This window comes from Lepidochelys olivacea (assembly GCF_965140295.1).
Source record: "Lepidochelys olivacea isolate rLepOli2 genome assembly, chromosome: 15".
Lineage (NCBI taxonomy): Eukaryota > Metazoa > Chordata > Testudines > Cheloniidae > Lepidochelys > Lepidochelys olivacea.
In genome coordinates this window covers 9,108,064-9,180,152 of record NC_140425.1, presented here as the reverse complement: position 1 = coordinate 9,180,152, position 72,089 = coordinate 9,108,064, and the positions used below count along the sequence as shown (strand labels likewise).

General features: G+C 45.7%; 1 protein-coding gene across 1 annotated transcript; it reads left to right on the top strand.

Annotated features, from left to right (window-relative positions):
• Positions 1-40,899: 40,899 nt before the first annotated feature.
• TBX3 (T-box transcription factor 3) lies at positions 40,900-53,827 on the top strand. Its single transcript, XM_084648869.1, has 7 exons — positions 40,900-42,252; positions 44,001-44,268; positions 45,418-45,564; positions 47,701-47,777; positions 48,976-49,133; positions 50,361-51,037; positions 52,117-53,827. Exons 1-7 carry the CDS (start codon positions 41,858-41,860, stop codon positions 52,558-52,560), a joined length of 2,166 nt encoding a protein of 721 aa, XP_084504995.1. The 5' UTR covers positions 40,900-41,857; the 3' UTR covers positions 52,561-53,827.
• Positions 53,828-72,089: the final 18,262 nt, after the last annotated feature.

Sequence of the window (72,089 nt, the reverse complement as noted above, 5' to 3'; positions counted from 1 at the left end):
ATCCAGATTAAATATGTTGAAAGGAGGTACATTTTTTTAAAATATCCTGGAGGCTGAAACCTTTCGAAGTAAAGAACCAAAGAAGCTTGTTCAAGTGAAGGAAAAGATTGATATTTCCTGTGGGCAGGTATGTAGATCAAACTAACTACAACCCAAAACCGAAAGGGGCAGAGAACAAATAGTTTCGGGAGGAAATGAAAGGATCACTGAATGTTTTAAAATGAATGGAGGATGTCCATTTTCCAAGTAGCTCTTCAACTGCGTGGGAAGGGTTCTTCTGATGGGATTAGAATTTGAGTTTTAGTTCTGAAAAAGAGGAAAATTGCTACAACTTTAGCCGCTATCAGCAGATCTCCTTCCACAATGTGTAGATCCTTAACAACAAAACCTCCCGAGGAGGAATAGTAGCCTGAAGTCTATTCCTCAGTAAGAAAGGTAAGGAACAGGAGAGGCAGAGAAGCAAAATGAATCTGTTTTCTATGACTTGCAACAAGTTCCTCTCTACTGTACATCTGAATTGGGCCCTGTCTCGTTAGCAGGACTAATACAACAGTATGATTAAAACTGCATGCACTAGAAGGGTCGAACTTTGAACTTTGCATGAGACTTGGCTAGCGAGACAAATAGTGTAGCCACATACTACACTGATAAAGGGTATATAGGAGTCTGGATAGACAGGCAGGCGGATTTGGAGCTGCGCTTGAAGATTCCAGGGACTGAAAGCAGTTGGCAAATTTGTTTCTGAAAATGGCTATTTTCTCCCTCCAGACACTAAAAAGACCATCCAGTTTCCTTATCTGAACAGAAGACGAATGAGCATTTTACTTAAGGAAAAGTAAAAACCTTTAGATTGCTAACCCTCCCAAAGCACCAGGAGAGCAGCATTTCCTTTTCTCTTTCCTTGGGTATGAGCCAGGCTTCAGCAATGGCAAGCCCACTAATAATCTCGTGGAAATAGAGGTCACCTTCGGGAGAAAAAGGTTATTGAGGCATTAAATAAATCAAAACACTTTCTTCCCAAAACATCTCCCCTGTGCAGCAGAACAGTCAGATTTAACACTCTTGTCATTTTGAAAACAATCCTGTTAATCAGGGAAGAGGGAATAATCCACAGGACACTTTAAAGAAAAGCTGGGGCATTAACCCTGTGCCCTAGTACAATTCCCCCAAGAAGCATCTGGTACTTATATCACAACAAGGGGATTAGCTTTCTCCAGGCAAGTGTACAGGATCAAAGGGCTGTTCTGTGGTATACATAGATCTCTCAAGATCTTCCACTGTCCAGTCTGTGTGTCTATGTTGTGTACACCTATGTACACGGTTTGTGTGTATATGTATCTATGTATGTGTGTATGTCGGTAAATCTTTATTTAGGTAGGCAGCAGAGACAGGATCCATAGATGGATAGATAGACTTTATTTAGGTGTAGAGAGCTACACTAGAGAGATATTATATTTTGGTAGCTATACATGATAGGTAGTTAGATGGGGAGAGAAAAAGACTTTAGGTAACATGATTGAGCGGTAGGTTTGAAGGTAGAGAGATGCCACCAGAAAGATACCGTACCATAAATATGGAGGAAAAGAGTCCTATCGAGTCAGCCACAAGCAAAGCACAAACTCGATCTCTGGGTGGGAAAATGTCCCACTAGTTATCTCCTCCTCTCTCCAGAAATCCCCTGGCAGTCTCGCTTGAGAAGCGCTGAAAGCACCGCGTTAAAGACGGCGAAGCAAAGCAGTGGCGGTGAGTTCCGCCGCCCGTGTTTGTTCCTTCGGGGCTCCTTTGCTGGCCCCCGGGGTCTCTGGGAACTCACAGGTGAATGCGGCTTGGCTCTTCCTCCAGCCCCGGAGCTGTTCAGGAGAAGCAATGCAGGGGCGTCCCCACGTCTTCGCGTCTCCTTCGCTTCGCTTGTCCAGGGCAAACGTCAAGCCGCGGCCTTTTGGGGTCAATCGCTCTCCCCTCCCCCACTCATTAAAATCCTGCTTTCCAGCCATGTTTAACCCCCTGCACTCATCAAGTCCTTTGCCTCTCTCTCTCATTGTGTCCTCTAATCGTTCCTATGCTTGCGGGGAGAGGGGGATTCGGACTTCTATTTCCTACGGAGCTCTGGGCATGATGACAACCCCTCTGGTGGGCAATAGACCCCGCTGGACTCAGAGGCACAAAATGCATCTTAACCTTAATACTAAGCTTCACCTTCGCTCCCCGTAGCAAACTCCCGGGACCCTCGGTGGAGCTTTTCAACCCGGCGGCGCAGCAAACTCTGTAGCAGGAAGCCAAGTACCCTTCCCGATCGATGATTGCCCCTGCCCTGCCTTACCCATCCTGGTCTATTTAGACTTTAGGCCTCCCAGTGTTTCCTTGGCTAGCTCGTAAAAAGATTTACAAGACACAGTTAACTCTGCAATAAAAACAATTAACTTTAATGGCACCTCGGTTGGTTTTTTTTCTTTTCTTCGCGGCGTTAAGTAGCCCGTGTGCAGTATGCGGGATCTCCCCGCTACCCTGTGGAAACAGCTTTCTCCAGGCTCCAGTCGGGGCCGATGGGTGGGAAGCAGGCGCTGGGCTCTCTTCCATCATCACAACTCCAAAGCTTGCTTCGGGGCGCCCCGGAGAGGATGAGGGGTGGAGAATCTAAGCGAGAAGGAGAGAGGTCAGATTGGGGTGCGGGGAGAAAGCGGCAGAATGAAAGAGAGAGCGGGGGAGGGGAGGGGAAAGGGAAACTGAGTCAGGAAGAGAGAGAACCGGGAGGAGCTATGGGGGCGGAGAGAGAGAGACGGCCCTGGTGTTAAAAGATGCCTGTCATGACGCCCCTTCTCTCGCCCCTACCTGCCCTCCTGTCCAGCCCAGGCCAGTAACCTGCTGGAGCCAGAACGGTAGCCGGCCTGGACAAACCCCTCCGGCTGGAGTAGTAACAGTAATTACACCAGTCAACCGGGAAGTTGCTCTTGAGGCTGTAGGACTCGTGAACCGACCCCTGGCATCTCCGGGGGCTGCTTTTCTTTTCGGAGCTCTGCCTGTAATGCAGAGAAATCTTGATCCGTCCCCACCCACAGCAGCATCACCCCAAATCCCGGGCAGAGCCCACCATTTGGCTCTTCAGCTTTCTAGGGGGGAGGCCAAGTCCCACCCCACCCCCCCCCGACCTCCCTCCTCCAAGGAGCCTGCTCTTTTGTGCTCTCACCCCTCTTGCATTTCTCAGCTATTCACATAGGTGGCCCAATGTTAGCAGCAAACCAAACGCAGGCAAATTGCTCTTGGGGTCATGCACTCCTTCGCCCCCGACCCCAACACACAGTCCAGTGAGGAGCCACGCCTATTCCTCAGAAGAGGGATAAGGGCATCTTTAGGTTGAGTAATGACCTGTTTGTGAAAACCTCAGCCCTGGCTACAAATTACTTGGCTGATTATGGGAGATCTGCCCTGCCCCGTGTTCCACACAAGAGTCCCCAGACCTATTGACTAATCTTTATCCCCTTTCCCACTTCTTCTCTCTTCTCCCTCTTACTTTTTCTTAGCAGAGGGATTAAGGAGCCTCCTTAGCCCAGGGTTTGTCCAACAGGTGAGGCAGGGGGTGGAAGTTTGCTCTCTGCTGTTTCTGTCCTAGGATGGCAATACTTTCATAGAATCATAGAAGATCAGGGTTGGAAGGGACCTCAGGAGGTCATCTAGTCCAACCCCCTGCTCAAAGCAGGACCAATCCCCAACTAAATCATCCCAGCCAGGGTTTTGTCAAGCCTGATCTTTCCTCTCTAACACTGAGTGGCCTGCACAATATCTATCCTAAAAATTACAGAGACAAGGTGAATGAGGTTATATTTTGATCAGGCCAACTTCTGTTGGTGAAAGAGGCAAGCTTTCAAGCTACACAGAGCTTTTCTCTTTCACCAACAGAGGTTGGTCCAATAAAAGACATTTCTTCACATACCTTGTATCTGTAATATCTTGGGAACAATAGGGCTACAACAACTGCAAAGGTATACTAGAAATTATGAAGTGCTTTGACAGCTGCTGATGGAAAGTGCTGGATAAGAGTTTGGTGGTATTATTATTTTATTATTATCACGATCTACGGTACCCAGGCTATATTGTATTGTATAATGAGGCTCTATTGTAATTATTTTATTGCTCTAGATACGGTCATTAGTTTACAAGCAAATTACAGTCATTTCCCAATTGTCACTAAGGCTTCTTTTAAAAAGTGCTTCTTCCTTTTAGTTCTTGTTCACATACAGATCCATTCCACATGACTCGTTGGTTTCTCCTGAACTGCTCAAACTTTTCCTAATTGTCAGTTTCTTGTATCTTTTTCACTACAGCTATTATTTATTAAACAAGCTGCAGGATTAATTTTTATGGCAAGTGTACTTTTATATGCACTGTACACACAAAATAATGGTCTTATGCCCTCTGGTTAGAGAAAATAAACATGTGCAATGCAACACAGCACAAACTTTCGGTTAAAATGGCTTCAAGTTTGGGCCTCTCTAGGTTCTTCTGGTCAAAGATTACAGAGAGAAAAGTTTCTGATCTCTCAGCTGTTGAAGGCACTGGGAGGTGGACAAAGGGATCTGTTTGTCAGTCAAGAATGATTTGGGAAGAATCACTAGACACTGAAAGTTGCGTGTGTACCACAGAGAGAGAGGTGCCCATCATATTGTGCGTGTGTATGCGATCCTGTGTCAAGACGCTATTAGTAGCACCCTGGTCACTGATGTCATTGCAGCATGAAGAAGACTGCAGGGTCAGCTATGAGCAATTAAACACTTTCTATTGGGGGATTGTGAGCACCTGGGTTAAGGATGTAATTGGGAGGACATAAGTGGAAGAAGCAGGCAGTAAGGGAAAGCTTGGTAGGAAAGCTTGCAGGGTGAGGGATGGAGGTGTGAAGGCTATGGGGAAACCATGTCTTGCTATAAGTCTGCATTATGCTGTTATGCTTTGCAAGGAAGGAATACATACATAGGTGGTGAATAGGGTAACAACCTGTTGTGTGTTTGTGACTGTGAGGCCAGGCAGTAAAGTACACTGGGTAGTGACAGAGGCACCCTGTGGCATAGTAATGTGTGTGTGATCCTTGTGATACTCTGTGAACATGTCTACATGCAAGCTAGAATCAAATTTTGCTTAATCCAAACTAAAGGCTTAGTTAAAATGGTGCAAATCCCTGTGTGGACATGTTTATTTTAGATTAAACTAGGTTTATTTCTGTTGAATTTAACTTGATCAGGAACAGATTTAAGAGAACCCAAATGAGCCTCTCTTAAACCAGAATAAGAGTGTCCACACAGAGGGTTGCTCCAGTTTAACTAAATTGATTTAAAACTCAATTTCAGTTAAGTGGGTGAAACTTTCTCTCAGAGGCAAGGCGTTGTCAGCACACTATGGTGGTACTGCTTTAATCATGTTTGTATCGTAGTGTGGATGCAGTTATATCAATATTAAGGTACGTATAAAAGAACAGTTTATTCCTGTACAAGAAGGGGAATAAGCTATGGTGATATAAGGCACTTTTATAGCAATATAACTGTGGCCACACTAGGAATTGTTTGCGTATAACTTCATCAGTTAAAAAAAAAAATCACACCCCTAACTGAGACAGTTATATCAGTACAATAAGTGTGCATAGACCAGGCCATGGTTATTTCCATTCCAGTTTGACTATAGAGAAACGTGCGTGCATGGCTGTCTATCTGTACTATAGTGGCATAACTATAGACACAGCCTACACCAATGGAAGGAGTTTTCTGTTTGTGTAGGAACAACATCTTCCCCAAGTGACAGTAGCTAGGTAGACAGAAGCTTTCTTCCATCAGCATAACTGTGTCTCCACTGGGGGCTAGGTCAGCATAGCCAGAGGAGTGTGGACTTTTCACACCCTGCCTGTCATCGCTATGTTGGTTTAAATGTTAAGTGTAGACCAGGCCTGAGAGAGAGCTCCCCATGGTGCTCTATGTGTGTGAAATGTGTACTTTCTCTACCAAGTCATAGGGTATGCCATGAAATCTTTGTTTCTCTTTCAATGTCAAAAAGGATTTTTCCCCTTTCAAATAAGGGAATTAATTTCCAAGAAACTAGAAATGTCAATGGCAGAAATAAATCAAAATTGGACAGAGGATGAGCATTATCCAAAGTGAAGCAATTTAGTAAGATTGTTCCCCTTCCCCCAACCCAATGAAAATTAAATTATTAGCCCAGTAGTATAAATGATAGGGCAGTAGCAGTTGGAATCACTGTTTGGGATGAGTTCATTAGAAAGATGGCTTTAAAAAATAAAGGAGGATTTTTAAAAAATGATATTCTACTGTACTGATCATTGAATGGACTTTCACATATCAGTGATGGAATAACAAATACATTTCTACCAATGATAGATATATAAATGGCCAGACCTTTTCTTTCTTGGATTAAAGCTGGAGAAAATCTTTATTAATATTCAAACATCAGAATAGATTGTATGTAAAACATCACCTGGAAACATAGTATTTTTTATCAGTGAGCTCACCAGTTACAAATAGTAAAAGTGTTGGCAAACTGAAATGAATCATAAAGCACATTCCAATTAGATCTGAAATTTATGCACTGAAATCTAATTGTTTTGTTTTTTGAGCAGTGAGAGGCTCTAACCAAGATCAAGTGTTCTGCTTAAAAATCAACAACTCAAGGATTTTCCAAACTGAGATAATATTCTTGGTTAAAAGCTTTACTGAAGGGGGGGGGGAACTGTTCACGAAAATAAATCTTTTTTTTTTTTCAGAAATCTAGATCATGTAACACCAAGTGTGTAAATACTGTTATAAATGACATGTATATGTTGAAAGACTTTATAGCCTCCATTTTACATCTATGGCACGACCTACAGTGCTGGGTCTAGAGGTTATGGTGTCTTAGACCTTTACAATACAGGGAGATTGACCAGCAGATATACAGTGGTATAATTATACTGTTATAAGTATGCCAGTATAACTTCCTATCAAGCTATCCAGCAGTAGCTTAAGAGCATGAGTACCAACCTCATGGGAGAATTGTTAGGAAACAGGGCACAAACTCCAAATTGGTTATGAGTGCTATACTTAGATTTCACCCATCACCCATCAAATTTAAACTCCTCATTATAACAGGCAAAACATGGAGTCACAGATAGTTCCCTTGGGTGCTCTGAGCTATCTCGCCACTGAGTGAGCCTACCTTCGTGATAGATAGATGGTCCCTTACACCCGAAATCACAGCAATATTCAGGTTACTCCTAGTCCCAAAGGACCAGTCACTTACCCCAGGTCAATTGTTCTTTAGATCTCACACCAAAGACAATGCTTGTAGCCAATCCTGTAATAAACTAGCTAAAGATGTATTATCCAGGAAAAGGAAACAGAGTTTTATTAACAAGATTAAAACAGGTAAACATACATACACACAAATGAGTTCCAATGATAAATTTCAAAATAGAAGCTGCTATAATAATCAAACTCTATATGTCCTTTAGGGCTAACCCAGACTAAGCACTGGGGATCTTTTGTTTATGCTTGTTAATCTTTGCCTCTCAGAGTCCCAGTAGTATAAAGGCACACTTCCTCCTTGTTAGGGCTTTTTATTCCCTTCCCCTGCTTGCGCTTTGAGCCGCAAATTTAACTGATGGCTAAACTCTACCTTCAAGCTAGTATTCATACAAAAATTATTTAAAATCTCAAGCTATCCCCCCCTTCCACTTTGAGCTGCAAACTCAGCTGATGGAAGGAATTCACTTGCACTGCGCCTCTTCTTGGGGGGAGGGGCAGATCAATCAGCAAAGTCTTTTGTCCTCTTTGGTGTTCCACAATAGTTCATCTGGTCTCAATGTGCCTTGCTTGCGGGGCAGGACATAACACCTTCTGTTGGAGATCAGCGTTTTACTCTAATTAATGTTTCTCTCCTGCCTGCTGATTTACACAGTCACAGAAAACAAATGTTTAAATAGTACCTTACAATATGGTACACAGATGTTATAAGTGAGATTAATGTGTTCAGCAATTTACAAGTATTCAATAAAGTCTCACTGCTAAACACATTTTTGTAATCCTAATACCTATTTTAACAATACTAACACACAGGTGAACCAGATGGATTCTAGCTCTGTATTTGTCAGTGTTCCACTGAGGCATGGGGTCCTTGGCATGAGCAGGTACCTGGTCTGCCAATGCCACACTCCCCAGTGTGCACAATCTATTCTGGGATAAAAGTGACTTTTTTAATATAGTTTATGGCACTTTGGAAACAACATTAGAAAAGTTCTATAGATCAATTTGCCCTTGAAGACAAGGCCCGAGTCTTTGGGTAACATTTGAATTGACAGCAGTTCTTTTTTGCCTTCCATTCTCTTGGGCTGACACTAATTAAATGACTGGTTTCTTCAGAGATTGAAGAAACAGAAAGGAGGTATGACCAAGGCCATCAACAATCTGTAGCATCTCTTACCCTGGGAACTGTTTGCACCAGATACGTCGTGATAGACCTTTTTTACAGTTGTTATATGAACCTGTTTGTATGAGAGGCCTCATGGGAGTGGAATGCTCTGCCAGCTATTTCAGAGGTGCTGTATCCAGACTCAAGGCACCACCACTACACAAATAAATAAATAAAGGGGAGGTGGTGGCAATGATTTGTTCAAGCAGCCTCCATGTTCACAGCCTAGCCAGGTGTTTCTGTTAAAATGACCCACAGAGAAATAGTTTGGAATGTTGCCTTTTAGGCTGGTATCATTAGGGTTCAGAGGAATCACCCCATTGAGAATACAGTCTGAGTTTTCAAGAGTTAGGCACTGAAATTCTAATACACTTGAGTGCCTAGCTCTATTAGATTCCTTTGAAAAATCCCATCTAATGGTTAGTAAAAATGTCAGTTCTAACCTCTCTTAGAGCTATCACTTCTGTCAGTCTGTCTGCAGAATCAGGAAGATGGCACTGTTATTGCTCTAGGTCTCCCCAGGCGTGAACTGCTGCAACATCAGTCTGACTTTGGCATCTTAAACTTTAGAAGACTATGGCAATACGGTGGCTGACCTCTTGTAGGCATGCTGGGAGATAAGTAAAGACACAGGTGCCAGCCACAATGTGGCTGAGGGAACACTGCCTACTTATAACTCTGTCCAGAGTGGCTGGTAGGCACTGTAAAAGGGAAAGCAGAGTTGGCCAGTCATGAAGTGTCTTGTAACTTCATATATGGAGTGGCTAATGTGGTTTCATCTATCTCCCTGGAAAAAAGTCACTGAATAGCTACCTAACAAAGCAACTCTGCTACACACTTTTTTCCCCCTCCCTTCCTGGCTTCAAGCATGATAGAAAATTGCAGACAGACATTACACAAATTCACTCTGTGTACGTGTGTTACAGAGGAGATCAAGTCTCTATGCGGCACATGAAAACCTCTCTTGTCTTTTAACACCTTTATTGCAAGCTTCAAGGGTAATCAAAATACGTGGCCACTGGCAAAAGAAGTAATGCTAAGCATGGAGTAGGAAGATATTTTGTATTCCGGGACTAACCTGGGGGTAATTTTATTCAACCATTTTTCAGTATTGTTTTTAGGAAAGAGAAACCAAGGATGGATTGAAGACAACTACCTGGGCTAAATCTTCAGCTGGCATAAGTCGGCTACTGAAGTCAAAGAGCTCTGCTAGCTCTCCCCAACTGAAGATTTGGCCCAGTTGACTGGAGATCCTGTTAATTTGTTTTGACCCCTAACGGGTTACCAGGAAGCACTCTTACCTACGGGCATAGTTAATGAGAGGCCCCACAGCAAATAAATGCAACTTGCAGGCCACGGCATGAAAATGAAGGATATATGGGAGGTCAGCATTGGAATCCGATAATTTTTAAAAAGAAAAGGAGTACTTGTGGCACCTTAGAGACTAACCAATTTATTAGAGCATAAGCTTTCGTGAGCTACAGCTCACTTCATCAGATGCATATCATGGAAACTGCAGCAGACTTTATATATACAGAGAGAATATGAACCAATACCTCCTCCCACCCCACTGTCCTGCTGGTAATAGCTTATCTAAAGTGATCATCAGGTGGGCCATTTCCAGCACAAATCCAGGTTTTCTCACCCTCCACCCCCCCACACAAATTCACTCTCCTGCTGGTGGATGGGCTATCACCAGCAGGAGAGTGAATTTGTGTGGGGGGGTGGAGGGTGAGAAAACCTGGATTTGTGCTGGAAATGGCCCAACTGATGATCACTTTAGATAAGCTATTACCAGCAGGACAGTGGGGTGGGAGGAGGTATTGGTTCATATTCTCTCTGTATATATAAAGTCTGCTGCAGTTTCCACGATATGCATCTGATGAAGTGAGCTGTAGCTCACGAAAGCTTATGCTCTAATAAATTGGTTAGTCTCTAAGGTGCCACAAGTACTCCTTTTCTTTTTGCGAATACAGACTAACACGGCTGTTACTCTGAAACCGATAATTTTTAAGTTGCATAATTTTATGCCAACTCTTTCAACTTGTATGTCTTCTCATAAGAATCAGTCTGGTACCAGCAGATCCTCAAAAAGGGGGGCTGAGCACTAGGGCAATATGTTCTGCACCAGGTTAGCCTGGATTAGAAAGAAAGAAGCCTACTCATGCCACAGAAAGGAGCAAGAGATCTAACGGGTGAATAAGGCACCCATGTAAATGAGAACCCCAGTATATTAGCAGCCTTCCTCTCTTTCCTTCCTGTTGGTGTCAATAAGAGGTGTTGGAGATGCTACAGGCCAAACCTGTACCCCCATGTGCAGCTCAAAAGAGGAGGGGTCAGAAACAAACCTGCCACTAGACTAAATGTTATTTTAAGACTAACATCTGTTGAGCAATTACTTAACACACCCCTTGCATCTGATGTGGGCGTTGGCAGGAACTCCATCCCTATAGCAGTGAGAGGGCTCTGCTGACGGAATTAGGGGACCATCCTCCCCACACGTGATTACGGCAAATTGGTGATGATGGTGCAGGCGCCATTTAGAACAATATCCTCTGTGCTGGGCACCTGAGTCCTGCCCTCTGCCAGGCTGACAGGTCCAGTTCTGTAATGGAGTCACCAGGCATCAGAATTCCAAACAGCTCCTTCTTTTAAAGATCTACCTCAGCACACTGACCCTCAGCCAGCCCAGAAAAGTTCTCCCTGCCATGATCAATGCACAAGAGGTACTGGGCATTCTCAGTGTATATCATCCTCTAAACCTGAACAGATATAGGCGAGATTGATGGAGGGATGAGTTTGGCCAGTTGCCTACAGTCTTGAGAAGATGAGGATTTAGGTCTCCTTGTAAAGTCTTTGAGGGGAATCCTCCCCCTTGGACCAGGCAATTACTTCTTGGGTTGAGAAACATTGGAGGCTACCAGAGCAGCCACTCCAGCCTGCTCTGAGATAATTATGAACATAATTACTGTTGCAATTTGGTATCACCCATTTTGCCGATGCGGGAATATGAGTCATGAAAAGGGGAAATGGCTTGACTCAGGTCTCCCAGCAAGGCCAAAGCAGAGAGGAAACAAGAAACCTGATGCTCAAGCGCCTTGCTTTAATCACTAGCCAAATGCTGCATTGGAAGTAGCTTTACTCTCCTGAGTCCACACCTCCTTCTGCCAGAATTGTCACCTGAATGTTTTTATAAAGTTTTGCCTCCACCTATTTGTATCACCTGAGCCTATTTTCAGACTCCAGCTAGCTACCACTGATTTTCTTCATGCCTTCATTTTAGGGCTGGTTAAAACTTTTCTGTTGCAATGGGTTTGTCAACAATGACTTGGGGTTTCAAGTCATTGTTTTCAACAATGGCTTTAGTCTGCAGAAGAGAAGAATGAGGGGGGATTTGATAGCTGCTTTCAACTACCTGAAAGGGGGTTCCAAAGAGGATGGCTCTAGACTGTTCTCAATGGTAGCAGATGACAGAACGAGGAGTAATGGTCTCAAGTTGCAGTGGGGGAGGTTTAGATTGGATATTAGGAAAAACTTTTTCACTATGAGGGTGGTGAAACACTGGAATGCGTTACCTAGGGAGGTGGTAGAATCTCCTTCCTTAGAGGTTTTTAAGGTCAGGCTTGACAAAGCCCTGGCTGGGATGATTTAACTGGGAATTGGTCCTGCTTCGAGCAGGGGGTTGGACTAGATGACCTTCTGGGGTCCCTTCCAACCCTGATATTCTATGATTCTATGATTCGATTCTACAAAATGTTTTGTGATAAGGTCTGCTTTCCACACTAAACGTTGACTTTGGGGAAGCCCCCCAAATTTTTGTATTTTGGCTGGATTTTTTTAATCTTCTGCAAAAAGTTAAAATTTCTCATGGAGAAAGGCGACATATTTTTATTATAGTTTTTGTTTCATTTTCCCATGATAAAAAAAAGAAACTCTTTGCTGCCAGCTCTAATTAACTGTATCTTTGTTTCCTGTTTGCTTTCTGTGTGAAGATTATTAATACATTGGGACACTGAGGTCACAGTTCAAGTTTAAAATTATGGGCCAGATTCTCAGATGGTGTCAACTGGTCTGTAGCTCCATTGAAATCTGGGAAGCTTTGCTGATTTCCACCAGCCGAGACTCAGAACAGAATACAGAATGTTCCTTGTCCCTGCCCTGAGGAATTTTCAGTCTCAGTAGTGTATAGAGCCAGAACCTTAACTGGCATAAATCAACCTACTCCACTGAAATCAATAGAGCTTGGCCGATTTACACCAGCTGAGGTTATGGCCCATGTTGCAGTTCTGCTCCTCCTCCCCCTTCCTCTCCAGCATGGACCATGGGTTTAAGCCACAATCTCCACTAAATATACTGGACCTGACTCTGAACTTACACCTACTACTTTTGCACCAGTGTGACCCCTTTTCCACTGAGTTATTTCTGATTTGCACCAGTGTAAGTGAGACCAGAAGTGGAGCCATTGTTTGCTTAAGGATAATGGATGAGAATTTCAGCTGGTGGAATTCAACGTCAATCCTTTGATGACAATGCAGTGAGGCCAGTTTACCCCAAGTAAAGATCTGGCCCCATAGCAGGTGGGCAATTCTGTGCCTTTGGAAAGCAGCAGGCAGACATCCGTGAATGTTCTCAGGTTCTCACCCAGACTAACCTCACCCTCCCTGAAGCTCTGCTACAGGTCTTCTGAACTGCTTAGTCCATGGACAGCCTGAGAGATGCAGGAAAAATCCTGAGGGATGCTTACTGAACTAGGGCTATGCCTACACTACAGTGGCGCAGCTGCACTGATGGTGAGGATGCTCTAAGCCAACGGGAGAGAGCTCTCCTGGCGGGCTCATAACTCCTGCCTCTGCGAGAGGCGGTAACTGTGTTGGAGGGAGAAGCTCTCCTGCTGACATAGCGCTGTCCAGACCAGCATTTAGGTCAGCATAACTAATGTCACTCGGGGGTGTGGATTATTCCCACCCCTGAGTGATGTAAGCTATACTTAAGTAAATTCTAGTGTAGACGTAGCCTCAGACTACAGCATGGGGCTGCTAGGCAAGCTTCCTTCCCCCAGCTCTATGGCCATGGAGCATCACTTGTCAGCACGATCTCCATGGAGAAGGCTGTGATTTCAGGGCACACGGGAGCTGTGCAGACTTCTGAGTGGTGCAGAACTCAGCTTTGTAGAGGTCCCTTGGCCAACCAGCTCCAGCACAACCCCTTGCCCTTGTGAAGCTGAACTGTTTGCCACAGTCCCTGTGCAGCCCTGTGGAATCCTGCAGCCCCTCTACCCCAGGCAGTGGAATATCACTGGTTCTGCTAACAAGGCATTTGTCTAGGCCAAGGAGGCAAGGGCAGGAATTTGGTCTAATGACCTGACATTGCACCTCCGCATTCAGGAGAGTGACCAAGGAGCCATACTACTACCCTGCTATTGTAGCCTCCACATCCCTAATGCATCCCCTTTATGTCGAGAGACGGGGAGGATTCATGTAGCAGTGGATCTTCATCCTCACCTCTCCTTCAGTTCACTCTTCAGTTTACCTCCTATTCATTGGCGAGTCAGGAGCCATTGCAGAGCTGATTCTGCACGGGGTACATATCCCCTGTAGAGCCTCATCCCAAAGAACCTTTCCACTCCGTGCAATGGGAAACCACACTGATTCCACCGCTGAGGACCCTCTGACACAATGCAGGAGGGGCAAGATTTCCTCCTTGCAAAGGCCCTTTCCTTTGGTACTATTTTTCTAAGATTTTCCAAGTCAAGTCCCATGCAAGATTGAGATTGAGCTAAACCAACTGACTTTAGGAGCTTTGCCCACATTAGGGTAATAAGATTTTGCAACCAACAACAGAACACCTGGCTTGGAATGCCTTGAGCTTACAATGTGTGTCAAATGTGTTGATTCCATACACACCGGCTCCTCTTGGCGTTTTAGTAAGCACTTGTACTGGTAGATTGCAATGTCTTGGGTGAGGTGTTTAGCAAAGGGGCAAGTACTGCAGTATTATTATTTAGTTAGTTATTTGTATTATCGTAGCACCTCAGAGCCCTAGTCATGGACACACACACACCGTTGTGCTAATTGCTGTACTAACACAGAACAGAAATACAGTCTCTGCCCCAAGGTAGACAACAGATGGATAGAGACAGAGTGGGGAGTACAAGGAAACAATGAGGCTGTGATGATCAGCATGCTAGGTAGTGGTCTCAGGACACCAGCCATTTAACCTTGATCAAGTTTTATGTAGGCCTTTGTCTTCATCCCACAGTGCAATGGCTTTTGTTTGGAAATTACCCAAATGAACCTGCTCTTACTAGCAGCTCCCAGCATCATCCGCTTCACGCTCCAGGAGTCCCAGCTGTGAGGCACATTATGTTTGGACCAGCCAAGATTATTTGGTCCTTATGGGTGCACACACACACACACACACACAAAGCACGGGAAGCAGTCAATATCTGTGCAGTCAACATCCATGCAATAGTTTCCTTGATCAGGACTCAGTGCTTTAAAGGGCCAAACACTTTTGAATCCCACTGAAATCAGTTGAGTTGAGGCAGGGCAGCATCTTGCAGTGTTGTGCCCTCCGTGTGTATAGAGTCCATCGATTCCTGTTTGTTTTAAGTGTTAGACTGGTCTCTGGTCTTGACTAGAGGCTGGTCTTGACTAGAGGCTGCTTGAAATGTACACTTAAAATTAGGGGGTTGATTTGCCGCTATGTTATTCCAGTTATACACGGCTGTAACTCTGGTGAAATGAACGGATTTACTTTGGTGTAAAACTGGAGTAATGGAGAGGGGGATCAGGCCCCAGGTCTCTCAGAGAGTAGCACAACACTAGTAATGCAGGTGATCCATCAGGCCCAAGCTAACACAGTCAGTGTCAGTTCCTCACAGGCTTCCTCTCTCATCCTTCTGCTGGGTCAGATGCCCTTCTTCAATGTGAGATGCAAACACAACAGAAAGAACTTAACACAGGAGTTTGTCAGCCTTTAGCTCCAGTTGCATTACACTGACTTCAACCAAAGGAAGAGGAATGGATTGGAAAGTGGGGAAGCCACAAGAATTAGCAGTGCCAACTCCTGGCCTGTCTTCAATATGGACTGAAGCCATAGCAGCTGTGGATCTGCTTTGGAAACACAAAACCAGGTTAACACGAAAGGATCTCTGTGTTGAGTTTGGTGATGGGGGAGGCGTTAATTTGAAGGAAAGCCAGATCTGGAGATAAAGGGTATTCCTGGTAATAAGAGGAGATAGGGCTTAATCTCATCGTTACTCCTCTTTGAACACTGCTCCTGCTTTTGTGAAAAATGCCATGAAATCTTTACTGTCCACAAATGGTCAGGATTTGGGGTTTGCCTTACCTAAAATATGGTCTTCTCAGAACCACAGCATCTCCTAGCATGGTGGGGAATTGGGTTAGTATTCACCCAAGGCAGATTGCTACCAGATATGTTCCCATCATCACTTCCTCCAGAACATAGTTGCTCTCTGAATGAAGGTCTCCCATCCAAGTATTTGGCAAGGCCCAACCCTACTTAATGTCTGAGGCCCTTATTTGATTTCTTTGACTGCTGCTGCCCATCTTCAATGAAGTGCTGCCTAAGAAATTACCTGCCTAAGTGCTGCTTAAGAAATTACCATGGCTTTACAACTCATCAAACTACATTAGTTCTCCAGCAGTCTCCTTCCAGTGTATGCTAACTTGCATTTGTCTATGCCAAATAATTTGATCTGCTAGTAAGTTGCCCCATTATGTAGTTTTCTTAGGTCCCTCTGGAGTTTATCACATTTCTCCCTAGTCTTGACTTACCTAAGTAAGTCATCAGCAAAATATTTCATTTAATTACTCAACCGTTTCTTCCAGATCAATGTTTCTCAACCAGTGGGTCGCAACCCCTGTGGTGGGGAGAGGTCATGAGAAGCGGTCAGGGAAATGCAAGTCATTGAGAATTTCATCATATTCTAAAGCAAAAAAAATCTCACTCCCCCAGTCTCCACCTACCTTTACCCTTCCAGGTCAGGTATTCCCCATCAATTTCTCAACACATGCACAGAGATAAATTATGCAGCGTTATCATCATCATTGATATTGTTTACTCATACTTTCATAGTAAATGTAAGGGGGCAGTAACAATTTTTTATTTTAAATAAGGGGTCGCCCACCTGAAAAGCTTGAAACAATGTTCTAAATCGTACTTCCTTTACTTTGTAAATCACCTTCTGTGCTATTTAGGCCTGGTCCTACCCACATTGATTTCAATAGCAAATTTATTTCTATTTCAATGGGTGCTGGTTTAGGCATCATCATTATAGTATTAATTATTGTTATAATTTATTATTCCCCAACCCTAACTACAGAGGCATCCCCCTGTTAAGCACTTTCCAAAAACTTGGGGACACATCCTGCAAATTATTTCCATATTGGCCATTTGCCATTTATTTCGTACACTCTGTTTTCTGTCTCACCAAGTTTTTAATCTATGACTGCACTTTATCTCCCAACCCCATGATTGTAAAATTTCCTTCAGAGACTCTAGTGAAGGACTTTATCAAAAGCACTTTGAACCTCTCCATAAATCATATTCTCTGGTTCTCCTTCTCCTGCCATTTTATTAACTTTCAAAGAATTCATATGGCTAAGGGAGGCATGATTTACCCACATTCTTTTGTCCCTATTATATTATGCTCATCAAGGTTCATTTACTTCACTATTATAAAATTACCTTCTATTTTTCTGCAAGTGAAGCATGTTTCACCAGTCTGAGATCACCCTTAGCCAATTTTCTAAGAGGCGTACAACAATCCACTGATATTGTACCTGTAGTTAAAGACAAATGCGTGGGACCTGATCCTCAGCTAATGGAAATTAGTATAGCTTTGTTGATTTCCATGTAATTATGCTGATTTATGCAAGCGAGGATCTGGCCCCATTAATTTTTGTGGAAAGCAGTTATTTCATTCTTTAAAACCTTTGGAACTCTCAAAAGAAATGCAATACGATCTTGATGTTTTACAGCAATCTTTTACGTTGTTCCATAGCCTCTACATCTTGCAGTTTTTCACTTTCATTACTTGTAAAGAGTAATCCTGGGATAGATATTTAGCCTCATCCGCCAACGTTCTGAACAGGAGCATCATTTCAGAAAAATTCTAGGGGGAGGCTAAGTTCTGTCAGTATATAGAGCATTATGTGTTTATATTGTATCCTGCAAAGTCGGGGATCGAGGGGGAGGTTTCGGGAGTGCAAAAACTGGAATATATAGAGTTATGAAAGGTCAAGGGTGGGGGACAACCTTACTCCATAGCAAACGACACCCCTCATTCTGAATAGAGCTAGTTAGTAATTTTTCAACAGCAAGTATTTCACTGGAAATTGCTGATTTATTGAAACCAAAACTTTCTATGGGAAAGGGCTGGTTTTGTGGCACATCTTCTTTACTCAAAACATTTTTGGGGAAAAAAAGTTTCAAACTGGTTCAAATGTTTTGTTAAATGTTTTCTGAGCAAAATGTTTTTTTCAAAATGATTTTTTCATTTTTGAAATACTAATTATTTTTTGAAAAATTAAAAATGGTCAAAATGGAAGCAAAGTTATTTGAAGTAATCAAAATGGCTGGTTTTTTTCCAGATTTTTGGTTCACAGAAATTTTTTTGTCCCAATTTGAGATAGGAAAACTGTTTCCTACCCAGCTCTATTCATGACCAAATCAAAGAAATGGTACCATGGCCCAGTAGATCGAGCTTTGAACTGAGTCTCATGAGAGCTGGGTTTTATTCCTGGCTTAGTCACTGACCTGTTGTGTGCCCTTGGCAAGTCACTTCCGCTCTCTGTGCCTCCGTTTTCCCTACCACAATTTCTCTGTCTTGTCTATTTAGATTGTAATGTCTTTGGGGGCTGGAATTTTCTCTTGCTATCTGTTGGTACAGTGCCTAGCACACTGAGGCCTCGTAACAGCAATCATAATATGTCTTCTCTGAAATGTCTTCCGTTTATATTTGATTCTCCCCTTACACCTTGGTGATCTAGTAGATTTTTCCCTGTGGCTCTCGCTTCTAATATAGTTAAATATCTTCTCATTTTTGTCTAATGCAACAACGTTGTCTCAAGGCAAATCCAGATATTGAGCATCCTATAAAATCAACTAGGAATATTTCATTCCGACCCCTAATTGACTGCATACATATCCCCTCTCTGATAGGTGATATGAGATGATCTATGTTCGTTTACTTCCACATTTGTTCCAAGCAATGTTTCTATAGTGAAAAGTTAACACGTGGACCAAATGGGCACCAGGACTCATGTGCTCTGGACCCATCACTGCCACAGGGTCTTCCCATGGTCCTGATTTTCAGTGGTGCTGAGTACCTGCAGAGCCCATTGCCCTTCGCAATGTGGCTCAGGTTGAACACACAGAAAATGAGGCTCCAAAAGGAGTGGTTATGACAAATAGGGATTTGACTTTGTTGTGCCTCAGTTTAGTCACAGGTATAATGGGCTATAACAATCCATGTGTACCTCACTAGATGTCCCTGAGTCAAAATTCCTCTAGGCTTCCAAGCCCCCTCCAAGGTACTCAAATGAAAGGCGCCCTATACAGTAATTACTACATCCGTTTTGCATAACACCATGTGATAGGAAACAGTCTGCAAGGCATGGCTGGAAAAGAAAGTTAATTTTATAGTGAAAATCCTTTCTAGGGAAAGTGAAAGATTTACTGCTAAAATGTCAAAATCAGCTGACTCCTTTTTCAGCCATTACAAATGGATTTGAGACAACGCTACATTGCAGTTAATTCCAACCACTGAGGAACAGTAGAACTCTCACAAATCTGGGACTGTCAGCACTGTTAGCCTGGTTTGTAAAGTAGTCAATTCTGGGTATGTCTACACTGCAATAAAACACTCGTGGCTAGCCGGCATTAGCTGACCCAGGCTTGCAAGGCTATACAATTGGAGTGTAGACATACAGGCTGGAGCCTGAGCCCTGACACCCCATGCAAGGATCCCAGACTCAGGCTCCAGTCGGAGCCTGGACAACTACAGTGCAATTTTGCAGCCCGAGCCCTGAGCGCCTAAGTTGGCTGACTGGGCCAGGCAAGAGTGTTGTATTGCCTTGTAGACATCCCCGTAACGGCCAGATCTTCAGTTGGTGTAAGTCATGGTTCCATTGACTTCAGCTGAGCGGCAGTAATTGACAGCAGCTGGGGTTCTGGCCCATTTCCTTTAGAAACATCTTCTAACATTGAGACAGAAAAGACATCACATCAGTGAGAGGATCTTTTTCTGGCCTTATTGAGGGCTCAGTTGTGGATTTACCACAAGCCACCAGTAAGGGGCAGCATGTAGTTGCACTGGCTTGTGAGAAGAGCAGGCTCCAAATTGTGATTGAGTCGCAATTTCTGCTCTGGTTCCTCCCTTGTTCTAGAAGGAAATAATCTGCGCCAGCCATAGTGCAAATTACTTCCCCTTCCATGCTGACTCAGTTGTAGTGGTTGGCATGCTCAGGGGTGAAGAGGGGGTGCGGCAAAGTCAGTGGCTCCACCCACTGTCTCATCCCTGCCCATCTGCACTGGAAAGGAAGTAATGACCTCATGGAGACATCTATCCTACCCTGTGCAGCAGGTAGCCCACAAAGAGGAATAAGGGGCTGTCTTATGCCACTCACCTAGAATGAGCCAAAATTTCACCCTTTGCAATGAAAAGCTGCAATCCTTCTCCCTTTTCTCTCTGTCTGCCTCACTCCCCATTTAACAACATCACTCGTGACCCTTTCACATCGAGGAAGATGTCACCACTGGATGATAGATGACGAGACACATGCATGATTGCTAAGGGTCTATTAAAAAATGAGACACCTTTGAATTCAATGAGTAATAATGGGCATGGAGTATGCTTTATTGGTCTCTCTATTTTTTTTTTTTTTTTTTAAGAAGTGATGGATGTTCCTGTGGAAAGATATAACATGCCCTCCCGAATGAGATGCTGTTACATCTCCCATCAAAATTCCTAGGTCAAAGGAAAGGCTTTAATTTCACTGTTAACACTCAGCCAAGTGAAATATGTGCTAGGTGTGAAAGACACCTGTTCTCAGTGCAAAACTGCAGAGAAATTTGAAAAAAGAAGTGAAGGCTACCAGGCAACTTGGCTGTCACTCGTTTTCTCAGGAAACTTCCGAGTGATGTGTGTGGATGTGCATGTGCGCCTATGTGTTTATTTCACACATACCTATGCCCCAAGGAAAACCAGCCCTTATGGGGAAAGGTACAAAGAATCAATTTGTTGCATAACTTTTCCTTTTAAAATTGGCAGCCACCACATTATATATCATTGCAGATAAGCTGTAATGTACACAGGCTCATTTTTTCCTCCCTTCCACTTCAAGGTGACCTTGTGAGGACATTTAAAATCCCATCTTTTATTACTTTGCTGTGTGCTCATCTCCAAGCCTTTTGCTATGTATTGTTTACGACTCAACCTGAAGCCTGCCCGACTTGATGGGAGTCTTTCCATTGACCTCAGTAGGACTCACTGATCTGTTCAGATTGGTTCATTGTACCTATATCATAGACCCTCAGTAGAATAGCAGATTTTAATAAAATATAAAAACAGGGTATCCAAACAGGCTTACACCCATACATCATACAAGGAGACACACACAGACATCCTACAGTATCCTCCCATTCCTAATAAGATCTCACAACCCAGCTTCTCCCCTGCTCTTCAACATCCTACCCCACCTTCAGGACATGTCTTGGAAGACAAATGCATCTTACAGCATGCCCTGAAAGGAACCAAATCTTGGTGTTGGTAAACCAAGGAGAAAATTGAGTTGTTTAGCTAAGGGCCTCTCACTGAGCAAAGGTTGCTGTCAGCACCTTCCTCTTTATATCAAAAAGGAGCTGTTAGCTCAGAAGCCTCAGGTGATCTCAGCGCACAAAAAGAGAATTGACCTCAGATAGCCAGGACCCGAGCCATGTAGTCTATAAAAGTCAAAAGCAAGGCCTTTAACGTAGCCTGGAAATCGATATGCAGTGTAGGACACTGGTATAATGTGCCCTGTGCATGAAACTCTGCTTAACATGTGGGCTGTCTCATTCAGCACCAACTGCAGCTTCCCCTTTGCATCAGTCTAATCTTTTGTTGTATGACATGTGTATTCTTCCATCTCATTAACAATAAGTGGGCAAGGCATGTAGCCTGGAAAAGACACATTTTAACATAATATTTCAGAATGCTCTCTTTCACCAGAGCCTTTACAGCTACCTCCCTTAAAATGTGTGTAATTAATAGAGTATTTATAGTATGTAAATTCAATCCCAACTGCTGATCCAAAGCTTGCATTTTGCTGATTATAAAACAGATGCTTATCTGCTATACTGCAGCTCACTTCCAATAAGCATGTTAGCTGCAGCTGTTCAGAACCTCTGACAATCAGGACAATTATTTAGGTGCCTACATACAGAATTAGGCCCAGATGAAGATCTACGCCTATGTTTAGATACCCAGTTTGGATACTTTAGTCACCCTCCACCACTAAAAGGTGTCTGGATGATCTCAGGTCCCTTCCTATGGGGCTGTTTCCCTCCCTTCCTAAGATGTTTTTGTATGAAGTTGCCATCTGTTGAAACTTGCTTTCTGCCTGGACCTTCATGCATCTGCTGACCCTCACCAACCCTTTTCATCTGAACGGCTGGAGATGGCCTGGGTGTGTTGGAAGCACTGCCTTAGTGACCCTGGCTCCACACTCAAGGACTGGCCTGAGGTCAGTTTTCAGCAGGCGCCAGGAGCTGGCAACAGGCTCTTAGAAGAAGGGACTGTAGTCTTCCTCCTCTCCAGTGCGAAGATGGAGCTTCTGCCAGATTGGATTCCTGAGGCATCTGGATAGCGTCTGTCAGCAAGGTGTGATATTAAAGGGGTGGGGAAGCAGAGGGGGTTCTCTCTCTTTCGGAAGGGGGCGTGAACTGGGCTCTAGGGCTGGCAGGGCCAGCAATCCAGACAGATTCTTCTGGCTGCCTCCACCCAGGTGTAGCAAGGAGGCTGTATGTGTCTCACTTGTGCTGTCTGAGAGCAAGGAAACACAGCCCAGGCCCTTGGAGGGGTCAGTGGTGATATTTGTCTCCCTGTTAGGAAGGGTGCAGGGCGGGGTTGAGGCGTCTGTGTGTATATCAGTTTAAGTGATCTCTTTCCATGTCCTGTTGTGCTTTTTTGTAAAACAAGTTAACCTGCTGGCTTTCCCCAGACTGCCTGGCACCAGTGGTCATTTCTGTAGGCTATAAGAGTTGTCAATTTAAACTGTAAGGACAGGTGTAAATCTGTTCTGGCATTCCACCCTCCCAGCCCCTCCGCACCTGAGAAGTTCTCATTTATTGCAGAGAGCGAGCAAATAAACCCAACAATCGCTTTGCCTTTCAAACGAACCCCCCACCGCCAGTTAACCCCCCTCCCCCGTGTATTGCTTTTTATAGCGTGCCTTAAAGTAAACCCCCCTCAGCTGTTTGTTAAAGCAAAGCAAATAAGGGTAATTCCAGCTCACACACAAATTCACTTGTTTGCTGGAGAGGGTGTTTAAGAAGGCAGCACCGGGACAGTGAGGGAACGGGGGAGACCTGCTTGGTGCATTAGAAAAGATTCATTAACAGGGGATGGGGGAGACAGACAGACAGCCCAGCGGGGGAGACAGACAGACAGCCCAGCAGCGGAGCCTATAGAAAAACTCCGATGTTTTTAAAGTGATATTTTTCCCCCTCATGAAACAACTCGGACAAATTTTGGGGGGAAACAACAAGGGGGTCTTTTGGGGAGGGGTCGAAATTTTAGGGGGTGCGTTTTGAAAAATGTGAAATGCGTGGTTAAAATGTTTTTTTTTAAAAAAAAACCTGGGTCTTTGGGGTGATAAACCTGCATTTAACTTTATTTTATTGCCAAAAAGTCTATTTTTTTTCCGGGGGAAAAAATTACAATTGTTTTCTATAAAAGTGTTGGTAAATCTTTGGAAAAAACCCTTCTCTCTGAAATTTCAAAAAGTGCAGCGTTTGAACAAATTCTCTGCCTGAGATTCTCTTGGCTTTCTCACTTCCCACTTGACCTAAGTACCCCCAGACTGGACCTTTACCCCTTAGAGGAGTTCTTCATAAACTTGACTTTTTTTTGGTAGCAGTTATCCCCAGAAGTTGTTGCTGCTTGATCAAGCCAAATGTCCCCTTGTTTTTCATTAAGAGACTGGGGAACGTTTCCTATCAAGAATTGCTGTAATCTTGACCGAGTTCTGAAAGCTACAGGTTTTCAATTCTTCTAGACCCCCTTTGATTTATGTTTTAACTCAATATTATGCATCCTACCAACACGCTGAAATCCTTACTGGCCAGATCTGCCCCCCCCCCCCCAGTAACCGTTCTGTGGATGTAGCAAACCCTAATTAATTATAACTTGTCTCATAACTTGTCAGCATCAGATGTTTGATCCTGTTTAGAAACCATATTCCCAGGCGACCAAGTACTCTGGGAATAGGGTGATGCTGCTCGATAGTGATTTAATGGACGCATTAATGCTGAAACAGATAACTACACAGGCACGTTAAGTAATACATCAGGAACACTTCCCGAGAAGCAACTTTACAACTCACTACAGACCTGCTCACCGACCTTATCCCCTTTACTTCGAGCTAGAGATGGACACTGGGAATTCCCCTCGTCTCCCATCGCTCCATTCTCTAGGTATTCTTGCTTGTTCGCTCTCAGTGTTCTTTTCTTTCCTTCTTGTCTTTTTGGGCCAGCTGAGAGTATCTCCCCCCACGTTCTCCTTTGTGGACTGCAGAAAATGTGAGGGATCTGGTATGCCCAGCTAACAATGCTTTAATGGGGGGAGGAGAGGAACATTGCTTATTAACAGATTTTTATTTTTATTTTTTTTTAAGCAAACCGAAGTATTTTGGCTCCCGTTGGGTAACTGGGCGGGCGTAGGGGGAGTTACAGAACAAAACGGGTCAAGAGAAACTCGCCCCGTCTGTATGTTTCTGTGGCTCATCTCTAAAATGCAGCGGGGGGCTCGCTTGGTATTTTTCATGCCTGTGGATGTTACAACAAAAGAAACGTGGCGACGTTAAACAGTCCTGAGCTGCAGTTTCTCCTCTCAGGTCTCCCAGGACCGTCGGTTCACGTCTAACCAGCGGGGCTTCGCAGCACCCCTCTGGGGCAGCAGAACCTTTGGGGGCGGGCGGGAAGAGGAGAAGCGGGGCGGAATTTGCCACGTTTCCAAAAGTTTCCTGGTTGGCGCGATCGGCCTGACCTGGCCCCGTGGGCACAAGGTGGTTTTACACCAGGGGAGGGAGGGCTTGGGCGACAGACACCCTGATACCCTGCGGTTAAAACGGCTACGTCCTGCAGCAGCGGGGTCTGCCCTGAGTAGCAGGCACAGAAATGAGACGATACCTGCGCCTGGTGGCAAAGCGCGGTCGTGGGTGGGGTGGTAGCCGTGGGGTGTGTTTGTTTCCTCACCTTCCAGGCTGGGGGGATCGTCTGACGTGGAAAGCAAAAAAAAAACAAAAAACCCGCCCCTCAGGTGCGCGACAAAACAGGGCGCGGCTGGACTGGGGGAAGGGACACCAGCCACGTGGGGGAGGTGGGTTTGCTTGGGGAGAGCCCTGCCCCGCGTGGGCCGAGAAGTTCGCACTTGACGGGTGTCAGCTCAGTGGGGAATCACCGCACCGCCCTGAGCCGCTGTAATTAGTCCTGATCCACAAAGGGATGTTGCTACTTAAACGTTCACTAATTGCACCGCTTCAGCTGTGTTTTGTAAACACCCGTGGGAATGGCTGCACCTCTCGCATGAAAGATCCCCGGCATCCGCTTGTTTGGGTCTCCACTCCTGCAATGATGTTCTAATACTTGGTGGGTTGACTCTCTGATCACCCAGGAATAGCCCGAGTCTACCTGGAGATCTGGGTCCCCTGTCAGACACCACCATCTGATCCTCCAACAGGCTTTGGCGGGCAGGACCCCTACCCTTACACTAATATCCTACCGCGACAGTAACAGCTGAGTGATCGGCTCTCTCTCGCTCTCTTTCCAACAGACAGGAAATAGAAACCCCATAAAATTCTACCACGAACTTTTTAGGAAACCCTGTTTCATCACACGCCGCAAAAGAACCCCTCCCGGCCCCCGAGCGGTCTTCAAGGAGCTGTGATCCAGCTTGCGCAGAGCCCTGCAAATCTACAGGAAGATGCAGCCCTGTGACACCTCCCTGCCACTGTGCCGGTTGCGTTACCAGCAGCAGACGTGGACCGGCTCCTTTCCGGTAGCGTCGACGGGAGCGTCCGTGCGACCTTGGAAACAATCACTTCCATGAGAAACGGGGCAGCTGCTGGAAATTCATGGAAATCGAAGGACACACTTTCCCTAGGTCCTTCCGCCGGACAGACAGAGACCGGCACCTGGGTGCAAAGCATACACACCTAGTCGGTAGCTGTCTCTCTAGATTGACAAAGAAATGTGCAGGTCGTGCAATGTCCTTCCCACTAAGACCTCATTACAAACTGTTTTTATAGGTGGTTAACGCCCCCAAAAGTAATTGGGTTTTAATTGCAGGCCCGAGAGTGAGGTGAGGTTGGGAGATTTTAATTATTATTATTTTTGCTTACCTATATTTTCCCTCTAAACCACTGATCAGTTTAGGGGATTGGTTTGATTCTTTCCCCCCATTTGTCAGCTCAAAGATGCCCACAGCAGAATCACAAACTCTTCGGAACAAAATCGGAGAGGGTTTAGAAAACCTGCATGCGAATAGGCCTCCGTGGGTTCTTGCTGGAAAGTGAAAGCCAGCTGGCCTGACCCCTCCAGGGAACACTCGAAGTGGAGTCGATGGGAGCTGAGCAGCAAAAGGGGCTGCAGAATTGAGCCCACATAAGTTCAAATGTGAGCTCTTGACTTGTTCTGCGGGCTAGAAGCTAATGCACTTGGTGCTCGGCACCTGCTGGATTCTTGAAAAGGGACATGTACCTTTTTGTGGAGTTTCAGGGTGCCCCTTTTGTCTTGACAAAATAGACAGTTGTCGCCTTAAAGGCAGAAGATCAGCCTACTCCCCTTTCCTGGGACTGGAAAGGCGCCCCAAAGCCTATTTTGGAAAAAGGGGTCCTCCTACTTTGCAAATAACTATGAGGGGATCAGGTCAGCTGGGAAACTTAAAAAGAAAAAAACCAAGCCTACTTTGAAGGGTGATTTGACTAGACAGGAGACCTGAGGGGTTGATGATTATTGGTATTTATTACCTGGTTTTTACTCAAGGAAAGTTCCTATTTACCTGGGGGCTTACCTGAGTAAAAACGCACTTCCAATTCGGGGTCTGACCCTAAATCCACTGTAGTCACTGCCAAGACCCCCATCTACTTGAGCAGGGTTTAGAGTCCTAGATCGCCAGGCCGGAAGGGACCACTGTGACCATCTAGTCTGACTTCCTACATAATCAGGCGGTAGAACTTCCGCCACCATCATTCCTGGAGCAGATAGTTCAGGGGAACAAAACATCTGATCTTGATTTAAAAACCTGAGTTCTTTCCTGGCCTGCCGTTGATTTCGAAAGGTTTCACTCAGCGTTTTACCAGAAGGTTGCCCCCTTTGATGGGGGAGGCGGGAGGGTTTGCAGAGGGGCGCGGCAAGGTGTTGTGGTTTGCAGGGGACGGCGTCGTTAGCAGCACGGCCCGGTGGGGTTGTGTGTGCCATGGCTGATTAAGCGCTGTCCCCGAAAGATGGTCTCAGACATGAGATAATGAGGCTCTGTGACAGCCCAGGGGCCGCTTTAAGTTTTCCCAGGGACTAGAACTGTCTCCAGTTCACAAAACTGTAGTGTAAGGCAGCCGCACGCTACTCACATCCAATTTGTCCGGCACAAAAGCTGACCCCCCCCCCCCCACCCGGCAAATCCCCACTAACAACCCGGTACCCGGAGACAATTCCTATAATGTTGAGTTTTATTCATTTCAGGACTAATTAACTGGAATCCCACCTCCCTCCTTTCTACAGTGCCCAATTAATCTGCAATGTATGTCAAAGGGCTGGAGCCCACTGTAGACTAGTGAACCTTTGTTAAGATGTGTAGCCCCCTCTATACTGATCTTATTAGGACCCCCCCACCCCACCCACACACTTCTGTTGCTCCGTGCAAATAGTTATGGGTTGGGGTTTATGCGCATAAAGTTTCGCTTTCCAAATTTTAATAGGATTTCTCCAGTTCCTCCTCCCCGCATCCCCTTTGGAGTTCACGACAAGACCCGGCTCTTAGGAGGCTTAAGATGAGCTCAGAGGGGACACGAGGGAGATGAAGTTATCTGGGCAGAGAGAGAGAGCCCATTTGTGCATCTCTGGATTTGCTGTAAAAAGTTCCACATTTAAAAACAATGGGGGAGGGGTACAGGGGAGAAGGACTTAAAAAGGAAAAAGCTTTCAGCTGGCTTGCTAGTGGATGCGTTATTACCTCTGATTCTCCCGATTATAGAGATTTATCAGCGTGTAGGTGCAGGAACGCGCAGTGACAGGGTATTTTATGAGACTCCTCTACTAAGCGGGGTATCGCTTTATTTCTGCATTAGCTTGGGGTGGGGAGATCGTTTTTAAGCAATCGGAGGGAGCAAATATAAAAAAGGAATTTATTAGCTTTCAGCCCATCAGAGGAATAAGCATTGATTTTATTGACCTAATTATGCACCAAATGACCTCGGCCATCGATCACGTAAAATTAAGGGTTTTTTTTTTTAAAGTTGGGGGAGGAGGTGGCAAATAAATATACTTACTTGCAAAAGAAGGAGGAAAAAATAAACCAGATAATGTATTTGTAAATCCTTTACAATGAAAATATAATGCAATTCTCCCAGGCAGGAGATGGAAAAATTGCACTGAACGTCTTTTGTCAACTAAAGCTTTCATGCTGAATTCAGATCCGGTCGGTTGGGCTAAAATATCATTAAACAAATGGACACCAGTTTATTTTTTACTCCCGGCAGCCCCTGAACTGCATTCGGTAGCCGGCGCAGAAGGAGTAGCTGAAATGTAACAGGCAAAACACAAGGCAGAGTCTCGTTGATTGTAGCGATTTTTCTTAATAAGGTGTCTAACAGACTCACCGCTAATCAAGAATCAAACGTTCTTTCTCTTGGATAATTCCAGCTAGTCTCTAGAGTTTTTCTATAGGATCTAATTAGTCTCAGTCTTGAAAGGGGAATGATTCTACTAAGTATACACTTGAAAACACCTGTCCTAGGTAAATGTCTGTTCTTGTCATCCCTTGATTTCATCTGCAGTTGGAAGGGTTTTTTGTTTTGTTTTGTTTTGTTTTTTTTTTTAACTGATCCTGCTAACTGGGATACCGAGAGATTTCATGACCTGGGATTTGACTGAACTATCTGAAAAATAAGCACATGAATGGACTTCAGTTTTTGTTTGATTATCGTTGAGGTCATTGTAATATTTTTATTGCTGGTAGGATTACACACACACACACGGTTGTTTCCTCTGTGTGTGTGTGTGTATTTGACAGCACACTTGTCCTCCTTTGTACCACTTTAAAAGAATAATGCGGGCTCATCCAGGCTCCTTGTACAATTCAGGCATCAAAGCAAGAAGGAGATCGGCCTTTTAGGTCAATTCTTTTATCAGTAATCCACAGCCTCTTTTCACCCCCAGCCACCTCTTTGAGTTGGTCCAGTAGGTGCCTCTCATCACAGAAGATATTATCCCATATGCGATGTTAAACTTAGGAACCATTCTTGCCCAACTCTGTTGCTAACTTAAAAGTCTTTGGCTCTGCTCTGGCTCCCCGCTCTTCCCCCGACACACCCCTAACTCCGAAATACGTTGAATGATGATTTTGCACGCCCCCCCCATACCTGAAGGGGAGTGGGGGGGGGGGGAAGAGACCCGATCCAGAATCGCGAGCAAGGTTTCAGTACATTAACGCCGATCTGTCACTTCTAATAAGCAGTTTATTGCAATGCCCTAAGATGGGCAGTGCCCCTAGACTGGCCTTTGTCCAACTGGAGCAAGCAGCGTGCATACGAATTAGCAACCCCCCCCCCCCAATTTCTGCCAAGAGCCAGTTAATTATAAGTCTTTTCTCTCCCTAGCCTAACCGTTGTCACCGAGAAGGAACTGTTCAGGTAAGGAAAACACTTCTTCTTCCTGGAGAGACACTCAGTGAAGGCCACTGGGGCGCCACCAAGTGGCCAGAGGCATAAAATCCCAGGGGATCCATTGGCCCTGCGAGCACTCCAGAGAATAAGCAGAGCTGCTCTAGCCACCGGAGGTGGTGAAACAAGAGGTTAAACGTAGGGAAGCCCCTCGCACTGGGTATTCTGGCTGCACAGAGCTTCTGCCTGCGCGCTCGGCTCTAGGTTCACCCAGCGTTCATTCACTCCCCCTCATTAAGACAGGGCTTTATGCAGAACATCTGTAAGGGAAGGCAAAATAAATGACAACACTTTTACACCACTTCCTACTTAACTTTCCTTTTATGTGGCTTCTCTGGATTTTCCCTTGCTTTGTTCTATTTGAATCTTGTTTAGATGTTTGTACATGTTCTACTCTCCCCACTTAAATTCTGGGTAAGGCCTTTTCCAATCTGTAAACATAATGTTTCTCAATGTACCGTGCACAGGGCAGAGCCTCTCTACTGCGTGTGAATGGTAAAAACACAAGTACACGCACTTTATACACCAGATGCAATACATAACCTGTTGCATAGGAAGAAGATGAGACACATGTATTTTGAATGCTACACTCCTTATAGGTTTCAGAGTAACAGCCGTGTTAGTCTGTATTCGCAAAAAGAAAAGGAGGACTCGTGGCACCTTAGAGACTAAACAATTTATTTGAGCATAAGCATAACTCCTTATAATGGCTAATATCCCATTTTTGTACCTGAAATTAAAAGGAGTTTTGCCTCAGGATTGACACTTGTCCTAATGGCATTTAAATAAAACACCTATTGATAATTTATTAGCCCCTTTTCAATTATTTATAAATGTAACCTTAATATCTAGCAGTGACCTGCATGTCTGATATGTTACACATTTGTCTTGCCTTTGGTATAATGAATGGTGTAACAAATAGATAATCTCTTAGGCTCATTCTTTGCTTTTCAGTACTATGGGGAAAGTATTTTACCTTTCCTTATCTGGAAGTTCACATCCAATGCTCCGTTTCCATCCTGTACATTTTCTCTCCATACCTTCAGTGTACCTGGGATCATTTATTACCCATATTTCTTTGGGAGTCTTTCAAAGAGGCCTGTGACCATCACGAAGTTTCCTTTCCCCATGTGATGAACAGAATGGAAAGGGCATACAAGGGTTCACAACTTTCCACAGGTCAGGGAACATCAGAATATTGAGTGGGTCTGCAATTCCTGGGTAGAGCATAAGCAACAAGGATTATTTCTAGGCGGGGACCAGATGCAGTGTGTATCGATCATGCTCACTGATGGTCTGTAATGCTGAACTGTAGATTTGGAGCAATATGAACTCAGAAACATTCCAACCTGCTAATTCAGTTAGATGCAAGGAGTTTACCAGAAAACATGTATATATATATTCAAGAGGGGGGGGGTCATATAAATCTATAGTGCCATTAGATTTCATACAGAATTTAGGCAATGCTATTTGTGTGAGGGTGGATCCAGCATCATGTTTTACTTACCCATTTAGGACTTAGGTATTTTTTTTTTAAATTGGGCAACTTTCCCCTTCAGATCATTACAGTCAGGGGAAAAAGGGTTGTATGAAGTAGTGAGCACGTGCAAGCTTGACTCCTTTACCAAAACACTATTTACACCTGCAATGGAGGGATGACTGTATTCTGCTCCAATGGACTTTAATTGTAAATCTTTTCCTTATGCCCCAACTCCTGACTCATCTGTGTTTAATAAATTTTCACAACACCCCTGCTGCAAAAACTCTGTGGCAGGAACCGACTCTGCCTATTCCACTGAACCCTAACAGAACAGTAATTACTCCAGGCACACTAATGGCCTGCAACTTGCTGCAGGAAGAGAGACAGGGGTGGGGTGCTGGGGAGTTTTTCGGATAAATGGCTACTTTTAAATAATTTTTTTCAGCTGAAAAGCAAGGAGCAAGTGCAAGAGCAAATGTAAAACATGTCCTTTCAGCATCCAGAAAGAAATTAGAGGGCCGTTTAAAATGGTGAATTAAAGGTGGTTTTTGACTATATAGATTTTTGGACTCTTTCCCCCCTCCCCCCCCCTTCTGTAAAAAATATTCCTCTTTTCCCTCCTAATTACCTTGCATTTTTCACACTTGTATGCATTTTGGCCATTTTTTTCCAAAATTTGTTCTAAGGAAACACATATTTAATAATAATAAAATAAAATAATAAAAAACCCTGCTCCTCAGCCATCGAAAAAGAGGGAGATCCTTTTCACTTCCCAGGGTACACAGTTAAACTCCTCTTGCTTTGCTTATCCATTGAATGGGTTTTGGGGGAGGTTGCCTTGGTGATTTTTTTTGTTTTGTTTTTTAAACAGCAACCACCACCAAATTTTAGCTGTGATCAAGTCGAATTGTTCTTAAAGATTTGGGGTTTGGGAATGATTTTAGACAAAAGGGGTGCCACTATCAAGGAAAGGTTTAATAGACTCCTAGGAGGGACAGAAACAGCCACGGTCATTTTCTGTGATTCCCTATAAAACTTACTCCTATGAAAATGAATGGCACACACCTCTGGCGGCAGCTGCTCTGGTCAGATTATAAAACTGGATGCATTCGTCCCATTCCAGCTGCGAAAGCGCAGGGTTGGAACGGGCAAAGCGCGCAGTAAAAGTGGTGGGAGCTGTCTTGCACAAAAACCCAGCTCCCTGAAGTGGCTGTCGCGCAGCATGTCGTCGGGATAATGTCCCGACGTAACAAACCACACAGACACCCCACTGATTTCTGTAGGGATGGTCTATATTTATTTGACACTACCGTTTTGATCCGTATGTGGCTGGGATGCCGCGGAGAAGTCGGTGCTAGCAAAGAAGTTTCAGGCTTCCCAGTGATGGGATGGTGACAATACAAATGTAGCTCTTCCCCGATGCTACTCCGCTGAATGAGAGTAAGGTGGTGGAGAAAAGCTCTTCCCTGGGACATTGTACCATGCGGATTGCCATGTATTTCGCCTTTAAAATGAAAATTGTTGAAGTGCTGTCAAAGAGGAACAGAATTCATCTGACACTAAACCTCCTAAAGTGAAGATTTTATAAATTCTTGGATTCCCTCCCCAAAGAGATTTGTAGGATTTACAAATTAGAAGTCTAGGTTTTCTTCTGTCTCTTGCCAATATATAGTCATGTTTTAGTGTTTGGGGGGGGAGGGTATATGACTGAAAGTAGAATTGTAAATTACACGCTTTCTGTTCACCCCCTGGTTCAAATAAACGATCCCTATAATTGTAGCTAAAGAAAGAATTAAGAGAAGAATAATTCCTATTTACGAACTCTGAGCACTTTACGCAGATATAAATATTAGAACAGAGCATGACCAGCAGACCACATATGTCCCGTTCATTTTTGAGCGGGGGGGGGGGGGGAGGGAGCAGCTCAAGTAGTTTAGAGGAAATTGATCAAAGTTGTTTTCTTTTTAATAATGTGCAGTTTATGTACATCTTATACGGGCAATCTAAATACATTTTTAATGATTTGAGGGGGAAAACGCTCCTTTGATACTGGGACTCTGGAAGTCATATGCTTAATTAAAGACAGCTCTCGATCTCTGAATCTATCTGTTCTACACCAGGCTTTCTGGTTTGTGTAGCGATACTGTAAATCTTAGATCTTCAATTACAGGAGTGCTTTGAAAACATATACAGTTTAAAAGGCTGCCTTGAAAAGGGGGAAGAAGAAAAAAGAACACCACCCGCTCGGTTTTCTATTAGTAGAGGACGTACAGCCTTTAAAATGCAGAGATATTTTAAGTACCGAGATTCTTTTTTTAAAAATTCAGGGCTTCTGGGATTTTAACTGCTCCTACGCAAATAGATTAAGGAGAATTACAAGGAGCGGGAAACAACTATCCCTTCCCTCTCTTGACTAGTGAGGCAGACTCTTGCTTCTTCTGAATTACTTACTGATAGATCTCCGTGCAATCCAACTGTTGATTTAGCCCGAGCAAACCATGTGTAGATATGGTGGAATCGAGAAAGAAAGAAAGTTGCAATATTTAGACGGGGGGATTATTGCTTTCTGAGTTTGATGGAGTTATCTAATATTCTGGCAATGAAGCCGTCTGTATTTTACCAGGCATATTCTAGGCCTTGCATTGTGATGTGGTAGCAGCGCCCCCCCCCCCCTCCAGCGCCTTCAAGTCCTCAGGACAGGTTTGCAAACGCTTCCCCCCTTTCCTGGCATGCAGCCCTGTTGGTTTATTCTGGTTGGGGAAGTAAATAGCTCGTATTTGGTAACAAACCCAGCGAGGAGAAAGGGACTTGCCCGCAGCTTCGTCTTCCCTTTCATTTATCTCCTGCCCTCGGTGCATGTTTTTTGTCTCTTTAATTGAAACCCAGTAAGGAAAATAGTAATGGATACCCGGCTTAAATTGAGAAAACGTGTCCGCTGCTACATGGCGAGTGTTAGTTCAGCAGATTTGAAGAAGCCAGTTCTTCTTCTGCCTGTCATTTTCCTATTGACTGGAGCCCCTATTAGATTTGCTATGCTCTTCTGCTACAGATGTCCCTTTCCCTCCTCCTCCCCCCGCCCTCCTCATCCCCTCCGGGGGGTAAAAAACCTAGGGAGCAATAGATTGCCTGGTGGCTTCATGGCATCTTGAAGAAAATGCTTAAAAACAAAAGCAAGATGTATCCGATCAGCAGCCAAAGGATCAAATCCCTCTGCTTGGTTTTACTTTTGCAGGCAATGGTGCTGCGGAGAGAGAAACTGACTCTCTGGGCTGCATCAGACTCTCTGGGGAAGCGCTGGTTTGTCAGTTTCATTCTGACAGTGACTAAACATTGCTCCCCTCTGCAGCCCCCTTCTCCGGACTGCGGCCGCGTGCTCCGCAGCCGAGCACACAGCGGCTCTCCAGCATTTACCTTCATCGGGACAAAAACTCGAGGAAGGGGGTTGGGGGAGAGATGGGAAAGAGTCTTCAGGGCTGTGTCTGGGCTAAAAAAGAACACGTCGGATGGTCAAAGCGGATAAAAATCAGCTTCTTTATTGTGTGGTCTCGAGTGCCTTGTTACAGGGTACACAAGAAAAGTGTGTGTGCGGGGGGGGGGGTTATGTAGCGTCTTGCACGCTAGCGGATTCCTGCTATAGGAATCCTCCAGTCTCTTCTTTGTGTGTGTGTGTGTGTTAAAGTAATTGAATAAAACATTCTCTCTCTCTCACACACACACAAAGCAGGCATTGAAAAGACAGATCTGCTCGAAAATAGGAAACGACAATTAGCTCAACTTCCTGAGTGTGTGTCTCTTTTCTTTTAACCTACTCCCCAGCGTTAGCTACTCATAGTTTCTACCTCGTCGCCGCTGGTGAAAGAAAGATGATCATTAGAAAGGGGTGAGAGCGTTCACTTAGACTGTGCCAGCAACGTATTGGCAAAAACTGGAGAGCAAAAAACCAACCCACCAAACAAATCAGTATGGACTTTCGTGTGCTTTACTGAGAGCCTAAACCGACTGGCGCCAAAGCGGGGCTGTAAGCTAAACAACTTTGACTATCTCTACTTCTGTACACACCCAACACACACACAGCTGACTGTTGCACTAAATTGCCCTGATCAATAATTCAAAGGCCCTGTCAGAGGACATGTAAATGTAAGTTACAGGAAAGCTAGATCGCTTTTTATGTTTTTTATACAGGACCAAATGGAAAGCAACTTGAGTAAGTCAAGGATGCTCAGGGCCTAGGATGCTGGTTTGGGTGAAACCGGTCCCAGCTTTTGTAAGCAGCCAAGGAGAGGGCCTGGGAGGAAGGAAGCAAAAACCAGAGAAAGACAACTTAGATGATTTCTTTTAATACATTTGTGAAGGTCCTGTAATTGAAAGGCGCTGATCAGAGCCGAGACCACACACCACTCAGAAGCCAGGTGCTCTCCTTGTACCATCAACTCTAGGTGCTGCTTCACTGTCCTGTGAATCCACCAAAGGGCTGCCCTGCAGTTCAATAGGAATGTTAACTAATCGCATGCCCTCCGCTGCTGGAGAAGGGTTTGACAAATCTCTGTAGTCAAGGGACATGCTCTAGTCCCAGTCTGAGTCACCCAGCGGCTTTTCCTTTTCTTGCATGTTAAATGTGGAGTTTAGCCGCTGCTTGCTGGGCCTAATCGGACTCCCTTTCAACTCAGTATATGATAAAGTTCAAGCAAACTCTCCGGCACCTCCAGGAACGTAAGGGGTGGTGCATTGAGGGTCTCTTGGTCAGCTTCAAGTGGAACCCTCGAGCTAGTGCTTTTCTTGCAAGTGTGACATTCTAAGCAGATAAGACAATTCAGCCAACCACACAGCAACCTGCTAAAAACCCCAGAGCACCATTCTGAGCCCTGGGTGCTTACAGATAGGCTCCTAAAACCCATATTTAGGCATCTTCCATGGAAGTGGCTGGGGTTTTAAAGGTGCTGGGTTTTGTGGGGGTCTACCTTTAGGCAACCCCGGCTGGAAAGCTTTGGCCTAAGGGGAGTGTTAAATGGTGCTGGCAACTAAAATAAGGTCTTGATAGGAGCGAGAGAGCGCGAGCAATTCCCCCTCCCCAGTAAAAGTTTATTTAGTCCGAGCATATTGACTAACCCCCTAAGGAACCTGCTTAATTAGGACTGAGCCCTTCAATGAGAAGCGAGGATGCAGTTGTGTCAACACCGCTTCCTATTTAGTGACACCTTCTGCTGAAGCGAAAGGGCCTGCGAAAGGGGGTGAAAGTTTAAGTAGGAATGAGCATGTAATCAGGGCTCGCCAGACCTCACACGTGCGAGGGAGAATATTTACAGCAAACGTGCCAAAGCAAACTCGCCCACTCCGTTTTATTTGAGATAAACCGTGGTCGGCCACCAAGGCTCTGGCTCCTTCAAAGCGCGTCAGACATGAGCGAGGGCCCCGCGGGGGAGGAGGAGTGGGTGGAAGGAAAGGCAGCAGCGCCGTGCACATGGGGTACGTACATATTTCCACACACAACCACGTGCCCAGGCGCACAGTCACAACCCTCCCCGCGCCCCTCTGATGCACAAACACACAAGCACAGCTTCACACGGGCAGGTAAACGCACGCAGAGATCCCCACAGATAAACATCTAAACAACATATGCGCAACGCACAGGCAGACTCACATCCACTTAGAAATACATACAGATCCAACCACAGGCACCACACCCAAAGGGACCTCCACAGACACACGGCTGCACGATACACACAGATACATAATGCACACGTATATGGAGCAATGATACACACACACGTGCGCGCGTATATATATATATACACCTACTTAGTACACACACCTGCATAACGCGCGCACACAAAGATCCGTGTACATCATGCCCACAATCATAGTGCGCCCGCAGACACAGGGCGCGTAGAAATCTACAGATGCCTAGCGCGAGCGGGCGGGCACCCACACTGCGCGTACACGCGCGCAGCGCACACTCTCCTACACCAACAAACAACCTGGTGTCCGCAGAGCGCGCAAGAGCTGGCGCACGCAGGCAGGTAGGCTTAAAATGGATGATTGGCGTGGAAAGGGGACGCAGAACGAGTGTCCCCAAGGCCGGAGCTAACCGCTCGGCTGGCATGCCGCAGCCTCTTCAGGGTATGTGTCAAGAGAGGACCGAAAAGCCTGACCTGAGTGGAGCTAAGGCAAAGTTCTCGTGAATGAAACCGTCGGGGAGCGTTTGATCGGCTCAGGGTCAGAGGGGACAGGGAAGGTACCACCGTGTTATTTATTTATTTGATTGCAGCCTTCACTATCACAGCCCTTGTGTTAAAAGATTAGAGGGGGCCCTGGCCTAACCACTCCTCCAAGAGACAGAAAACATCTCAATGCCTCTTTGAAGAGCAAGATAGCGTCCAACATGCTTCGTCCCCGGGCTTCAAACAAGGCAGGGAAAAGCCACCCTTATCTCGCCACCTTATCGGCTCTGCTTCTGCTCAGCCCAGGTTCCCGACCTTTCTGGCCCTGCTCCCCTTCCCTGGCCGGGCGCTTCGCCCTTTGCTTTTGTGAGGGCGCTCGACCCTGTTGCTTGCCTTGCAAGAAAGGGGCTAACAAGTAGCTGGAAGCGCTGGCCAATATTTAACTAACATGGCTGGCCATCAGGTCCCTTTTGTTTGCTTGCAAATTAATCATCCAGCGCGCAGTCGGCGCCAGTGTAGATTTATCACACACAGGAGAGGGAATGAGGCGGCCGAGGAGAGACAAAGGGAGTTCGCACCTTCCTGCTTTTGATCCTAGATTAGTGCAGCATCCCTTCATAATAGGAGTCTCCGGGGGGCTTCGTCTGGGAGGTCACTCATAATTGGCGGAAGTTTGTACACCATTAGCAAGACGATGCGATTGGAAATCATAATCCACAAACATTTTCCGTGCCTAGTAAATGGAGGGCTGGAGGGGAGGGGGGGCATTTTGCAGAGGGAGGGTCTGCGTGGAAAAATATAAATGAACTTCTTTCTTTCAGCCGCTACCTTTGTTTTCCCTAGCAGGGGTGGTGGATTTATAGGCGACGTTACTCCAAGGGGGTTAAGTATGCAGTTCTGCACTGAAACTTTTAAAAACTAAACCCAAACCCACAATTATCTCCTGTGTGAATGTGCAGATCATTCTTTGGGTGTATGCATGACGTGTTTATTCCTCTGCATGCACACACGGAAATGTATATACAAATACACACACCCCTATATAGCTAGAAGTGTATATCTATACTCAGAGAGGCACACTTCAGAAACACAACCAGACAACGGCGTGCAAACACCCTTTCGGTCACTGGAGAACTCATGGGGGTTGCTTTTAAACAGCTCCTGGATTTCTGGAAACTTTTAATGTACCAAACAGTTTTACAGAGCAGGGATTTGCTTATTTTGATTGTTCTATTCTTTATTTTATTAGCCTCATCCTCATTGTGATTTTCAGGTTGTGATGGGCAGGAGACGGAATGAATGACACGGAATCACGGATTTCTAGCAGGGGTTGGAGGAAGGATCCGCAATCGCTTTCTCTCCCTCTGTCTGCCATAACTAGCTGAAAACTATAACCAAGGGGATTAGCTAGCCCACAGAATCACTAGAGGATCCAAGCGTTTGGGTTCTTTAAAAATGCGACTCTTCTCTCTCTCTCTCTCCTGACTCCCCTCCCCCCCCATCCACCAGCATCGCCTTTGAAGGCCTAGTCCCTGCTCCCCCTCCGCCCCCCCGCCTGAGACTGAAGGGGAGATATTTTGGTGAATGCAAAGCGATCCTAGACGCTGGTTACTACAGGGATTTCACCAGGCTGGCGCCAAGCGCTCTTAACCATGTGCGTCAAAAATGCAACGTTAGAAGAGCTAATCACTTTAGATGTTCCGCTGCTATCTACATGCATTTAGGCCACAATGCCACTGCCGGCTCTCTCTCCCTCTCTGCTTTGCTCCCAGCATTTATTTCCCTTTCTGTAAGCGGAGTGTGTGTGTGAGGGGGGGATCCCTCCCAAAAATGTGACATTCTCCACCCCAGCTTGTACATCTGTATGATTTCTCTGGCTGCTCATTTCCTCCCTCCCACCCCCACTGACACACACATGCTCCATCCCCCCCTCCCACAGCCACACTCAAACTCCACTCCACATATTTTCTGCTCTGTCTCTCTCTCACACGAGCCCCATCCGCAAGATATGACTTGCATGTATGCATTGTCATTCCCAAAGGAACATAAACTGCCAAGGCAAAGCCAGCTCAGCTCTGATCTTCCTAAAGTAACACAGAGGGGGTGGAAGGACACAGAACGGGTATGTTAGCTGGGGCCCGATCCTGCATTCCTTAACAACCCATTGAAGTCATCAGGCGTTTGGGGTACTCCAGGAAAGGCCTGATTGTGCTTTATTCCGGGCTCGTCCTCTCCAACCCCCACCAAATTCCCAGCCCCAAAGAGCACGGAGAATTGCACTGCACTTCCCGTCTTCTCCCTGCGCACCCATCTGGAGAAGGAGGGGTGGGAAGGCGCTGGGCTAAAGAGTAACCCATTCGGCGCCAGCATGAACTGCTAGCACAATCCACTGCTTAAAAAAAACTAACCCCCCCCCCCATTCCCCAGTCTCCCCTAGAAGCCACTGGGACAAGGACTCAGCCACATCAGAGGCCGGAGAGCAAGATTTCAAGGTTTGCTGAAGAAGAAGAAGAAGAAGAAGAAGAAGAAGAAGAAGAAGAAGAAGAATTAACACCCCCCCCCCGATTTCTGTGCGGATAAAACGCGGGTGAAGAAAAGAGCAGGGAGCGCGAGGCTGCATATGGTAAAGGCGATCCCTGAGTCAGATATCACCCCCCCCCCCCAAGACTTGGTGACAGAGGGATAAAAGGATTTAGAACAAGAGCCAGGCCTTGAGACACTTTCGCCTTCCGAGTGAGCCTCTCTAGGCGGCGTGAGCGCAGACTTCATTGGGGGGGGAGCCCCCTGTTCCTTCCACACACGTGTAACAGCGGTTGCCTCTCGAGACAATGCATCCACCGTGTGCATCGGTAACGTACCCTGCGTTCGACTGGATCCAGCATGACATGTCTATGGTGTAGAATAGTCTATATCCCTGGGTCTGACCCCGGTACTCGCGTGTTTCTGGCCTATAGCCACTCCCTGTATGTGTCCCGTAGACTCGACTCCAAGGTGTGCACAAGGTAGAAGCTAGCACGGGGCGGAGAGTAACGTGTAGGTCCTGGGGTACCTTATCCCCTGCACTTCAAACCAGGGACGGGGGACAACAATCTCAAGCCCCTAGAGACTCGATTCATTAAGGCCCGTTCACCAGCCGCAAATCGCGCACCCCCGGATGGCAGAACTAAGGTGCCGCTCCCATGGCAGGGTAAGCGCGGCTCCAAGCCCCCCCCCCCCCCCCCACACACACACACCCCTTAGCGGCTGCCCTGGCTATTGTCCTGCGAGGCGGCGAGGCGATGCAAACCCCGCTGAGCCAGGCGGTTGCTAAGTCGAAAATGAAAATGCCCAGCGCTGGCCAGCCCTAGATCTGGCCAAAGGGAAGGAGAAGCGGAGCCCTGCACTGTTCCAGGGAGAGGCGAGCCTTTCCCAGCCCCCCCCCCCCCCCTCCCCGCCTCCTCTAGGGCTGGAGCAGCTCGAGCAGGGTTAGGGGGCGATTTCGTCTCGGAGAAGCCACCTAGAGGCGGTTCTCTCGCTCGCTCCCCAGTGGCTGCTGCGCCCTCCCCTCTGATCATGTTGACATATTCACACGCCATGGAGTAGTAGTGATGCTTCGCTGCGGCGTTACAGTTTCCGACACCTTCTTTTTATAACTCGGCTCTGTCCCCCCCACCCGACCTGTCAAAACCACGCCTATGGAGCCACACAATTGGTCCGAAAGCGTCAAAGAGCCAATCAACTAGGCTCCAGCTCCCCTGCGGCCCATAACCCATCCAGACAATCCGGGGCAAGGGCAGCAGAGCTCACAGGGAATTCTTGGAGCTGAAAGTCTCTCTCTCTCTCCCCTCTGCTGGAGCGTGCTGGAGCGGAGACAAGGGTGTAATTCCAAATAAAAAAGGCAGGGAGAGAGAGAGAGAAGGGAAGTGGGGAAAGGAAAGGAAAGAAGAAGAGATCCTTCTTGGAATCAGGGCTCCTTCCGAAGGCTCTGCGGGGGAGGGGGGGGAAACGGAAGCGAGATTTCACTGCAAATTTTGTAGCTGCTGCTTGCTACAAGGGTGATCAAGCCGGGGTCCTTTTCTGTTTTGTGGGGAGTTTTGTTTGTTTTTCTATCTCCGCCCCCCCCCCTTTCCCTTCCCTTCCCAGGCTCTGTTCTGTGCAAGGGAGGGTGGAGGGAAGGAACCCACACACCGCAACAAGAAAACAAACCACAGAGAGAAAACCCGTCTTCGAGCCCTCAACCTCTGCAACGCACGGAGAGGAAGAGAGAGGGAAATAAAACACACACAGGCTCCAGGAGCGCCCGCGTCCTCGGCGGAGACCCCCATCAACAGCAGCGACATCCTTGGATTTTCTTCTTCTTCTTCTACATCCTTTGAAATTGCATGCAAGAACTTCCACTCAGGGGGGAAAAAAAGCCACACTAATCAGCAGCCGCCACAAGGAGAAGCTGTCCGGAGTGATTATGTCTCCTGACTGGGCCACTTGCAGTGTGTAGAGTTTTTCTTGTTTCATGTACTCTGTGTCTATAGATCTCCCCCCCACACACACCCTATTTGGGGTGATTTTTTTCCCCCATGATGTACTGTTAGAAACCACTCCAGGGCTCCTCCAGCAGTAGGAAGATCCGGGGGGAGTGGATGAGTATACCGATGAGAGATCCAGTAATCCCTGGGACAAGCATGGCTTATCATCCCTTTTTACCTCACCGAGCACCGGACTTTGCCATGAGCGCAGTACTGGGACACCAACCTCCATTCTTCCCGGCGCTTGCCTTGCCTCCCAATGGGGCGGCTGCCCTCTCCCTTCCCGGGGCTCTGGCCAAACCGATTATGGATCAATTAGTCGGGGCGGCTGAGACTGGCATTCCCTTTTCTTCCCTGGGTCACCAGGCGGCAGCTCATCTGAGGCCTCTAAAAACCCTGGAGCCAGAGGAAGAGGTGGAAGATGACCCCAAAGTGCATCTGGAAGCCAAAGAACTTTGGGAACAATTCCACAAAAGGGGCACAGAAATGGTGATCACTAAATCAGGAAGGTAGGTCTGTGTGTTTCGCTCTGTATTCCCCTCGACCCCACAATGCAGTGCCAAAGCAAGCCAACGACTTCCTCCAGAAAACTTGTTTCATCTGGAATGATGAAAACTTTCAGACAGCTGAAGTGACTGCGCTTCAGGGCCCTGTTCAGCTTCTGAATCGCCAATAGTGGATGCGGAGTGTGTCTGTGTGTGAATATGTGTGTCTATATACACACGTGTGTGAGACAACAGCTTAGTGTGACTGTAGAATATTAGAAGAGAAAAAAATAATTTTGGTTAGGATTTTAGCTGGCTTGATTTCTGCCTTACTGCATGTTGTCTTTCATAACCGGAAAAGGGGGCATAATTCTGCTGTTGAAGTAAATATAGTAGTGTTAGATGAAATGACTTCTCTTTTCCAGTTGCTTCCTTATGAATCTGTGCTTCTACTGTGATCTATGCAAGCATTTGTGCTGACTAATGGTGTCTGGAAATACATAAACTGATAAAAAAGAAACATTAATCTTACACACAATGCATAGTTATAGGTTTCTGTCCACAAAATTTGCCAGCAATTTTGGTATCTATCTATCTATCTATCTATCTATCTATCTATCTATCTATCTATCTATCTATCTATCTAATTCCTTCATTTCTGAGTGTACACACAGACGTATATTAAGTATGAATGTGGGTATGCTATATGTGTATTATATAATGTGTATACTAATAACACGCATATGCGTTAGATATATACATACATATATACACAATTAATAGTACTTAATTGTATTTTATTATAAACACTGCTAATTCATTTGCAATCTGTAAGAGCAAATAATTCTTAACGAACCATTCCTGAAAAGTAATCCTATAATGCTTATAATAGTAATATTTACGTTATAGGGTTTTTTTATTGCATGGCTTGTAGATTGTACAGCCACAAAAGAACTGAGAGCTGGAGAAAATTGCCCCTATAGACATTACCGCCTCCCCCATTTTTCTGTGGCCAAACTTTTGCAGGAAAGATTGAAGAGTATTAGATACTTCTTATTTGTTGCAAAGTCATGTGTTTCCTTTTAAGTGAAGATTGCTGAATGCCAACCACTCGGCATAATAAACAGCAAATTTGTGGTATCCTGTTGCACTTTACAACTGGACTTAGGAGCATAGGGGAATGTGGTTTGCAAGGAGCCCTGCTCAGATATGTTCCCCTACATTGAGATATGATTGGATTCTGAATTTCACACTTACGTACAACATTGTGGCTCTTTCCCGGCCCCAGCAGAAATCTTGTTTCGCCCCGACAGCTAATGGACTGACTCCTAAACATGCAGAACATTTACACAGTTAACCAATGGCTTCCCATGTCTCTTTGTGTAGCACTCAGGGAAATAAAATCAAATAAATACAAATGGCTTCAAGATCCAACTGAGATGTCAGGCTTTGAAGTTTGTGAGTGGAGGGCGGGGAATGTTGTGGCGATTGTAGGGAAATATACACATCCTCAGTACGTGCTTTTTCGAGAAAGAATTTTCTCTTGAAACCTCTAAGCGATTGAAAAAAAAACAACTTTCTCTGTGTGTGTGTGTGTGTGTGGGGAATACATCGTGTTTATTTCAGGGCCTTTTTCTATTGAGACATGAAATTACTGGCTGAAATGGCACTGGGATATAGGAGTTTACTCATGTAGGGTTTTGTTTGTTTGCTTGTATGGGTTTTTTTTATCTTGTCTTTTTCTCTCTCTTCCTGTTCCTCTCTATCCCTAGGAGAATGTTTCCTCCATTTAAAGTGAGATGCACTGGGCTGGATAAAAAGGCCAAGTACATTTTATTGATGGATATTGTGGCGGCTGATGATTGTAGATATAAATTCCATAATTCCCGGTGGATGGTAGCCGGCAAAGCTGATCCTGAAATGCCAAAGAGAATGTACATCCACCCGGACAGTCCGGCTACGGGAGAACAATGGATGTCCAAAGTCGTCACTTTCCACAAACTTAAACTGACTAACAATATTTCTGACAAGCATGGATTTGTAAGTTCCTTTTCCTTTTGATCCCTCTCTTACTTTTTCTTTCACTCCTTCCCTCCCACCCACAATTTGCAACAGAACCAGAGCCACTGAGTTTTCAAAGAAGGTGCAGCCCATGGCAAACTACATAGTCTTGCAGAGTTGGAATATTGCGAGAGGGGGTTGCAAAGAGGCAAAAAAAAAAAAAAAAAAAAAAAAGAGAGAGAGAGAGAGAGAGAGAAAGAAAAGAGAGAGAAGCGTTTGCATTGATTTTAATTCGCTAAAGAATAGATTTGTGGCAATAATAAATAAATGAATAACCCTCCTCTGTAACACCCACGTGTCCAGCCTATAATGCAACTAATTTATTTTCCTTTTGATGAATATAGTAATTTCAATCTTGGTACATCTAGAAACTCACTGGAGCAATATTGGCTTTAAAATAGAGAGGATCGCATTTTTACTGTAGGGAATTATATGGGTATGTGTATAAAGGGTGGTTTAAATGCCCGGGAATGCAAACATTTAAATATATATTCATCAAGATAGGATAATGCAAGTCAGAGAGAAAATAAACAGACACAAGAATGAGAGGTCAAGGGGCCCATTCATTTCTACCCACTCCATTACATTTACTGGGTGTGCAGTGATAAAAACTAACTTAATAATTAAATCAAACAAATAGGCTGATAAGTGCTAAAAGAAGTTAAATGATCTTCTAGGGTTCTCTCTCTCTCCTTGGGAAGACTCTGCAAAGGAGCAGGGAGATGGGAAATCTCTAATGTTGTGAAGATTGCATTTGCTGGCTGTGATTTGATTAGATGATACATTTTTGCTCTTCGCAGAAGGCCTTAAGTGGATTGGGACCGTCAATTAGTTACAACTAAGGCCCTGGATTGTTTTTTAAATTAAAATACATGTTGTCCTTATCGCAAACGATTCTTCCCCCTCCCCCATCTGCTGCCAAAATGTTGGTCGATTTCAAAATTCACAGAGAGATGTGTATTAATTGAAAACTGAAGTGTATAGCTGTCAACGTGTGGGGGACTGTAAGGTGGTGTGGGGAATGGAGAGGGAACAAATTCACCCTCCCAGCTGATCACTCTTGTAAATCCGGTGGTTGTTGTTGTTGTTTTTGTGTCTGATCGTGTCCCTCCTCCCGTGCAATTGCAGACAATTTTAAACTCCATGCACAAATACCAACCGAGGTTCCATATTGTCCGAGCCAACGACATACTCAAGCTGCCCTACAGTACATTCAGGACCTATGTATTTCCTGAAACTGAATTCATCGCTGTGACCGCATACCAGAACGATAAGGTAAGGCGATTCGGGAGGGATTCGTTTTAAGTGCTTTGGCTTTTAATAAAGCTTTTCTGGTGCATTGTTGATTTAAAAATCAGGAAGTCTGTCACTCTTTTTTTTTTTGTAGTGCAAACAAGGCTGCTAATATCGCGTATCCAGTTTGCCTTGGAAATGTTATTTTAAACGGGAGGGTTTACACTGAGTGTGCACGTGAGGGAGGGTATCTGTGTTTTCGGTGTGGATTAAATACGAGTAACATAGGGGAGCAGGAGGGACTCAATCCGATCGGTGTTCAGAAAGACAGGCCAGAGCCAGGGTTGTAGTTTGCATTGCCCTTGGCCTTTGCACCAGTTTACCTCCTTTGACAGCACTGGCGATAAGGCTGGAACGCACCTTTACTTCCTATTATTATTTCTACCCTGCAGTGTTTTTATTACTGTTGTTATTGATTCGGGGGTGGGGGGAGGAGGTTCTGATCAGGGAGGCTCTCTAGCAGAGTTTAAGCATTAAGGGCTGAACGAGAGGCAGTGTGGACAAAGTTGCAGCGCGTCAGACTTCTCCTTTCCCGTCTGCCAGGGGATCGGTTGCATCCAAGGAGCTCTATTTGGGAGATTGGTGAATGCTGAGTTTAGGAAAATGGAGACAGGTCTCGGGAACCAAAGAGCCAAAACTGGCGGAGTTTATTGTATTTTTTCTCTACGTTATAACTTCTTTTGTTAAACTAAAAAGTGCTGGATTTAAAGCACCTGGCTGAGTTGCTGGAATTCTGCGATAAGTAATCCTTCTAGGTCCCCCTTCTATTATCCCACGAGATGAATATTTTAAAAGTTGGGGGGGAAGATTCCTCACGCCCTAATTATTATATTTTAAAGAGCTATTTGTCATTGTGGGGAAGGAGGGGGAGTTTACACTGTTTCTGCAAGCCTGCTTTTTTTGGTAAGGAAATAGAAGGGAAATGTGTGCAGGAGAGATGGGGCTAGATTTTGCCCTGGGACTTGCTAGCAACAATGCTCGCTTGGAGCCGTCAACGGAGCCGTCACTTCGTTGCAGAGTAGAACTAAATGTACTTGTCTTATTGCCATGAAATTGTGTGTAAAGCCTATTGTAATGGAAGCAAAGTGCCCCTCGCCCCCTGCTCTAACTCAGCGATCTTGCCGGAGAGGTCAGAACCCACATTCCACATCTCACCTAGCCAGACCTTTGTTAGTTTCGTGCAATCGTTGGGTCCTGGGTTTAACTTTATAGACCGAGGAGACACCATGCAGAGTTCAGGGAATCCAAACAGAAGGCATAAGTTATGCTTTATGGAGCTGCTTTGCTCTCTAAGCGGAGGTTGTTGGGTTTGCAATAAATAAATACATAAATAAAACACCCTCCCCGCTTACCCTGACACCTCCTCACCTCCCCGATTTTGTAAATGAAACCCTTGGTGCATTTTTCTAGTGTAAACTCCTCGCCTCGTATTTACAGGCGCTCCGCAAACTTGGGGGGGGGGGGCTTAAATCTGCCCAGTGTCTCTTTAAGATCTCCACCGATTCTTTAAACAGGCTTTAAAATGTAAAGCGGATAAGCGAAAACAAATGTTTTCAAGGGTAACTCAGTGTTTTTTAATCTAAAAAATCTTGATGCATTACAAGGCGTTTTCAATAAAATCAGCTCTGTGTTCGCCCTCCCCCCCCAACACACGCTGTGCAATGTAACTATATAAAGTACTTTATTGTATAGCAAGGGGGGTGGCTATGATTCGTTTGCGGTTTAATTATGGCATTTAAAGAGTTTAAACTGAAGCATAACTTTAATGGATCGCAGTGCACTTTGTTACATTCCTTCCAGCGCGGTATTAGCAAAACGGGGCATTTTCAGTGGCAAGCCATTCTCTGCGATTGACTCGACTAAGCCAGTCTGTGTAACTGAGGAGACAAACGTGTCTTTAGAACTGTGCAAAGCCAGAGTATTAAAATGTATAGATCCACCAAGTAATCTGCTTGCCCCTGCCAACCCAAAAATCTTTGCACCTCCGCGTATCGATTTATATGCTGTGTGTTTCTTGAAGAGGAAACCTCCTGCTGTATGTATTGCAGGAGAGAGGGGAGAGTTTGAAAATTTTGGTGCCTGACTTTGTGGCCTCTCCCCGCCTTTTTTCGCCTTTAGATAACCCAATTAAAAATTGACAACAATCCCTTTGCCAAAGGTTTTCGCGACACCGGGAATGGAAGGAGGGAGAAAAGGTAAGCCTGAAAAGTTGTCCTGTTTCTTTCTCTTTTGCCAACTTTAGAACATGTCCAGAGGTCAATATAACTTCCAGCTTGCTCCGAACTAGCCCCTTCCCCCAGCCAGATTTAATAAGGAGAGTTTGTTTCATAAAGCAAAACAGATTGCGGGTGATTCGATTGTGTTTTTACCTTTTATTTTCAATATCGCATTGGATTGATATGAGAAGTGACATAAGAAGAGAATGACATACGGCCAAGGATAGAAATCTCTCTTAAAAGGCAAGGATATTAAAGCATGTGTTTGCAGCTGGTTCTGGAAAATAGGAGGAATGAAGTATAGATTTGAGAGCCCAGGGGTAAATACATGCCATTGTATACATTGGTATCTTCCTTGGGGTGTTAAAATCCCCTTTCTGCACTGAAGAGAAAATATAATACATCTCTTTTATAGAGATGGCATCCTGATTATAAAATTGTCTAGGACTTTATTTCTGCAAAGTAGGAGTAGTTCCTATTTTATATAGAAACAAACAAAGCATTTTCACTGTGGCAACAGGCTTGTCTTAATGCCCTAACAGAGACGCCTTTCATTTGACTGGGGAGGTGGCATTTTATCAATTGAAAACAAATCCCACACGGAAGCCACAAATCGGAAATTATTTCTAATTTCTCTCTAAATATAAATAGATTTCACTCCGGGTTAATTGTTGGGGGAAAGATTACATAGAGTACCTAGCAAAATAACCACTTCCTAGCAATCTTAGCAACCATTAAGATGCCTGATATCCCAGGAACACGCTAACATTTTAAAAGCTAATCGCTTGGGAAAGATTTTTTTCCTCCTCATTTATTTAATACTCTGCCCTAGCTAAGTACTGATGCTAACAGCTTCCAAGAATCTCTTCTCATTAGCAGACAACCCGCAGCGTTTTAATTCTGCCTGCAAAAATGTATTCCTTCCAATCCATGAACCCTGATCCGTCATAAATGTGACCCAATCCCCACCGAACACACGGGGGGAAAACATCTGACATGTACAAAGTCGTTATTAATGCAACATAGATTCTGTGGCCCCTCCCGCTGCACAGCCAGGAGGGGAAGGTGGAGGTAGCGGGGTGCAGAAGGGCAGTTGTGCTAGGTAGCAGGTTAACTGGAGTCCCGGGAAAGCGCAAAAGCCCTCTGAAGAAGTTCTGCTCCCTCGCTGTCCCCGCAGAAAGCAGCTGACCTTGCAGTCCATGAGAGCTTATGACGAGAGGCAGAAGAAGGAGAACGGGACCTCTGATGAGTCCTCTAGCGAGCAGACCGCCTTTAAGTGCTTCGCTCAGTCCTCGTCCCCCGCCGTCTCTGCGGTGGGCACATCCAATCTGAAAGGTGAGGTTCCTTCCCCTCACCTCCCCGCACGCACCTACTCCAGAGACCGTGTCTATCCTTCATCTCTGGGTTGCTTTTCCTTTTGGGCGTGAAGGAAAAGTTTCGCTCCTGGCCAAACTTCTGGCTACAGCGAAGCAAATGATTTTGAACATGCATCCGCTGAAGGTTCTTTACATATACAGATCCGCTTCTCTTCCCCACCCCTCCCTCACTTTTTTTTCTTCTGTTGCTGTGTTTTGAATCTCTTTTCCCCCTCCTTCCCCCTCCCTGCGGTTCAGAAAGGAGCCAGCTCTGAGTCAAGGGAGCAAAGGCAGACTACGGGGCAAAAGTTCAAAACTGGAGCCGGTACATTAATATTCATGTTTCAATCTGTTATTAAAGGCAGGCTCTTTCCCCAGCCCCTTTTATAAAATCCTACTTTCTTGCAGAAAAATCGCCGTGGATTTCTTTTTCTTCCCCTTTTCTCGGCGGTGGTTTTGAAATCTTCCTTTGGCTTTCTGTTGTGTTGGCCAAGACACTGGATTCCTTTTTCAATTCTTCCCCCTTCCCCTCCGATTTTATTTTATTTTATTTTATTTTGTGGTTTAAAGTCGTGCAGAGGTGGAGGTGGGAGGGGATCTGAAAAACAGACTAGATCTTAACACCTGGAGGTTGCACGTAGGTTAGGAGATAAAATACCCAGGAATCTTATGCAGGGCCAGGAGGGGTGGGGAGATAGGAGGGAAGGAGTTTGTTCAAAGCCTGCAACGGGTTTCCTGTCTTTAAGCAGGAAAAAAAATGTCTGAAAGCTGCAGAAAGTGATTTAGAAATAAACAAACAACAATTCCATAACATTATTTTTTAAATCCTCTGTTTAACTACATTTGAATAGGAAAACAAGGATTTTGCTCGGTACACACACACAATGCACAGCCGGACCTGCTCTCAGTTTCACCGGAGCAACCAATCCAGATTTATGTGGCAGCTAATTCGGATTTACCCCGGTGTAACTGAAGGCTCTGGCCCGAGGCACGTTCACTTTGGGGTAGTTTCCCATACACACCTATATGTTGTTCCTCTGCTGATTGGAGTGGAAGGATTCGCTATTTTCTTAGTTCAGGCTTGCCCGGAATATTCCCCCTAGTCCCAGGACAGGGGAGCGCGGAGACAGCTGCTGCCTAGCAGGGCACATGGGGTCTGCAGCCAGGGCCAGGATTATGCAATAGCGCTTGCTCCGTTGCCTTTCAGACCTGTGCCCCAGCGAGGGGGAGAGCGACGCCGAGAGCAAAGATGAGCAGCCCCTGCCGGAGGCCAGTGACTCTGGCAAGATCAGCACCACCACGGCGGCGGCGGAAGATCCCCGGGAGAAGGGCGGCAGCCCGGCCAAAGCGCCCTTCTTCTCCACCGACTCGGCGGCCGGCAAGAGCAGGGAAGGCCCCAGCCGGACTGAGAAAGCCCCTCCTGATTCCAGGCACAGCCCAGCCACGATCTCCTCCAGCACCAGAGGCCTGGGCAGCGAGGAACTCAAAAGCCCCCGCAGGGACGCCCCGAAGGTGGATGAGTCCCGGCTGCTGAGCAAGGAGCCCTTCGCCCCGCTCACGGTTCAGACTGACAGCCCGGCGCCTCTGAGCCAGGGGCCGCTGCAGAACCTGGCCTTCCCCCACGGCTTGGCGGGCCAGCAGTTCTTCAACCCCTTGGGCAGCGGGCACCCGCTCCTCCTGCACCCCAGTCAGTTCGCCATGGGGGGAGCCTTCTCCAGCATGGCCGCTGGCATGGGCCCCTTACTGGCCACCGTGTCCGGGGCCTCGGCCGGGGTCAGCGGACTGGAAAGCACGGTTATGGCCACAGCAGCGGCTCAAGGACTTTCTGGGGCGTCGGCAGCTGCGCTACCGTTTCATCTCCAACAGCACGTCCTGGCCTCTCAGGTATTCCCCCAGGCCTGCCCTCCGCTAGCCCTGGCGCTCACGGGGTGCTGCTGGGCTGCGATTCCTTTCCCTCCAAGGCGGTGCGATGCGCTCTGCCTTTCCCTGGGCACCCAAGGGGTCTGACTCGCCTTTCCCGTTTACACTGGGTTCTGACTTCTGATTTACACCCGTGCAACTAAGAACAGAGTCAGAACCACCCCTCCACTGGCACCGCGATAGGGAGCGGTTTTACAAAATTGCAACAGGTTGAAAGCACCAGGTTGTATAAAATTAACCTGGAATAGAAAACGGGGGGTTTCTTTGTCTTTTTTATTTTTTAGGCTTTCATTTTTATTCCCCCTGGGAAACTTGTGTACAGGGTGTTTGATCTAGATCTCGTTCCCTTCCAAGCTCTCTGGCGTCCTTACTTCCAGTAATCGTTACTAACCTCACCTGTGATGTGTTTGTTTTAAAGATGATCTGGGGGGGGGGGGGATCGGTGCTAGTTGAAACCCATCAGTCAGCGATGAGAGAGAAAATGGAGGGCTCTAAAAAGTAAAATAAAAGTAGAGTTGGGTAGGAAAGGGGGGGATCTCCCCTAATTTCCATGGAGGACCATGCTCTCTTTCCTATTTGCAGGCCCACAGTTCCCAAACTTTGGGTGCCTAAACTTCGGCACTTGCATTCCTGTGTAAATGGCCCGATTTTCAGAGGCGTTGGGCCCAGTGGTTTGAATGGGTGATCAGCACCTTTTGTGGAAAGCCTGGGAGGTGTTTCCAACTGAATTGAAGTGACTCCACTTCGGGGCACTCAGGCTTGCAAATCGTGGTCTGGCTGTGCCCTGGCCTGATCTGCTCGGGGTGTAAGTTCTCACACTCCCAGCTGTTCTGCCTTTGACATGCAGGCCTGTGTGTGAGTCTCCTGTTCCATAAACCAGACCCCAAATCTCCCCAGCCGGGGGGGATGATTTGTGGCGAGCTGAGTGAGCGGTGTGTTTTCTCTCCGGCTCTCTGGGCTGCATGGGAACATGGACAAAGGGTGAAACATCACTGACAGTTCCCCCCCCCCCCCCCCCTTTGCTTCTGTTTTTCTTTTCGCAGGGCCTGGCCATGTCTCCCTTCGGAAGCCTCTTTCCATACCCCTACACCTACATGGCTGCGGCAGCCGCGGCCTCCTCCGCAGCCGGCAGCTCGGTTCACCGGCACCCTTTCCTCAGCGCCGTCCGCCCTCGCCTGAGGTACAGCCCCTACTCTCTCCCCGTGCCCCTGCCTGACGGCAGCAGCCTGCTGACCACTGCCCTGCCCACTGTGGCCAGCAGCACAGGGGAGGGCAAAGCTGGCAACATGGCAGCTAGCCCCGCTTCGGTGGCGTTGGACTCGGGCTCAGAACTCAACAGCAGGTCCTCAACTCTCTCCTCGGGCTCCGTGTCCCTGTCGCCCAAACTCTGCTCGGAAAAGGAAGCGACCAGCGAACTGCAGAACATCCAGCGTCTCGTGAGTGGACTTGAATCCAAGCAAGACAGATCCAGGAGTGGGTCTCCTTAATAGTGTCCCCTCTCCACTGCACCCCCTTCCACTCTCGGGGCGGGAGGGGGGAAGAGTGTGTTAACACGGGGGTGGGGTTCCCCTTTCTTGTCTCATTTCAAATCACGCTCGCAGTGCACTTTGTTTGAAGGAAACCACATGGCCCAGGCCAGCTTTCTGCGGACTGCGCTGGCTTATCAGCAAAACGTATCTTGAAATGGGCGAAGGAGAAGGGGTGGGGGCCTGGAGGTGGAAGAGCTGGTTTGAAAGCTGCTATCAATGACATGTGTAGGCCAGAAAGGTGGTTTTGTGGGTGGTGTTTATTTCTTTTCTTCAATGTGTAAAGCAAACAAACAAACATATGGATTAAAAAATAAAGTAAGAAAAGTGATTTTTTTTCTAAAAAATATGTAAGTAACTTGCATATCAGTTCTTTCAATATTGTTTTTTTTTGGATGGGTTATTAAATATAGCTCTTGTTAGTCTTTATTAAGGGAAGCTGTGTCTTTTGACATATTGTTGTGATGTCTCAAAGCCACCTTATGGCTTTTTGCATGTTCCATAGTAGTCCGCTTTTTGGGGGGGAGGGGTTGTTTTATTTTTGGATGCTTGTCAAAAATCCCAGGGATAAAAATTAAAAAACAAATAAAAATATGATCCATACCCCTTTCTTCCCACCCTTCCCCTTTGTAGCAACAAAAATACAAAATGTAGCTGGAAAGGGAAAAAAATATTTTACCTAAAAACCTCTGTAGCTTGACTGTAGGTTTATTACAGCTTTCCCTCTTTTACTGTATATGCAATAACAAGGTTTAAACATAATGAGAAGAAATAAGTGGACACTATTATTAAGACAGAAAGTATTTATGTAATTATTTGATAACTTGTAAATAAGTGGATTATGAATACTCAGAATTAAACTTTAATTTATTGACAGTGTACATATCTCTGTAAATATGACTGCAGCTGTTTTTTTTTTCTGTTTTGTTTTAGTCATTTTCAAGTTCTTACTTCCTTTAAAAATACCACCTAAAACCAACAAACCAACCAAATATACCCCAGTGCAAAGTGTTCACTTTTCTTTTGGTTCACCACCATGCAAAAACTCAAGTGATTTTTTTTATATAAAAAAAGAGCTGAATGCAAAAGAAAAAGAAGAAAAAAATCAATGAACTTAAAGAAGAATGAAAGAAATGTGCCACTGTAGCAGTTAACCCTTGTTTTTCAGTGTTAAAAGTGCTACTCTCAGTGTACAATTCCCCCCCCCCCAAAAAAAAAATTAATAAAATGACAACACACTTCTCCAGTGACTTGAAAGGAAAAGAGAGAGAGAAAGAGAGAAAGAGAGTGAGAGAGATGAAGAATTTAGGTTTTTCTTTACTTTCTAAAAGATATTATTTTCCAATTCCCTTAGTGTGTCAAAATCACAATGGATTTTTACTACTGTTTTGCTTACTGTTGTCTTTGTTTGAGTGGGTGAATTTTTAATGGCTTGAAAGTCAGGTAGGTGCTCGGACCTGATTAAAAGAGAAATGAAGGTATACTTTGTGTTATATAATTGTCAAGAAGTTCTTGGATTTTCTGTAATTCTCTCCCCTCCCCCACCCCCTTTTAAAAGTCACTGAAGTTTCAATAAATTTTTATTGAAATGTCTTTGGGCCTCTTGTGAAATGCCTTAATAGAAACTTTCCTAAAAACTTGAACTGGAGGGAGAAGAGAGGGGTTTTTAAAATATTGCCTTTTCTGTCTCTTCTGTTCTTTGCTCTATATCAAAACCCATGTGAAATGAGTTGAGAAGGATCTCTTTTAAATCAAGCAGTAAAGAGAAGGATAACTTGCAATGTTCCTGGGAAAATACAAGTTTGAACCAAACTGTTTAATAATACACTTTTTTCTTCTTTTTCTTTTTAAAAAGTGGATTCATATGCAACACAGTCAAGTTTTTTAATGGAAAAATATTAAGTGACATTTGAAAAGTTAATGAAAATGGCTCAGCTATGCTTTTATCCATCATAAATTAATAAAGCAAAAGTGAAGAATTAGAGAATAGATCTGTTAAAATTTAATGCAAAAGCCTCCTCAAAAGTTTGCAGGCAAAGTGCTTACAATGTGGTGTGGTATTACTATTTTATTTCTTGCCGTCTGTTTTTTGGAGTAGAATCTTTCTAATTTTGCCCAGAAAACACATTTTTCTTCCTCCAACTTGTCCTGTTTTTATGGTTGTAATAATAATAAAGACATATAAAACGACTGTAGCAGGAACACAAATTCAGTATTTAATCATTGGGTTTATATTCTAGTTACCCTCACCAGGCCTTAGAGGTTATAAGATTAGAAATAAAGAAAATTGGCACCAGCTCTCTGTACATTTGCCAACTCCTTGATCACATTCTCAAACATTATGTATATATTTTTCCTTGTTAAAAAAGATTTTTTTTAACAGTTAGTGGCCTATATATTGGAAAGTGATTCATCTCCAGCCAGTAATAAATATTATAAGGATCCACTTCCAGGCTGTATCCTGTTTTATTCTCCTTCCTCCGCCTTGCAAGGCCTCTGAATTGAGTGGTTTGTAGATAAACAGAGGTCCAGTTGGTGAAAGTGGATATATACACAGCAACCTTCTACAAACCTATTAAAATCCCCTTGCAAGGGGCACTTGGACGCTTCCCTTAAGAAGAACTGCTGCTGAAAACATGAAAAGAAAGGGGTTAGTCACACTTTGGGGTTCATTTGATCAGATCTTCTGTTCATGGAGAGTTTTTGAGAGAAAAAGGACATTTCATTTTAAAATTGAACCCCAATAAAACATTTTTGCTTCTTTATACTACAGGAAACCAAACGACCTCACAATGTTAAAGAGTCCAACTGTTGACTGTTCTGTACTTTCTCCTGTACTTAGTAGAGGAAAGAAAGTTGACAGGAGTTTTAGAAGCAGTAACCCACGTGGCTATCTATAGACACAAAGCCATTAACAGAAACACTCACACTACACACATAAATACACACCACACAAGCGCTGTATAGACCTCCTACATATTGCACACACGTTCACACAGTGCAAACACATGTACACACAGACTGCCTAAACATACATACATATTGCCCTTACACAAACACACACATTCCTAGCAGAGCTGTCTCCAGCTGATCATTCCCTGGAAGGTGTTTTCTAATATTTGAGAGCCGGGTGGATGGGCTTGTTTTAAACCACGGCGTGTTCAATGTTAATGGATCAATCCGCACCCACTAACCCGATTAAGGTCGAGGGCTTTTTTTCCCCTTTGGGTCTCCTGAAAGCCCGTTGTGAGTCCTAGTAACAAATTTCATTTAAATGATGCACCATATTTAGCTGGACTCTAAATAATAATGAACCCCGACTCGAAAGGCGTCATTTTCGTCCCAAATCTTTCCAGGCAGAAAGGCTGCTGGCTGGGAATGGCGAGAGAACCCGTAGCTGTATATTACACGCACAGCTACCGCTAAAGAAACTTAAAGCAGAGTTATCACAAGTCGATCTAGACGTCCATGGCTACTAATGAGCTGCTCCTGACCTGTGCAATAATTGATGCATAAAAAGCGTATTGGAAACGCCGTCCTTTTCGCCATGTGTGAACGTCTCACCGAGGCCGAGGTGTAGGACTCGAGGGGAATGTATGTAAAAGAACTGGAGTTATCCCTCACTTTTCTGTTATACACAGAAGCGGTGTAAGAGTAATTTACTTTGGGGCTCATAGATTTTTTTTTGTTGTTGTTCCTTTCTTTTTATGCTGCCTGCTTGCACTGAGAACTTGAAATATTTTCAGGGAGAGGGTTTGGGGCGAAGAGTGAGACTCGCTGTTCATGTCTGGTGTAAAGCAATTGTTCTTGTCCGACCCCTTCCCCGCTGCCTCTGGGCTCATTGATTAGACAGATCACCCCAAATGCCTCGATGGAACTGAGATACCTAACCAGCCCTTAGCAAAATGGCTGAGTCCCGCTGATAGTCCCATAAACTCTGGGGGGAATCTTCAAACCTCACACCTGGAGATCAGAAGTAAGGGCAACTTTCCCTTGCCTGTTTGCTCTTCTCCTATGCAGGCAATCTAAAACCCAGGCCTCACGAGAAAAGAGTTATGCACCCCAGGTGTAATTCTGACTTGCAAATGGCTTTATCTCCTGAGTATCTTATTTGTATATAGTAACGTTAATGAGTAACCATTGTGGCGCTTGTGGATCGAGGTAAACGGCGAGCAATCTCTCTGGATTATCCTGTCTATTACTCACCTGGCGCCTGAGTTGATATCCCCAATGGTTTTATGGGATTGCTGCCTTGTGCAGGCGACCTGGCTGGCGCTAGGGGAGACTTTAGCAGGGGAGGAGCGCCACCTATGTGATCGCAAGGCGATAGGAGAAGCTCATCTGACTTTAAGGAAGCAAGCAGGCTTTTGCTCACTGGGGGTTAGTTTCCTTCTCTTGCCAGGAAGACCACAGGTAAACGGCAGGTAGTTAATTAGATGCAGCAGCCCTTTCTACTGAGTTGTGTGGAACTGGGTGTTTGAACCCGAGGCGCGGCACGGTTCAGGGATTTGAACGCCTATCGGGGACTGCTTTCCCCGTCGTATTCAATGGAAGTTTCGCTTGATCGAGTGCAAAGTCTGTGGGAAAGGCGGCCACGGGCCTGACTCCCCAGCCCTGCTCCTGGAGCTACCAGCCCAAGGGTGACGCGCAGAACCAGGAGCTGTGTGCGCGCGCGCGCGCAAGAGGAGGAAACCGCTCAGCGGAGGCGCAACTGGGAGTTATTTCTAGCCAGGACGCTTCTTAAAATGAGCAGCCTGCTCGCGGACAGCGTCCCTGGGGCTCGTGGGTTTTTCTCCTGATGAACAATTGGTCATTCTTCTTCTAGAGAGGGTCCTAATGAAAGGTCTTGGTAAACCGGGGAGCCCCCAAAAGATCACCTGCCCTACACCTCTCCACCACCTGATTCTTTCTTTCTTTCTTTCCCCCCACCCCCCAAAAAGGAAAAGTAGCGGTCATGTCCCCCTGGAATTCACACCCCTTACGTTGTCCTGCTCCAGGCGACACCAGCGGTTCTGATTTTTCCACCAAACAGGGCACACGTCCGCCCGTCTTCTCTCTTTTTGTCTTCAAGTTGCAAGCGCAGTCCTTGCGGTCCCTGCCCGGTCGGTTCAGACCACACGAGAGTATTAGTTAATTATTTATCGATTACAAGTGACAATTTATTACACCCCAAGCGGGGTTTTTTTTTCTTTTCTACAGATCCTATTAAAACCCCCTTCCCCCACGCCCCTTCAATGGCGCGGTTCCCTCCTGCTTGGAGTCCACACTCTGTGCCGGGCTTGTGCAACTGGTTGTGTTGTTGGGCTTTGCAGCTTCCAGTAACAGGCAACAGCTTCAAACCCACCAGCTGATAGTCCATGTCCTGGCGCTTTTTAAAAACGCATAGACACCCCCCCCCCCGCGATGCTAATCGTGGCTTTTTCCTGCTAGAAATGGATCCTTCAGCCGTAATTTCATTTGTCCCCTTGGGAGATCAGAATAAAACAGGATACATGTCGCCTAAGGGGATCAAAGGGATCTCCATATTCTGTGCAAGGAAGGGAAACGTTTCCTTCATTACTGATTGTTCTTAAATGTCTTAAAAAGCAATGACCAATGCAGTCTGTCTCTCTTCCACCTCCTCTCCCAATTGACTGCACCCTGGGCTGGAGCATTTCACGAGCTGTGCTACAGGGCAGTGACTAATAACACGGACAAGTTTCGGGCAGCTTTTAAAAGTAATTCTTTTCCGTCTCAGAAAACAGCATTAGTGAGCTTTCTGTACCGTCACTGAAGACGCTGTTGTGTTGTAAGTAACACAGAGGCACCACATATATATCACATACTACACACTATATATATATATATATATATATATATATATATATATAAATTGCACGTCTTTTGCAAGATGCATAGCTAAAATCACTGACGCATACCACAAATGTGAGACTGTGGTCAGCAAAGTTCTTTACTTTCTAAAGGTACTTGCCCTAGTATGGGCAGATATCTATATCTATACATCAAGAACGCAGGGGTGTGTCTCGCTGTATATGTGTTTGTGTGTATCCACACACACGTATATACACATGCTCCTATGTAGTGAGCTTTGCGGTCAAGGTCAGTCTGAGGCTGGAAGCCCCTCATGCATATGTAACCAGTGTGGTTATAAATACATCACGACACACATATGCCGTGTGTACAGTAGTGTGTGAATATACCGATTTGTTTGTATCTCTACTGGGGGGGGGACGGGGGACAAAAGCGCGGGGCCCAATGACTGTGACCAAAATCCGCTTGAAGTGAATGGGGTTTTTGCATGAGTAAGGCGAATGGGCTTCATAACTGACATGGTCATGCAGCGTTTCCCGGGGACACTTCTCAGAAAGGGAGAGCTGGGGATGATCAAACGCAACACACTCGAACCGCTCCTTCCTTCGGCTCCTTGAGTTAGGTGCCCATCACTATGCCCCCTGGAAACCCCCCCCCACACACACACACACACTCCCCTCTCTGGCAGACATAGACACACACGTTCCTGCTCTTCAGCCTGTGTGAACAGACACCTACTTCTTTGCCGGTGCCTTGCAGACACGCTGCCAGGTGCTGAGATAACAGCCTCTGGAGAGGCCCAGGAGGGTGCCCTAGATGTACTCGGTGCTCTCAGGAATTGGGGGGGGGGTTGGCCGAAGCCAGGCTCCAGCCACAGAAGTGGACGGTGCACGTGCAGCTGCTACTCCTGGAAACACAAGGTAGAGGTTCCTGCTCCCCCGTCGGGTCAGTAGCAGGGGAAACATGTGGACGTTGCCGCTGGAGGTTTGCTCCTAGAGTTAATTTAAGGGCGTTACTGACATGATCCGGCGCAAGATCTTTTGGTGGTTCTTTCACAGTGACTATGGGGACCCACAAACATTTTCTCTCTCTCTCTTTCACATGCACAAACACTTTCTCACACGCACGACCTCCACTCTTTAACACCCCCAGCCCCCGCACTCCGTTACACACAGCGCCCCGCTGAACGCAGAGCCCCATACAACTCGCTCCTCCACCCCTTCACGCCTGAACAGGTAAACAGACACGAAAAAGGACATTCCAACTCGTGTAGCGGGAAGATCGGATCGCGTTCTCCCTCTGACCTAGCGACCCCTCACTGCAGCCCAGCCCAGCCCAGCCCCTCTTGCATTGCTTGAGATTTTAAAGATCTCCCGGCCCCCCCTGAAGCCTTTGACTCGGGGGGGGGGGGGAGGCGCGGGGGGAGAGAAAGCCACTGACTCACCAGAGAGCAGGACTGAAGCGAATTCAGCTTCTTTTTGTCTCTCGGGTCCCAGACTCCACACGTGCGCCTAACCAAACCACCTCGTTACAAGGGAACCATCAAGACCCGAGAGGCGTGTACAGACATGACGAGGATACACTCTCTACAGTGCAGTGTAGCCCGGCCACCCTTGCTCCGAGCCATCCTGACACGAGGATTCTAATTCGGATTTGCACGCCTGCTCTGGATAAGAAGCCAATTCAGCTGTGGACAAGTGGCTCGAAGGGGCTCTTCCAGCTGTGTTGCTTCAGATTCTATTCAATGGGGATATTTTAGATGTTGCTAGAAATACAGATTAACAGGGGGGTAGGCTGGCAGGTGCTCACATTGGGAGGGCGCTAAGATTTGAACAGGCTCTTCAAATTCGCAGAAGCTCGATAATACTCCTATATTTTTATTCCACTTCTGTGCTTTTTACTCCTTGATCTAGAGCAACTGTTTTAATCACCAGCACACACTCAATAACGCCAAGGATCGAATTTCTTGCTTTGCTATTGCTGGTTTTTCATGCCAGTGCGATCTTCCCCCCTTCTCTTTCACCCCCGTTTCCCAGTTCCGTTCCTCTGTTAGTTTAGGGGAAAATGCTGTTAAAGCCATTTTAAAAATCGAAATAAAATTCTTACAGCAAAAAGGGAAACAACTCTTGTCTAATGCAATTTGACTGGGGGCAGAATTCCTCCTGAACTTGGGATGTGGTTTCTACTGCCTCCTTCCCCCACTTTCTGCAGTCAGCAAGCAGACCTTTTTGACATCTTGACTGGCATGGGATTGAAAAGTCTGTGATTGAAAACAAGCTGCTCCGAGACAGTAGGCTCCACTCTGCTGAGTGCTTCAATTGGATTCCAAGACAATTTTGGAATACCAGAAGCAGCGCTGTTGAAAATTTTGCTCATTTCACTTCCTCCTGAAATCTACAGTTAGGCGGTGTTTTTTTTTTTCTCTCTCTCTCTCTCTCTCTCTCTCTCTCTAGCTATCTATCATTTAAATGCAATTTAAAGAAAGAGCCATATTGATTGAGTCTGAGGACATTTTAGGTGTACTTTGGGGTTGGTTTGTTTTTGCTAGCTTCTTTGTTTGGTGCAAGTTTAAGTTAAGTTTGTTTTAAGTTTAAAAATCCTCTAATTGCAAATGTAACTTGAAATAAACGGGCTATCTGGGGGGTGAGAAAACCCCAAACAAACTCACTTTGGACAAGTCCATTTTATAAAACCAACTAAATACATAAATGGAGCTACATCACAGCAGTACTGAAAAAAAGGGGAAAATAAGGCTCCCCATTTTTGCTGAAATGTTCATAAAATGCAGGACATTTGTTTTTACAAAGATCAGCGGAGAAATTAGATGACAGCCACTTGTAATGGGGAAGACGGAGGATTTGTTTAAAGCGTTCGTGTAAAGTTTTATGACATTTTTCTTTCAAGGAAGAGGCTATCTCTGAGCTGAATGGGTGTTCGCGCTATGGCATACAAAACAGAGTTTTCATCTGCAAAAGTCATAACTTGGACATTTAAGTTTGCAATCAAAGTTCTCTCGTTTACTTCCTTGGGAATTTAGCATTGCAATCTGGTCTGTCATGAATCCCCCCTGGAAACCTTCTTTTGGGCTCAGTTCTGGTGTTGCTTTTTTGCTTTGTGTTTCTTTAGAATTAGTTTTAAATGTTAAAAAAAAAGTCAGTGACTTTATTTTGATAGCCACTTCATTCCCCCCCCCCCCCCGCCCAAGTTCAGCTCACTTCCGCCCCGGATCTCGGGTTAAACTAAATATTTTAAAAAATATGTAAAATGCAAGAACTGATCATTAGTGTTTCCCCAAAGTTCTCCTCTAGGAAGAGCGAAAAGCGTGGTTTAAAGGACGGCTATTGATAAGTCTCACTTTAAGGTTAAAAAGGGCTTATGACCCATCCCACCCCTGACCATTTATTTGTCTCACTGTCACAAGTTATCAGTCATTAAGGGGATTTTAACTTCACAACTGCATTGTGTGTTTTTAGCTATGACTGCCGATTTCTCAACATGACTCCAGCTGGACAAGAGAAAAACACCCCGAGGTTTAGACACCCATAGGAACACGTGTGAAACTAGCCCCGATTCTGTACAATTAGGGCTAGATATTGGTTTGCATCAGGAATAATTTGCTCTGGGGAAAGTGCAGAGTGGGGCTGTAATGGGGCTAAGGCTCCCCGGGTTTTAACAGAGGAAGTGTATTTTTTCGGGGCGAAGAATAAACAGAAAGGAAGAGAGAAAAGAGCAGGGGGAGATGGAGAGAGAATTTTGGGGCATTTACAGCTGAACATTGTGGTTGAATTTGACCATGATGGAAAAGAGAAGTGACAGGACACGAAATAGGCGGTAGATTTTTGACCCCCGCCTAAGAGTATTATGTTATATATACAGAAGTATAGATGTGTGTGTTTGTACATATTATGTATAATATGATCTGTATTTATATGTATATACTACATATACTGTGTACATCTACAAAGTGTCTATATTATAACTCGCTGTTTGTGTTATATGTGTGTGTATGTACACACAGAAAGTGTGAGGTATTTCTCATCTCATACACACCTACACGATGGTATAATATTATAGGTTATATTACTTAGATAACGTACACAACTCTATGTGTCACTTATATAAATAGAACACACGACACCAAGTTTTTAATGTTATGCCAGTTAACATCGTTTAATGTGTGTGTGAGTGTGTGTGAGTGTGCATTTTGCACACCTCTCTTTTTCCATCATGGTCAATTTCAGCCACAATCTTCAGCTGTAAATGCCCCAGAATTCTCTCTCCATCTCCCGCCCCCCGAAGTCTAGTTAGCTGTAAAGCACCTTTGGGTATGTTGGCCAGCTTAATACAGCTCAGCGTCCCTCGCATTGCAACTCGCTGCTTCTTTCCGAGCAGTAGGCGTCATTTTAAGCCCCAGTTTTCGTCTTCTCTCTGCTCAGCCCCCGGGGGGAAGCGCCTTTGTTGGCACTCATGCACTCGGTCGCTGATTTCCCCCCTCGATAATTGTTTAAATGAGGCTGGGTGGCGGACGGAGGGAGCCACCAAATGCATATTTAACCGCCCCCCAAGCCGTGGATGCAACTCCTCCTGTCAGGAAACTTCTCTAGGGTTGATCGAATATTTCGGAGAGATTTACTGGCGCTTAACTTGTGCCACCATGACCGATGCAGAGCGAGCAGCTGTCCTGCATTGCAGATAGTAATCAACAGATCAAGGACTCTTTAGTCCTGTTCTTAGAGGAAATAATGTTCTAAGCAATCACTGACCATCTTGCACCCGAAGCCTAAGTGTTTTCGGTCCCAAACCCACCTCCTTGTTTTCGCATTTCTTTATAATCCTCACAAATCCATTTTCTCCATTTGAATCATGCTAGAACAGGGAGTCAATCGACATACCTGCCTGAAAGGAAAGGGGGGACTGTGAACCGCAGTTCATGTGGAGTACAGTACGGCGCGATTCAGTGCCCTGGCATAAGCGGTCTAAACTGTTCTTGGAGTGCCATCTGCTGGTAAAGGCTTGTAAAGTCAACTCCTTTGTCTTAGCTACAAAGAAGTAAGTTACACGCAGACTCCTAGCAGAAAATATAACAAAGAAAATTCACCAGACTCACTTGTCTGTTCTTGTCACTCTCTAAGTCACTTCTTCAGTTCCCTCCCACCCCCGCAAAAGATAACTGGCATGAAGTATCTCCACAAGTGTTACCCGATGATGGTAAACCTATGAAAACAACTTCACAAGATTTGCTTGGTTACTAGAGACAACTTCAAAGTGCTTCAGTTATAAAAATTAAATTAAACTGTGTGTTGTCCATAAAGGAGGGGAAAGGGTGGGCCTTCCTGATGTTCATAATTACATGCAATTTCTTTCTTCGGCTTGAGTAAATTTGTATAAGTGAGCCTAGTCCTATAGGGCTTGTTCAATAACCCATTGAAAGCAATGGTAAAGCTCTCAATGATTTCAGTGGATTTTGGAACTTTGGGTGGAAGAATTTGGCCCTATATTTTTATAGACAAACTACAGAAATATTGTGTGTGCTTAGATGTGCTCTATTAGGAGGGAATTTTTTAAAACTGAAATCCTTCCCCCCCCCTCCCCTCAAGTTAACACTTAGGTTAACCAACAGGTCAGTAAAGAACAGATCATCCTCATTTTCAAGTATTTTGTCTTATTATCATTTTATTACTATATTATCCCCCCCACCACTCTCTATTTCTCTCTGTCCCACCTGCACACACATGGAGCTATTTACTGTTTGAGAAGCTGAAATTTTGCAACCAACATTCCTCCCAAAGCGACTGATCAATTTGCTGAGAGAGGCCATTAAAATGTGAGAACAAGGATGTAAAAGCCTGAAGATTTCAGGGTAAACAATGGGAACTATATTGGTTGCCTTTTAATATGCAGTGGTCACACACTTGGAAAGAAAGCCTTCTCCTCCTATGGAGCAGCCATGTGTGTTTAACTGACCCATGGATCCCAGGCCCCAATGTCAACATTTCTGGGACAGCTGAGAGGTCCCAGTGATGCAGACAGTCCTATGTCAGAGGCTCTTCAGGCTCCACAGAGCTAGAAAATAAACTGCTGCCCTAGTTTCCAACTGTCCCTGATTATTCATCAGAAATTCCCATTGTCCTTTCTCAAGCTAGTGTGCACTCTCATTAAGGCCTTTGACTCATGTCTATGCACGTGAGTGCCAAGACTGCTTTTGCAACCTCTACAAGGATCAACATGCAGGGTTTCTGTGGCAGGTAATTCCTGCTATACAGCAGCCTGAAAGATTTATGAAGGAGTTAAATCTTGAGAGCTTCATGTTAATTCTTTTGGGGTGGGGAGGTGTGGGGGGAAAAATGATTGTCATGCTGCAGAATAGCAGATCTTGCCACAAATGTTTAGTGTAGCTGTGCGAACAGAGCTTTGGGGGAATTCACAACTAGATGGCCAGCAATTTTGCTGGAAGTAGAAGGATTAACTTGAGATGTATCAAAGTAACCACTCTTAATTCCTCGGGTGTTGGTTTTTGATCCAAATTGACAGGGGATATGCTGGCTGGAAAGCAAAGCAATTCCTTACATTTCTTAATGTGTTATCTAAAGTCCAGATCACTTTATGCTCAGCGAGGATGGCGCAATATGCAAGGCAAAGTGTCAGAAAATGTGAAAGCGCATCTGCTCTTTCCACTTGGCTAGCTGCTATCAGTTTGGATAATGGACATCCTGTTCAGATCCTTAGGGGGAATCTTTGGGACTCTGGGTTTTAGCTAAAAGGGGACATGCTGATTTATTTATTGAATGACAACCTGATTTGGGGGGTAATTGATTACTTGATGCCTTTTCTTCTCCATCTTTTTAAATGACAGTGAATGACTTTCCCAGTGAAACCCAGAAGACAGAGAGAGAGAGAGAGAGAGAGAGAGGAATCTATAGATATTCTTTTAAAAATATGTTCACTTCAGTTTGGTACACATTAAAGGGAGAGAATGCTAGCATTAATTATAGCCAGATATAGCATGGAAAGTGCCTCAAATCTACTTGGCTTTGGCACCTTAATCCTGACATACAGGACCCCTCTGCTACCTTAGTCCTGGGCCCCATGCAGCTTTGCCAATGAACATTGGGTAACATTTTCCAAAGAGACTTAGGAGCCTAAGTCCTGGCAGGGGCACTTAGGCACTTTTGAAAATTGTGCCCCTTATTCCTGATATACCGTCATATTATTGCAGTCCTGGGCTCCTTCTAAACTCTTTATTCCTGACATGCAAGACCCATTTTCTCAGTCCTGGGCCCACACATGGCTCTGTCACTATACCCTGATTTGCAACACTCTCTTCTATTCCAGGCTGCCCCCAGGCACAAGTGCACATCATTTTTGACCTGCACCAGTCTAGCCCTGAGTAAAGACTGCTGATCTGGCCAGTTTGTTTGCTAGCTTTTGTCATATGGCTAAAGGTCCCTTAGGGACCATACAACGCATTTCTGACATGCAACTGGCAACAGGGTTTGAACCCAGATCTGCAGCTCTAGTGGTTCAACGCTCTAACATCAAGCTTGCTTCCATCCTCTCTCTTCTCTGCTGTAACCCTTCTCTTGCTTTCTATTCTGCAGGAGGCTAAAACTGTAACTTAATAAGCAGCCAGCCTGCTTTTGCTCCTCCGGTTGGTGACACCAAGCATTGTGCAGGTGTTTCCAACTCCCTACAGGAGAGGTTGTTGAGATGGGCTGGCTCAGGACACAGTCACCTGGTGTCACGCTGTCATACCAGAAACTGGATCTGAGCTGCATGGGAAATCACCCTGATATGCGCGCCCCAGTTCATGGGATATTTTATTGGTCTAGTAGGAAACTGCTTGTCCAGCTTGTGCAGGAGAATGAAGGCAGGAAGGGCGCCTGCCCAGTGGAAGGGATCAAAGCTAGAGAGGTTTTCCAAAGCAAGGGAAAGGATGAAAATCCCACAGACTCTCTCTGGACTGTCACGGAAGCAAGAGACTAGGAGAAGTAGAGGGAAGGGTCAGAAACAAATCAAGACAACACTAGATTGAAGATCCTCAAAGCTCTTCACATCTTAATTCCACCTGCCCCATCTGATTTAGTAACTTATCATGATGTCAACCCCCATCATCGCTCTGCCAAGATGCCCAGCCTTAACCACCCCCTGAATGTCTCTAGACTTTCTCCCACGTTACCCTTTATTCATGGGGAAAACTCCCTGATAAAATCTGAACAGCCATCGCCTCCTCTTCCTCCAGATTCCTCCTGTAGACACACCCCTGCCATGCCCCTTACAAAACCCAGCCTGCTCATTATGACTAGGCCGGGGGTGAGCTGGGACTATCAGAGGCTCCTAGACTCTAAGGCTACTAGTGACCATTATGATCATCTAGTCTGACCTCCTACACATGGCAGGCCACAGAACCTCACCCACCCACTCTTGTAATAGACCGCTGACCTCTGGCTGAGTTACTGAAGTCCTCAAATCATGATTTAAAGACTTCAAGTTACAGAGAATCCACCATTTACTTTAGTTTAGACCAGCAAGTGACCAGTGCCCCACATTGCAAAGGAAGGTGAAAAACCTCCTATCCCTCTGTTTCTCCCTTCCTCTTCCTAGCCCCTGCTATCCTTTCCTCCCACACCTCACCTCACCTCTAGCCCCCAATTAAAAGTCAAAACAACAACAGCAAAACATGTGAAAAGCAAATAGGGTCAATCCTTCGCCCGATTAATTTATTCCCATGTTACATTCCCATCCCCTACCCTTTGCCTGTTTGTGTCTTCCTGACTGCAAGTCCTCCAGGCAGGGACTTTCTCTTATCAATGCTTGCACAGCACCCAGCCCAGTAGGCCTTGATCCTGATCAGGCACCCCCATAATATAAACATTTATTGGTATGACTACTACTAAGAGTTTTTTGTGGTGGGGACTTGAAAAGCGTTGCTTTTTTCATGGTTCCTAGAAATGAATTTTTCAAAGGCGCCTCAGGCCCAGATCATGCCAGGTATTTAGGCTCCTATTTCTATTCATTTCAAAAGAAGTCAGGAACCTAAATGCCTTTGAGAATCCAGGCCTCTGTGAGGTAGGGTATGTCTACACTATAGTGGCACAGCTGGGGCTCTGCAGCTGAGCCACCCGAGTGCTACCGTGCAGCCACTTCCTACATCACCTTCCCACTCCATCAGTCTACTTAATCCACCTCTCCGAGCCGTGGAAGCTAAGCTGATGGAAGAATGCTTCCATTGACCTGGCTGCATCTACAGTGAGGGTGAGGGCAACCTAACTACAGACCCCGGGTGCCAATTTTTTCAATGCCCTGAGAGATGTAGCGAGGTGGATTGAAAGTTTAGGTGTAGACCAGTAGTAGATCAAGTCTCATTGACTTTCAATGGATTTTAGGCAGCTAAGTCACTTAGGTGCTCTTGGAAAATGTACCCTTTATGTTCTATGCGTCGTGTTAATGTAATTCATACTGTGCTGTCTGCCTGAGTTTGCACAGAGCCTGAGACAACGGCTCTGAGGAGCGACACCACATTCATATCAACGGATGTTAACACAGATGATACTTTAAATGCCAGCTTGGTTAGTGATTTCACCAATCAATAAACCATGTAGGAAAACAGAGGAATTATCACAATGTGAAGATGTACATCAGCATGTGTGGGTGTGGCCGGGCTCATAAAACCCACACTGGCAGTGACAGGGTTAAGGGGAGCTGTAGCATCCAATAAGCACATTCTGTGTCACCCGGAGGGGAGACATACAATTAAGGATTAGAGCCAGCTGAGAAGAACCAGCTTGGGTGTTTCTAGAAAGGATGGCCTGCAGGGCTAATAGGTGAGCTCTGAGAGAGGGATGCTGCAGTAGGTTGCATAGGTGAAGGAGTTCTAAGGGGCCTCTCAGAAAGGCTAGGAGCCACCCGGAGGAATCTCCTCAGCAATAACCTGGGAAAAGGGGCCCAGAAAGATGCAACTGCAGTGAGAGAGGAGTGTGCAGCTCCATGACAGATACTGGCAAACAGGCAAAGGTAGGTGGCAGTCCAGGGGGCCAGTGGGGAGAGATAAGAAACAGACTGGAGCTGCTTATCACAAGGGTCTTGGGCTGGAACCCAGAGGAGAGGGTGGGCCTGAGCTCTCCTAACAGGAGGGTCTTGGGAGTAAAGGGGCGAGGGCCCTTGAGCCTACATGGGGCCTGGTACTTGGTCACTAAGGCTTTAGGTTTTCATTTGGGCCCCGGAAGGGGTGAGGCTGTGAGTGTCCCAGTCAGAGGGATGAGTCACAGGAAGGAACAGACTAGGGTCAACAGAAACTAGAGGGCTTCTGTGCCATGCTCTGCCACAAGGGGGCACCCCAGCTGGTGACTGAGCCTTTTGTGGGCTGCATAGCGCTAGCTGGGGGGTGCAGAAGGTGCAGTGGTTGATATAGGTTGGCCTTTAAAAACCCATGGCCAGGGCCCAGAGGGGGTGGGTGCAATGACTTTCATTTCCCTGAAGAGGGGGCACTGTGTTCAAACGCTTAAGAAATGCGGCTCCCATGGGACCATTTGGAGAAAGCATGTTTTGAGTGACCCCGTGCTCCAGGAGAGACAGAGGGGCTTTGGGATGGGCAGCAGGACAGGCACTTTTCATGTCTGCGTCACCAGTTTGAGGCCACCCCAGGGATGGAGAGAATGAAAATTGCTGACATAAGGTGGCTTTAATCCAGTTCCTGGCAGACAAGTGTCCAGCTCCCAGAAATCTCCCTCTAATGGGCAACCTTGTTGGAAGACTTGGCAGAGAGGCTGAGGAAAGTGAATTATCCTCTCCCCTCTAGTCCACAGGTGGCTTCTCCAGCGTGGCATTGACATCTTGCTGCTGGGCCTGCAATGGGGCTAAGACACTCCATCCTGCTGCCATGGAAACCTTGCTGAGCACCGTATGGCCCCCATTCCTATAGTAGGTGAGTACCTCACACCACCCCTGTGAAGCAGGGCAGCAGCAATGACCTGCGCCTGCCAATAGTGGGGGGGGGGGTCACAGAGTGAGGGCAGCCGGCTTCAGCAGAGTTACTGAGTATGCTCAATCCATGTGAGCATGCTCATTACAAGCCAAACCAGGGGGATGCACCTGACCCCTATATGTGTTATGTCTGCAGGGCGGCAGTTATCCCCATTGTACAGATGTGGAACTGAGGCAGAGAGGAGCTAAGGTCACAAAGGGAGCCTGCAGCAGAGCAGGGAAATGAACCCAGGTATCCCAAATCCTAGACTAGCCCCGTAACCAGTCACCTGCCCTTCCTCTCGTTGGTCTCTGGAGCCAGCACAAAAGGCTTGATCCTGTACCTACAAGAGGACAATTCCTGGGATGCTGAGCCCCCTCATCTTCCACTGACTCAAATGGGAATCAAGGGTGCTCAGCACCTTGCAAAATCGAGGGTGTCAATCATTCTTCAGGGCTGTCCCTCTGGCACGATCCACTTCCCGTGCACTGAGGCCCGATCTCAGCAAAGCACTTCAGCACCCACTTAAGTCCCATTGAAGTCAATTGTCTGCCAGGCTCCGTGTGGGCACGGGGGTCTGCACGAGTGAGGCTCTGTGCAAGGTCAGGGACCTTTGTTTGCCAGCTAGGCCACCTTCTGAGGCATCCCTGCTTATGCGTCATTCTCGCTAAGGTCACAAACCCTTTCCCTGAAAACTCCATTAGGTCTGCTGCACGTCCGTGTAACACTCTTCTTTCATCCTGCGCCAGGACAAGGGTATATGTAGGGAGGGAGGGTGGCTGAAATTATTATTTGTATCATTTCTGTAGCACAGCACAGAACTGCAGATGTCCACTCGGCTGTGCGGTAGGTGAAATGTGTGAGCCAAAAGTCCATGATTGGAGCGGCTTACAGTCAAAAGGCAGGAACTGAGAATACACAGCAGAGCAAATACTGAATGGATTGCGTGCTTGAGTCAAAATCCTCTCTCTCTCTCACACACACACACTGTCAACGCTCCATGTTAATATGTCACTCACTTACAGCTACTCCAACAAAAATGTATCAGCCTTAATAGGCTGAGATTATCTGAAGACAATTCTGTCCTTTTCCATAACAGTAGCCAGGAATTTTTGAAAACCTTCTCTGAGCCTATTTAGGAGCTTTTATTAAGGCCAAGAAAAGGCTTAGTGAGTTGCCCATCTTCAAGATCAACAGTCATCTGCTTGCCGCTTTGTCCTGCCTCCCGCTCTCTGTCTGCTGGCTGGCTGGCTGCCATGCCCCCTGTATGTATGACCAGGGTTGTCTCTGTAGTCAGCGGGGGGGGGGGGGGGGGCGGGGGGGGGAATAAAGAACCAAGGCTCCCTTGAACAGACATCAGTTAATGAGATGAGGGGCGGAAGCGGCTGAGTGTGTGGCGGATCATCTTGCCACAAAGAAAAGTAAAATAGGGCCCCTACGACTCTAAGCCCTGCCTGTGCTCTGTTTTCATTCTCTCTTCCTAGTGCAGGAGAAGTTGCTTGCAAGGCGGAAATCACCAAAGAATGCTGGGCTGCTTATTCTACTTCTGGATTTGTGTGGGCCACTTTCAATTTAGGGCAGGTCACCCTAGACTGCTACTCCAGCCAGACCTCAGCATCTTGAGAAATTAATTAGGAAGAGGAAAGCTACTGGGCTGGGGAGCAGAGGTGGGGGAGTTTCCACTCAAACTGTCAGGGCTGGCTGCTACTAGAGATGTGCAAATCAACAACAGTAAGGTTGTAATTTTCAGATGAACCTAAGGCCTGGATCCTGAAAGGTATTTTGGTGCCTAACTTCCAGGGGAGTTAATCACTGAGGCCCAGATCCTGAAAGGTATTTAAGAGACTTTGGGGACTTTCAGTGGGACTTCAATGCTTTTGAAAATTCCACCCTGAACATTTACCCTGAACCTGAACCCACCAAACTTTTGGGAGGTTCTAAAACATTTGGCCAACTTATTTGTCTTCCTTTTCTCTCTTCCTTGCCCCGGGACTAGAAGAAGTGTCCTGATACAGCCTGTTCTCAGGCTGACTGAACTGAAGCGAGACGGAAATGAAAGGGAAAGTTTCAAGGAGCTCCTATTGTTGTTTGATGTTGACGAACCCAAGCATTTATTTGACTTCTGACATGGTGGTAACTGTTTGTCAACGCACTGATCTCTGCCTCCCTCAGGTATCAAGGCAATATCAAAGAGATGCATTATGTTTATTGGTGGCAGCATGGTTCAGTGGCTAAGACACTGGCCTCAGGATCTGGTTCCTGATTCTGCCATTGATCTGCAGTGTGACTTCATGTAAGTTACTTCCGCTTGGTTTCCCCTCTGTGTACTGGTAACATCTTCAGGGCCTGATCTGTCTGAGTATGTTTGTACAGCACCTAGCACAATGGGGTCCTGATCTCATGCCTACCAAGCCTTGCTGCAATCCTAATAAACCTTGGGATCTTCCTGCACTCATTACTTCCCCAGGCACTGGAGTACCAACAGTGGTGAGAAGTACCTTCGACCACTCCCCGGAAACCCCGCTTCCTTTGAGATGAGAATCTGGTCCCTTCAATCTATTAATTCATCTACATGCTATGCTAAGGTGGTAACTCACTGAGCAGAAGATAGAGGAGGAAACATGGAAACTTTCCAGATGTATAAAATGCAGCAGCCTGCCTCTTTTTCAGGGAAAAAAACTTCCCAAGAATATATTACATGATCCCGCGGGCCTCAGGT

Bases quoted from the DNA above. Each gene is read 5' to 3' on its own strand.
- TBX3 (XM_084648869.1), top strand. From the start codon at position 41,858: ATGAGTATACCGATGAGAGATCCAGTAATCCCTGGGACAAGCATGGCT. The intron at 44,269-45,417 runs GTAAGTTCCTTT...GTGCAATTGCAG, and splicing joins TTTCTGACAAGCATGGATTT to ACAATTTTAAACTCCATGCA. The intron at 51,038-52,116 runs GTATTCCCCCAG...TTCTTTTCGCAG, and splicing joins AGCACGTCCTGGCCTCTCAG to GGCCTGGCCATGTCTCCCTT.